Below are 72,089 nucleotides of genomic sequence, written 5' to 3' on the forward strand. Positions count from 1 at the left end.
GAGGGGATGAGTAGCTCTCAAAATATAATTTTGTCTATAATTCTATCCTCAGATTCTAGAAAGAGGCTAGAGGGAGACTTAATTTTAAAGAATTAAGGTAAGATGAGAAAACTCCTACCTCCAGAATTTGTTCACTGAATTACTTTTTAAGCAAAAAAACAGGAGGGAAGGAATCAAAATTTTTCTACATGAAAGGTAATATTGCAATAATATTAACTAATCAGTTATACAATGATTTAATATTTTATATGTTCATAATTGAAAGAGGTTTGAAAGATCTCTAACTTGCAAAAGTAGTGCTCTCAGTACAAAACTGTCCTGAGATCTGAGAGACTTTTTACCTTTTTCTAATCTCTCTTAAATGTCTTGTTAAAAAAACAGTAAATCTTTACCAGCAGTACAAGGTAAAATGTCAGCTAGCTTCACAGCATTATTGGCAGAGATGGAATTAAAACTGCATGTGTGGTATTTTTTTTATGGTTCATTTCAGGATATATTTGTAAGAAACACTGCAAGCTTGAATGCTGTCTGAGGAAGAACAAATTTACCTTTCCTTCAGGAGGAGTAGTATGCTCTCCACAATTTCAATCTCCCACTTTCAGACGTGTTAAAGACTTCAAAAATCATTTTAAAGGAGAGGGGGCTGTAAGGAGAAGTAGTTTTCACTTGCTTTCTCAGCAAGGAACAACAAATATTCTCATGTTCATCATGACATCATAAAATCCATGACAAAATCCGTTTGCAGTGGTGTGTCCACAAATTTTCAATCAGCCTTCCTGTAAGTTCAGATAGGCAAACATTTACATGTTATTTTAGGAGAGAAGGTTTAAAAATACTGACAGACGGCTGTTATAAAGGGCTGTAACCTTCATGAGCCAGGAGACACACTCATTAGAAGCTGAGGGCTCAGACAGTACAAGAGCTTTATTGTATCAATGCATCATACCACAGTACTCAAAAATATTCATGTTATTCTTGCATACTCGCTTTTACTTAATTTTAAGAGCAAAACCTTACATATTTTTTAGCTGGAAACACAGTTTTCAGAACTTCTAACTCATTTTTTCTTAACTAAGTGATAAAACTCCTGACATTCTGGAGTCCAGCAAGATGACAGAACAGACTGTTTGTGTCTTGTGTTTACTCACGCAGGACAGGGAACGGTCTAAAGAAACATCTGGTGTCAGCTTTTTTCCAGTGAAAGAAAATCAAGCTAGTAAGTTCTCTAGCCAGAAAAATAGGTTCGTGAATCATGAGTGTTCAGCTAAAATTCACAAAGGTTAGCGACCATAAAGACAATTTTCATCGCTATGAAATCCACATAAGAGTGGGGTGTTATTACTCTTTTTTTTTTTTTTTTCCTCTGAATCTCCTGATTTACATTTTCAACAGGGAGGAAGGTTGTGAGACATTTAGTTGTACAGAAGGGAGAGAAGGGAGGGAGCAGGGCTGGCTAGGAACTGGCAATCTACAGTTTGCAGAGAGTAATGAGGTGTCAGGAAAATTTCTTGCCCTCCAGCTCCTCCTCTCCATCTTCCAATTTATTTATTTTTTTTATCCAATCCAAAAGAAGGAGAGGGTTTTGGAGAGGGAAGAGAGTGCTTTCTGTCCCATCTGGCTTTCCCCACCCTCTCTGCTCACCCATGGTCCTCCTGTGGCACGTCTCCTGTTTTCTCACGGTGGGATGGGAGGTGCTGGGAGAGGAGCCTGAATGCTGCAGGAGGGCAGCTCCACTTCAGCTTGCAGTCATTTTTGAAAGATAGGTAAGGGCTAGTCCAAAACCTACAGCTGCACCCTGTTTTGGGGTCACCCGTAACCCAGCACTGAGGCCTCAGATTGATACCGTACAAAACTCCTTGAAGGTTCCTCATGCAGATTTTTATGAGGAAAATGGGGTGGTTGATAGGAAAAACCATCTTGTGTTAAACTTTGCTCCCTGCTCCCATAACAAAACAGCCTTGCTGGGAAATCCTGTAATCTAAATACAAGCTGAGTACCATCCATCAAAGGGAGGATGTGAACAGCGCTTGTAAAAAGTTAATAACCTCTGTGGTGCGACAGGCGTGCATGAAGGGAAAGTGCTGAGTAACAGCCAGGAGGAGCCTTTCATCTGTAAATGAGTTCAGCGACTGGAAACATGAGGGTCACTTTAGTTACTGGCAATTTTTTTCTATCTCTTTAAATTACTATGGATAAACAAAGGGGGAAAAGGATTCAAATCCAAGATTTCTGACTCAAGATTTTGGGGTTTATGTAGTGCTGCTTGACATTCTCAAATTCACCTGAATAAAAAAGTTCACTTCTGAAGCTAAAAGCCAGAAAGGGTAAATGTCTCACAAAGGCCTAAAAACATAATGTTAGCCCACGTCTCAAAAATTAGAGAGCAAAGCACAAACCCTTTAGATCTATTCTTTATTCTTATATCTCAGTTTTAAGGGAACCCTATGTGTCCTAGCATGAAATTTCTGTTTTCTGAATTCTCGAAAACTGCACCTCCTTTAAAAACTAAGCTAGGGCACACGTGTACATGCACACATGCACCTGGACTACACACCAAAGTTGTGAAATACTTTGATTTGATTTTAAAGAAAAGCAAACAATGAACAGTGCTTGTGAAGGCAGAAACTGTCATAAACTGCACCCAACAACCCATTTACATTGCAAAAAGTTGCCCCAACTGTTGTTTATAATGGAGGTAAGATTAGCACATTCGTATCCTCTGGCTAGCAGATACCATCAGCTGCAATCACTTGCTGCCATCAGTAACACTCAAAAAGAAGGGAGCACTCTCAAAACTCAGACATTCAGAAGAATTTTTTTTAAAAAACAGTATATTTAAAGCTAATTTTAGTGCAGTGGGTAAAAAGTATATTAAAACTATAACAGGTCTTTTAAATTGATGTGAATGTTGTGTAGAATGCAATCCAAAACTCAGCAATGTGTTTTGAATTTTGCACCTACATTTTGTGGCTAAGGTAGATAAGCCAAAGTACCTTCAACACTGCAAAGTATGTGTTTAATTAGTGTAAATCAGCATAAAACTGAAGGCTGATTTATGCAAACAGAGGACCTAGTTTCTGATATGTTGTATTTAATTCTTTTATGTATTCGTTGACAGAAAGATGTATAAAATTGCTACTTTAGTCCTGGTGCACCTAATGGTAGTCCAAAATCCTTCGAGTGTCTGGTGTTTTGGCCCACTTCACACGATGAGAGTTAAGCTAACCACTAAATCCAGCACTTGGAGGAACCTCATCCCAGGCCAAGATGGCAGCTGGGGATATCATGCTTTCATGTATTGGTGGTCCAAGTCTAAGGAACTTCTGGTCATTTTAACTAAACATACCCAGGACACTGACGATGCCATTTAATTCTCTTTCCTTTCCATGGGAAGTATTTTATGGCTGTAGTGAATTGTCTAGACTCTAGAGCCACCTGGATTACACAGACTTGCTTATGATTACAGGTGAAATATAATAATCCAGGTGAGTTTCTTCAGTTGCATATTCCTTAATAAAATATACCAGGACCAATTTTTGCCCTAAATCCCTAATCTACGATTTGGACTAGCCCTAAATCACACATTGTGAATAGTCTTTTGAATATGTTACTGTGTTAAAAGTGTGCAAATTTGCAGGCAGGACAGGATGTAAGTGGTTTAGTGTGTGAAACTTGAGAAAAAAACTAGCATTTCAGATTTTCCTTTATATATGAAAAAATACAATTAATTTAGAAATAATGAAACAATGAAATAATTTGAAAAACTCTTAATTCCTTGTGGTATGACAGAGATACATATGGGAAGGATGGTACAAAAAAAGAAAAAAGAAAGAATGAAAGAAAAGGAAGGGATAAAATACTGATCCTTGAAGACTATATTTTAAAATTACACATACAACTAATCTCAATGTTCACCGAGAAATTAGGGAAATGTGGGTTGTTTCCAGATTTCACAATTGGCTTCTGTTTTGTCATGAGCCAGACTGAACCTTCAGATCAAAACACTTCCAAACTTTCAGATTCTGATTCAAACCCTCCAGCCTGTAGCTGTCTTTCAGTAAAATAGAAACATTCATTAAACACCAAGTGCCCCACTTCTAGCCTGGCATATACATTGAAACCTCCCATTGAAGTGCTGGTTCCCACAGTAGGATGGAGCCCTTTGGGGAGGTGTCAGTTGTCAGTAGTCAGTTGTCAGGATAATTCATTGCCTCTGGGGGAAATCTGAGTTGAGAAGCAGCAGCCTTCTCCAGTTCAGAGGAGGTCAGCCACATCAAAGAGGAGATGTGCTTGGCCTCTGAGCGGGTAGGAGTGGCGGGTGCTCTTGAAGTTGCCAGTTTTCCTTTTTCTGTATAGGCTAGGGAGTGGTAGGGGACGTGTTTGAAGATCTGGGGGAAATCTGGGATCATTCAAACTAGAGCTGAGAAACAAAAGAGAAGGGCTCATACTCAGTAAACTTTGATAGTTAGATCTGGCTCCAGTGGTCTGGAAATTGGTGGGAAAGGATACAGCAGAGCATTCGAATTTTACAATGCTTTTACACTGATACAGTGCAATTCACTTCAATTCCTCATTTTTAGTGGAGTAGATAAGAAAGATCAGATCCATCGTGCTGAGAGCAAGAGAGTATTCCATGGGTACAGATCCTGTCCTTGATGGCTGTATGGTTTGCTAAGAACATAGTTTTTTCCCACTGCTTGCATTTAGGGAATACAGGAGAGAGAACAGCATACTGAACTTTTTTTTAACTTTAACAAAAATTTACCAGGTGTGTGAAAGCAAATGAGCTTTCCTAAGGCATCTGTGTTTGGTGAGAGGGCAAGTGAACAGATCTAGAGCTGTCAGGAGAGGGAATATAGTGACTAGGAGAGAGAGAAGATAATTGGGACAGATGAGATGGGGCATGAACAGAAAAAGTGACATTTGCAGAGCTTCGTTCTGTTTATTTCAAGTTCTAAAATCTGTCATTATTCAGAAACATTGATATATAACTGGAAAAGGGATTTTTATTCTTCCTCTTTCACTGAAGCACATGCGCACACACATATATAAATATTATTTATGTATTTTCAAACCAATCAAAATTTTCCCCCAACATTCTGTCATTTCAAGTCTGTCTATCACCAGCTAAGGAGCTGTCTGAAAATGCTTCCTTGCTACTGAGGGTGTAATCAGTAGAAGATGGCCCCTGGGTCTGGTAGACTGTTGTGGCAAGGGGGAGAACACAGTCTAAAGTATGGATGGAAAGAGAGGATAAAAAATTAAGGGCAATAAGAGTTTAGAACATTAAAATGGATTTTGCATTTGATTTACTTGGCAATTATGATTTCAAGCTATATTTCACAGCCTTTGGAATATATTTGTCAACCCATTCTGTTTGCAGCCGGATTTACAAGAGCAGCTGCAACATTAGATGGGCTGTAAATATAACTTGATTTACCACATAATACTAATGCTGCTGCACATCTGAAAGCAGACCTTCGGCAGGTGTGTGTCTGCCTGCGCTCTGTCCCTGGAAAGGGCTGCTGGCCTCTGCTTGCACTGCACTGTGCTGGAGTTTCCCATAGCTGCCCATCTTCTGCTCTCCCTACCTTTGCCATACTCTTCAAATCAAGCTGAAGCTGAGGATTAACAGCTTAGAATGAGTTTGCCTAGCTCTTCTGTGGCTAAAATGTGAGCAGGTTGTAATTGCGCTTCGAGCAGGTGACACAAGGAAGGTACATTTGGGGCAGGGCAGGGTTTTGATCTGGAACGTGTTGTAAACAGGACACAGCACGATGACATTTATCCACATGGGGCATCTGGTTAACAAACCTTTGAAACAAACAGGGTAAATAACACCTCAAGCCTATTGTTTTAAGCAAATTTGAAGCTAAGCTTTGTTCCGCTTGCTTTGTCTTTGTTTGCCTCAAGATCTTCATAGCTGGAGATATTTTTACAGAAATCTGAGTATCTAACAGCCAAGCCAGCCCCCTAAAATTATCTCAGGGTGTTAACGTGGCACTGTTCAACTAAGAAATGGTTTTGCAGCAAGGTAATTTTACCCTCTGTGAATATGTAGACAAGGTATCACAGTGAATTTCATGGCATAAGTAAATAAGCTGGTGTGTTATAACCTCTCCTTGAGTTCCTACATCACAGAGCCAGCTCTGGAGATCCTTGCTAAAAGATGAAACAGGAAGAACATTAATTGAATGGCCATTAGAGCAAAACCAACAGACAAAGGCATAGAAAAACAATAGCATTTTATGGATATGTAAGGCAGTTAAGACTTCTGGCTATACCTCTTGTATCTCTGTTGATCTACGAGACTGTCATTCTAGCAAAACACACAAGTGCTAAGCTTGATTATAAACAACTAAAGGAGTATTTAACTCTCAAAGAATCCTTTCATTATAGAGAACACTGGGATGCTTGTTACTTTTGCACTTAATGAAGTGCATAAAAGACAGTTGCTGAAATATGTTGCACTCTGAAGTGCAGCTCAGTTAACAGAATTTGTGGGTTTCTGTGAAATCTGGTCCCTACACCAAATCTAAAAAACTTTACCCCTTTCGCATGTACCAATCACATCTGGACTGAAAGTATAAGAAGATGAAGTAGGAAAAAAATGACTACAGTAAAAGCTCCTGTAGAAATTCTGCATACTTTGGCAAAAATTCTGACAGCTGTCTAATCTTCTCCAGCAGAAGTGGAAGTTTCCACCCTGAGCTCAAATGTTAGTACAGGAAGGTAGAAGAGCAAAGGACAGAATGAATTGCTCGTAGTGAGCCACTCACTAGAAAATAGCATATATGTAAGGTAAGGTAGAAATATCACAAAGCTGTACACTTTGCATATACCAACATGAAAAGCTGAAGCAGAAGAGCACTTCAAGGAGTTTTTTTTATTCAGACAAGAAAATCAGCAGTCTTTCCTCAAGCAAAACACACAGAGTTTAAGCCTGTAGATGAGTTCAGCGCCTCCTCTGCTAATAGGTCTGTGGTTTTAGGACCTCACACGACTAGATCCATACATACGGAGCATTAGACCAGGAACTTCTAGCAGTTTTGTGTGTAGTTATACTGGGAAAAGCCTACTTCTGAATGTAACACTAATCAATTTGTGATTGAGGGCATACTGCTGAGTGCATACTACTAAGGGTAGTATGTGTTAATAAGCTAATTCTCATAATCTCAGTGTCACTGCTGATGTAGAATACGTGTATCTTGAATTCACTGAGTGCTATGCTGGTCTGGAAAAAATGAAATTAAAGGAATCATCTTCTCTTCTAGCTTACAGATAAGCAAACTGATTCAAGGTTTATTACAGAGCATATGCAGTTTCCCGTTGCTGCACAATGCAGTCAGACAGAGGATAAAAAACCTCTGAGTCACCCAAGACCACACTGTAGTAACTAACTTAACTTTTAGATTTATCCCAGGCCTTCGGCTTTGATAGCTCAAACAGCTGAAATAGGACAGAGGCTCATGGAAGGGAATAGGTGAAATGAAAGATTCAATTGCCACAATAAAGATAGAGGAAAAGGTTGGAAGCAGTTGTGGTATGTGAGAACAAAAGGCCTCAAGACCATCATCCACCTCTATTCTTTCCAGCATGATTGCGGTGCTTGCGGCGTGATTGAGGTGCTTGTGTTTGCCTGAGTTTGGAGGACAGCTTTTGGCTATTGCGGGGGAGCCCATCAATGCTCAGGGAAGGGAGCATAAGATGAAGTTTACAGGACTGGAGGCACTTCAGTGCAGGCAAGTGCCTTCTGTTGCTTCCTCCGCCATGTCTGGCCCAAAACGAAAGACATTGTTGAAAAATGCTATATAGACCAGTCAGCATGGCCTTGAGTATTTAATGACCACTTTCTGTGAACCACTAGTGACTCTTTCTGGGAGAAGATTGGAGATCAGCAAATGAATAAGATCATAAAAAGGGAGGAAGGTGAAAAGCAAGGAAGAAACAAATTAATAAAGTGATAAAAATAGCTAATGTGTCTTTACTGAGAACAAATTCTGTCAAATTATTCTATGGCCTATTTTTATGTGAGACCAGAAGGTGGAGAACTGCAGACATGACATTCCTTAGTTTTGATAAGACTTTTAAGACTATGCACAAGACAGTCTTTAAAGCAAGCTGAAGAACAATGATATAGAGGAAGTGGTCAGTTGAACCACTATATGGTGAAAATATATAGAAAATAAGCGTACGATGGACAGCTTGTTGAAAAAGGAGGATAGTTATTTATGTTTTTCTTTAAAACTGGATATATGACTCACCTGGGGCACAGTCAGGGTCTGTCTGGAATCAATTTTATATTTGTTTTTTTGAAGTCATTTGAAGATTGATCAAATGGTAGATGAAGTTTAATTCAGACTCTAGAACACAGTAATGGTGCCATTGAATCTGAATCCAAGTCTGTCCATCATTTAATACGGGTGATGTTTGCCCACTCAATTTTGAAAAATGTCACCTAGTTTTATGAAAAGCCCTAGAATTTCATTAGAGGAAATCTGATTTCACTGAACATTTACAGGCACAGACTCTGAACATACAGACTTGGAAAAAGCCTTCAGATCTTTGAATGGAAAACACCTTTGGAAGAGCCACATGCTAAATGTGAGTGCATTTCATAGTGCTTCAGAGTTTCTTGAATGCAATGGAGTTTATATAAAAAAAATAATGAGCGATTTCAAAAACTCTGTGTTTATATGTTTGTGCCAAACACTCACATATAATTGTGGGTGAATTTAAGAAGAAATTCAGTGGTAGAATTATAGCTGTGAGAGACAAAAAAGACCTCCTAGATCAGCGGTCTTTAACCTGCAGTTTGTTCATGGGCAGAAGATACAAACAAAGTGGAAGAAGTTACAAGCTCTACTCTGCTTATTTATCTCATTTTTAGCTTATTTCCTATGACCACATGCAGTTTCTAAGGGCTGTCAGTTTGGGTTGGAAAATACTTTTCTAGAATATCCTGCTCCTATCTTTGTAAGGCCAGACTGCTTCTTCTAGCATCTCAGTGTTTGTATGTTCTCATTATAATGGATTGTGGTTTGTCTAAGTTTCATTATCATAGAATTATAGAATCAGTAAGGTTGGAAGGGACCTCTGGAGATCAGCTAGTCCAACATCCCTGCTCAGCAGGGTCACCTACAGCATGGTAGACAGGGTTGCATCCAGGCGGGCCTTGAAGACCTCCAGAGAAGGAGACTCCACAACCTCTCCGGGCAACCTGGTCCAGTGCTCTGTCACTCTCGCAGGGAAGAAATTCCCCCTCACGGTCAGGTGGAACTTCCTGTGCTTCAATTTCTGCCCATTGCTTCTTGTCCTGTCACACGGGACAACTGAAAAGAGTTTGTCCCCATCCCCTTGACACCCTTGCTTCATTACATACAGGATAATTCATGAAGAGGCATACTGTTCTACCCTTGGATAGGCTCACTGTGGTGTACAAAAGGCTTTTTGGCTTTGGTTCCAAATAGCAGTCTTAAAAAAAAGAAAAAAAAAAAAAAATCACGCACCAAACAGGTGTGCCTGAGTAAGTAAACTCCCAGGAGTTTCATTGATCTGATTGATTAAAACAGACGACTGAGCATATACTGAATAAACTGACATGTGCAGACAGGGCTCTGAACTATGCGACCTCTCCCTCTCTGCAGTTTGGTGGCAAACGGTGAAAGATGATGCCAACAGGATAACGATCTAGCATATCGAGACAGAGATAGACGGTGTCTTCCAGATATAGCCGTAACACTTAAAGAAGTAAATATTCCTAGCTGTGGGCTGCTGTTTAACGGGAGGTTGATGCCTCCTCAGTGAGGTTGGGCAAGGGGTTATGAGTGTTATCACCTACCTCAGCCCAAAGCCCAATGTTAATCTGGTATTACTGATAATGAACATGGTTGCACTAACCTGGCTGACTTGGTGCTAAAGTAGGTGAGGACACACAGTATAAATCCTCATACAGGTGCTGGTATGATAGTGGGGACTTCCTGAACTCCCCAGTTTTTTTTAAATTGATCTAAAGTATCTGACAGATAAAAACAATATAGATGTCATTCTTCCAGAATACAGTACTGTCCTCAGCAGATTTGGTAGCTTTCCTCATTCAAAGAAGTGAACTCATCTCTGTTATGATACCATCCCATAGCATAATATATTTTGCAGTATAACTGGATCTAAAGAATGGGTCTCTTTTCTGCTTTGCCTGGACATACTCATGTGCCTGCATCCTGACGGCTTGTCGTGCCTGAAGACAAAATGACAAATCAAGACCAGATGGTTTAATATTCATTAAACTACAGATAATTGCTAGACCTTTTCAAACTTCTGTGTATGCCACCAGATTTAATATAGCTGGGCCTGAAGGAAGGGTTTTCAGATTACCTTAGATGCAGAAGTACTTTACAAATTTACGAAACAGAGGTTTCACTTTACCATTACTAGAAATATGTCCTTGCATGAGTTACTAGAAATGTGTCCTTGCATGCCTTGGAAGACATCTGTTTGTTACACAGCCATGTTTCGAAAATGCAAGTATTTAGAGCAGAGCGATACCAGCTCTATTCAAACTTTGGGGGCAATTCAATTAAAAGAGTGTTAAGTACTGAAATTTATGGAGTGTTTCCTGCCCATTCTTATGAAACATGACCTTTTATTACTGTGAATGATTAGGACTTCAGTTTTATACCTGCCTGGCTTTGTCAATTTAAATAGATGTGTAAAAAATCAGATTTGAGGAAGCACGTGGAAAACGAAATGATGCAGGAGTCTTAAGCATTTTGCTTAATGGCGCATAGTGTCTCATCCAAAACTCACAGGCAGTAAACCACAAAGACCACAATTTTTTTCTTTCATTTCAACACAACGTTGATCAGAAAAATGGATACAGTGCTTGGAAAGTTGAAGTTGATGCTGGATATATTCCCAAATAACTCTGTCATTGGCTAGGTGTTTCCAAAAGTCCAAAAGAAAGATATGGAGTGATTGATTGTGTATACGGAACATGCTCTCACAGACCAGCGCTCTCCCCAACTTTTACCAACATGTTGCAGCAATGTATTGCTGAAGAGTTCATTTCTGCTGACAGATTCTTTCCACTACAATTACAGAAAGAATAATGGCTGAGAAACAACACCCATATGTCCCCATTAACTTTTCAATCTATCTAATCTGCCTACTTACAAAGCCCTCACCACACCACAGATATAATAGTGGTAACAGGATAGATTAGACAGACTTCAAAGCTGCAAGAGAAATATGAACATTGGTTCCCAGCCATGACGAACCGGGCCAGCACCTCACACTCCTTTAATTTAATTAACAACATAAGGAGCAATCAGATCAGCTACAAAAGTAAGAAAAGGCCTAGCTGGCAGCTGTGGACAGCATACTCTACCCAAAAGGCGTATATCCTTCAGTTACCTGGTGAGCACAGTCTGCCTCAGGGCATGCAGGTGATTCATTCTGCTTGGAAGTATTTTAATCGCACTTTCAAGGAACATTATCCAAGTGTTTTTGTCGTGGAACTGAGCTGAGCCAAACGGCCATCAATTAATTAATTAATAGAATTAGAGACTAATTACTGTAAAAATTGTAATTAATGAATCTGGCAGCTGCTTGTGAGCATGATTTCATGTTGCAATATATGGAAAGCAGTTGACCCCTCAACAAAAGAGGTGTCAGCTGCTTCCAGCAGGCCAAGAGGCCAAAGCATTCACTGTGGGAATTGCACACAGCGTAATGCTTATTGGTTCATATTCTTTTTAGTCTCGGGCACCTGGCTGATGTGCCACTGCCTCCAGGCAAACCAGTCTGAGTAGGTGCTCACCTGACCACAACAGGATGTGTCAGCACCTTTGAATAAGTCATCATCCTTAGCTGGAAGTTACTGTCTGATATGCACCAGCTTGGCACACTCCCCTAGTTCCTTGCATTGTGAAATGCCACAGGATGGCATATTTAAAACTTACTCAGTCTATTTTTAGCAATATAACTTCCACTTCTTTCTCCACTGGTGCCACGGCTAGATTTCATGCTTGCACACTATGAGTTTTGTGCTTCCTGGCAGATTTGGGTTTGCTGCACAGACAATATCTTCTGCTTTATTACCTGTTTGTTTCATATATGCAATGAACAACCTATGTATCTCAGTGGGGTTGCTGAGTGTACACAGTTGTTCAGCCAACAACCTGCTCCTTCTTCAGCTGAGAAGCAACCAGGGAAAATGGTAGCTGGCAACATGCACCAGCTATTTTGGCTCTGACATGTGCAAAGCCCTTTGTGAGGCCGAGTGTACATGGCTGGGGCACATCTGCAGCTATTCTGTTTTAGTTTGCTTTGCAGTAGACTGTATGTGCCCAGCCTCTATCCCAGATCCTGAGGGATAGCAGCTTGTGTGGTTCCTCTGTGACTGTGTGAGCAGGTCTTGAAGAGACTTTTAGTTTGTGAATCTTTAACATGTGAATCTTACGTAAAAAAACATAGAGGAGCTACTCAATCACAGCAGAGTTGCTTTTATTCTGCGTAAGCATTCTTAGGGGAGACTTCCTGCTGTTTAACTAACCTGCTTGAAATCTCATTAATTCACCTGAGCGCTCCTGAGTGTCTTTGTGCACACAAGTTTACCTAGAATGTAGTCATGATCAGTTTAAGTATTGATACATTAAAAATTTTCTTTGACTAGCCTACAGGGTGAGTTTACACAGCCTTAGTTATCCTACACTATCTATCCATGTTTCCTCTCTTACCCTGTAGCAAATGCAGTGTGATAAATGCCTCCGTTACTGAAGGCTCAGCTACCTCACACCTACTGCAGAGCAAGGATTTGCCCAGGGGCAGTCCTTACAGACTATCTGATGTGCTGAAAATTCACATCTTGGCTTATCTTGGCATAAATCATGTCAGACCGAGCTAAAACATATCTGGCATAGATTGACATAAAAGCGTCATGTTTCTGTGCCAGTTTGATTTAGCCAATTTATTATCACAATTTAAGTGCAGCTTTCTCCTTTCTTCAGGCTAATGGGAGTTCTAATGTAACTGTGTAATTCCCAAAGAAATATGAATCAAACCAAACCAAGACAAACAAAATAACATTTATACTATAATAAGTAAAATCCCTAAGATTTTGGTTATATCAGATATGCTTGTGTAGACAAAGCTTTCACAATGCATATGTTCTTATATTAATGTAAACCTGGCTTGTACCTGTTTAACTTTTACCTTTGACAGAGATTTTGACAGAGATTTTAATGGATGAAAGTGTCCAAAGAGACCACCATGGTCATTTTTAAAAAATGTCATTCAGTTCAAATTTTATACCTAGTTTACATTAAACTCTGAGGCGTATCTGTGGTAAGAGCTACATGGATACCCCTTTTATGTGGTTTTGTTTGAACTTTTCTTTGACCAGAATCAAGCACCACAAATTTTGCACCCAAACATTTAATCTCCTTACAAGACATGCTCAGCCAGATGGAAGGTCAGAGCATTAACAAATCGCTTCGCCTCCTCCTATCTCCAGCCTAAGTTGCCAACAGGTTTCCTTCATGATTATTTTAAAGAATATGAGATTGAGTATACACTGAGTTGTCTATAAAAATAAGTGGGAAAAAGAATCACTGACTGCAGCATTGTTGCAGAATACCAGTCCAGCCCAGGTGAAATTGTGCTATTTGTCAGGATTTTGACTCGCTATGAGAAATGGACTGTTACAGTCCCAAGGTCTAGGAATAAATACAGATATAGATGTAGTTACATAGATAGATACAGATGTGTGTACGGTGGGGAAATGAAGAAATAGGAAGAAGTAAGTGCTGTCTGAAAGATGCTTGGCTGATATCTGGGAGAAATCGCCTGTCAGTTGCTATTAGCTAATTTTGATGTGAACATTAGCTACATAGGAGATGCTGCCGCTCAAGATTATCTGGCCTTTTTTATGTCTGTGTGGCACTATGAAGAGTGATAGGACTCTCATCATTGTGAAGACTTCTTGCTCCAGCACTAGACTGTTAGCCCAGCACTCCCAAAAGGGTAGGGTTTGTGCACAGGCTCACCCTCTGAAGCAAGGCAATGTTCTTCAGCTGGGACATCTGGGCTGCAGAACTAATGACATCTACTCATTTCCTGAGAGTGAGATCTCACTTATGTTCTTTGACGTCCTGTGAGGGGTGTGCTGACATTGTACTGTCATGTTCGGTGGAGCACTGGTGGTTATGACTAATCTAGTAAAAGAAACAGGCCAGGGTTTGTTGTCCAGTCTTGAGATCAACTCATGATAGCGATCACATCTACGTAACTGAACATTACAGCCTCCTGAACCTGGGGGGTTCCTGCTCCATGCATCTTTCCTAACTTCACCCTAGCGTTGTTTGGGATGTTGGCATTTTGCCCTGACCCAGGGCAAAAACACACCAGAGACCATGCTTACAGGTTGTCATGTACCAGCTAGATACATAGCCTGGGCCTCTTATTTAGTATATATGTAACTACAAGGTCTCTTTTCTCTTGCAGTTGCTGTAGTTCATTGAAATTGTAAGGCTAATCTGCGATTATTCAAAACAATTATAGGAAAAATTTTAGGAAAATTCAAAACGGATTTTGGGGAAAGTCAGCATCCTTATTGAACAAATTGATATAGTTGAAAGAAGCATAGACTGGGGCACTCATTCATTCATCAGATCTGAAACTGAAGCAGCAGACTTTAGGCTAAGATGGGAAAAATATTGCACTGTTTAACTTAATTGTGTTAACTCTGGAGAAAAGTGGCTTTTCCAACACAACCTCAGTAATACCAAACCTTATCAACAGCTCTGGCTATGTATTTTATTTCCTCTTTACCATCTTATCTTCTGCTAAGAATAAAACTCAGAACTTACAGCAGACTGATTCACAACAGCTTGTGCATAAAGACATGCTTGGCAGTACATATCTGACAGAATTTTTTCCTCCTTATAGAAAAGGTCTGCTAAATATTCATGCTTACACCACTGAAATAATCCTGATTCTTGGCCAAACCAAAGCTTGTTAGCAGTCAGAACAGGAGGGCCTCTTCCTCCATGCTGCCCCTCCAGCTCCCTCAGGTTTTGCTTCACACCTGATCTCTGCAAACAGATGCTCTTGAATTCAAATTACTCCATTCTGGAAATGAGTAAGAAGCTAAGATATTGCTGATTCACTGGATTTTTTTGGAAAGATTCTTTTTAAACTTTTTTTTAGAATTTATAGTCTATGACAGTTTCTTATACAGTCCAGCACCAACTATCTGTCAGAGGTAGCTGAAAAATAGCTGTGTTTTTCAAAAAGATCAAGACAAAGCACAGATTTTTCTTTAACAGATATCTCACAGAGTTATATTTGGTTTTAACTCTGTTTTTTGCAAGAATCAAAAGTTGTTGGCAATACAAGGAAATAATTTTGAGATTAAAATGAACAGATTTACAGAAAGTATTTCTTCTCTTTTTTGTGCCAAATTTAGTGAGTGTTTTTAAAGAATTAAATTTTTCTAATAAAATGATTTTTTTAGTCTAATTATCTGCTGAAACCTTTCTTATCCAGCAGTATAAGTGAAATGAGTTACTCCATGCAGTCTTCCTGCAGTTGCAGGAGTGGACACAGAGCCACAGGGAGGGAAAGGCTTTGACCTACTGTGTACAAGGTGCCAGCTGATGCCCAGGGCCAGGGAGGACATGCAGCGAACAGACATGGGAGTGAACTTCAGTACTGGTGGGAGCTGTTCATCTGTGCCTGTTGTCTCTTGTCCTCCCACCAGGAATCACAGTGGAGAGCTTGCTTCTGTCTTCTTGATAACCTCCCTATAGTTACTGGGAGCTGCTTTTATGGCCACCCCCCCTCCCATTCTGAAGCCACCTCTTCTCTTGCTGAACCGGCTCAACTCCCTCAGCCCCTCTTCATGGGGCAAATGCTCCAGCCCTGACCATCTCAGGGACCTTCAGCTGAACTTGCTCCAGTTTATCATTATCTTTCTTGTACTAGCAGGCCCCAAAATGGTCACGGTGTCCAGATATAGTTTAACAAGTGCTGTGAGAAACCGTCTGCTAGGTCATAGACCTGTGCTGATGATCCAGGGCTGGTCTGAGCTGTCAGAGAGGTCACTCTGCCCTCTGCTCGCTCTGCCCCTCTGTCAGTGGCTGATGCCCCTAACAGTCAGCAGAGGTAAATATACGCATGCCCTTCGGCTGCTCCTGTGCAAAGCAGACTTGACAAATAACGCTGACATGCAGCGGTAGAAGACCAGATACATGGTCTCCTCTGCCTCCCCTGCTGTGGAGTGTAGAAACCTCCAGTGGATAGGAGGTCAGATCTCTCCTATCTCCAGTGGATAGGAGAGCTGGAAAATAGCAGCTATCATATAAAATTTTCTACCCATAAACTTCCAACAACTTCCCAAAAGGAGGTCAGATCATTACTCCTGCTTTACAAATCAGGAAGCTGAGAAACAAAGGAAAGAAGTGATTTGATCAAACTAATTTACCAGCCACGAGCAGAGCAAGCATAGACTGTGTGATACCCACATATAGTGCTCTCAGGGCACCAAGGAAAAGTAGCGGGGCAGGCTTGCAACTTTCAATTTCTGCACCATCTCCATCAACCCATGCTTCCAACCAGGCTTGCAGTTCCCAGGTGCTGTGCTACATGTTGCCAAGTTTCTGCTTAGAAATCTGGCAGGTGACAGTCTAATAGCACCCTTCAAGCTATGCATTTTTATAGCTTCAGAGCAAAAGTGCTGACCAGAAACAATATGAATTAGTCATAATCTTATCAAAAATATTTTATTTATGAAAGTAACAATTATACTATACAACCTATACTGGAAATACATTGAATAATTGCTAGAATAAATACAGGCAATTAATTCAATCTTTTTATAGAATGAGAGGATTTATTTGACATTTGAATGTTAACCCAAGCTTTAACTTACATCATAAATAGTTAAAAGGCATAGTCAAGTTTTTTTTTAAAAAAATTACTGTTTCTTTTGCTTGTTTTTAATACTGTTTTATTTTGTAACCAACAAGAATCAACTCTCTGATCATTAACATAATATTAGTATGACTTTCAAGCAACCATGTACCTCAAGATAATCAGACAAATAAGGTAGTGTGTGTGCAGTTCAATCTACAGCAGAATCTATTCATGTCTGCATAAAAAAGAGAAGCTGAAAATGCTTCTAAGTTCTTTAAGCATCATATGCTGATTTCTGCTTTACCACAGTGCTTTTAATACCAGAATCTAAAAAGGCATATATCTGTATGCAGCTGGCTTTCTGTTGCTCTTTGCTTGTATATTAGGGCTCATTCCTTTGGCTGGTGAAAGACTGCAGAATTTAGTCCTGAATATCATTTCTCAAAACCATAGTTCAAAATAAATGTCCTAGATTGATGATTAGGAATCAAGGAAGTGATGGATTTGCTATCACTTGAAGTTTTCTGATAAAAATTGTCTTCTTTTCTGGTAGATATGCTTTAGTCAAACACAAATTATTGGGTTCAATACAGGGGTCTGTATTTTACTGGATGTCAGAGAAGCTGATTTTTATTGTGACTGTAAACTCTCAGAGGAGCAGGGTAGAAGTTTTATTGTAAGACACCCACATTTTGAAAGTTCTGACATTTTTTTCCTGCCAGGTATTTTTTTTTAAACTCAAAAATCTGAACTATCTACTTGGTACTAACAGATTACGAGCAACTGCAACCACCAGTGAAGTCAACAGGAGTTTTGAGTGTCCACTATTTCTCCACACCAGAAGCTTTTCATTCATTAAGTAAGTCCCACATAAGATCAGTGAAAGCTTTGCTATACACTCCATAGATGCCATTTGTTCTAATGGCGTCAAGGCCTGGCTTCCTGCATGGCTGCTGTGCATGGCAGGGATGGTATGCTCTTAGCAGAGAAGCAAAGTTCCCTTTTACAACGTTATCCAAGCAAAACAAAACCCCAAATTGCACATATCTACCCCTTTGGCCTTTTTGTAAGCACAAATATACTCAAAAATGGAAATCTTGGGCCTTTCCTAATAAATGTATTCAAAGAGCACATTTAAATATTTTTATTCACAGAAATAACCATTCATCAGTTGCAAAAATGCAGAGAAACATTTTATTCTTCCTATTGTGAACAATATCAAATCAGCATAAATTTTTAGGGAGAAAATAGGATTTTTTTTTCCCAAACCTATTTAAAAGGATAAAGAACAAAATGTCAGGGAGGCAGCTTTTTGGCAGATAAGTAAAATATAAAATATGTGATTTAAAAAAAAGTTGGCTTAAAAATACACACACAAATAATACAATAATATAAAAATACAGCTCAGCCAATGGCCTCTTAAAATTTACCTTTGGCATTACATTTGGCAGCCTAACACAAAAGACCCTTCCTATAAACAGAACTATAAAAAAAAGAGAAGTTCATAAATTAGGTTGCAAGGGGTTGTAAGATCCTTTGCTTGATTCTCCAAACTCCTTTCCTTCCTTTCCACACACATAAGCATGACCAGTGAGGTATATAGAACATAACACTGTCAGGCATATGCACCATTAAAAAAGTGCATAAACAAAGAAGTCCTCCCATTTTCTTGCAAACAGGTTGAATCTGTGTGGTTTGCTTTTTCCCCCCTTGGAAAAAAAAATCATTTTTTTATTGTTTGTGTTTTCTTACTTTGGCAGGATGAAAATGAACCCAGAGGAATACAAATGTCCTATTCCCAGCAGCAATGATCCATTTCCCTTGGCAACATTCATCTGATGCCACAAATACTATAAGGTCGTTGGGTTGCTTTAAAACGCTCTGGGTAACTTCCCACAGAAACATCATACGTCTAGCACCATATCATAGTGTTGCTCTTTCTTCCGCCTGCCACATTTGGTGATAAGAACGAAGTACAAAGTCAAAAGCATAACCCAGTAACATGCATAGAGTATTGTGCCAATGATGAGAACTGTCTGTTTCGACTCAGAAAATGGCTTTTTTGATTCCTTGTAGATAGTGAAAATTACGCCACCTAGGAGGATTGTAAACCAAATGGAGACTGGAATGAGTCCTATAAAATTGACTACAATGGTTTTTCTTCCTGACGTGCCCCACCCTGCTTTGTTTATCGTGGCAATTGCAAACATCTTTGCTGGCAGTAAACTTGACATGTACAACACTGAGTAGAGTGACATGAAAACCATGACAATGTTCTTCCTAAGGAAGCTGGCAAAGGTAGACTTTATCAGGCCCACTAACTGAACTGTCAATAAGAAAAGGAGGATGTTCCAGATTTTTCCCCTGTAGAAGAGCTGAATGACTGTGGCGATAAGGAAGAAAGGAAAGAATCCAGTGATTACAGCTTCATAAGTCATCCACAAATGATGCTTGTGGAACCACATCGCATTATAAAGCCACTCTCTAAAGTATGATTTACTCCAGCGGGTCTGCTGATTCAGCCACCTGAGATATTCTATCGGTGTTTCAGTAAGGCACTTGGATCTAGCTGTGTACTTTGTTGCATAGCCCAGACTTAGCACTCGGTTAGTTAGATGCCTGTCATCTCCAAAGCTGCACTGGGAGCCCATAAATTCTTGATTGTACCAATCTTCCACAAATTCATGGAGTAATGAGTTTCTATACATTCCCAGAGGTCCGCTGATACACTGTACACAGCCAAAATAGGACTGACAGGCTCGTTCTATGTTAAACGCCATCCAGTATCTCACGCTGCTCAGAAAGGAGATCCAGGAATCATATTTGTTCAAAATCTGAAAACACAAGAAGTTTTCATTTTAAATGAGCTCTTGAGAAAGAAAATAGCACATTGGGTCAAAAAGGAATTTGAAAAGGCTAGAGTACCTCTTACCAAAATGTAGGGGTAACCTTGCTCCTGTATACAACTCATGACAAATCCAGGCATTACCTATGCAGTTCGGGACACTGAAAGGAAGGGCAAGGTGAAATCTTGGAAGAACCCACTCCACCCAAATGTTGTTCTCTCTTTTCTCTCAACCTTTCCTTTTCTCCACCAAAAGCTTCTTTCCTGACTCATTCTTCCTTTCTCTTCATTCCCAGTTAAGGACTTGCCGGGCTCAGCCTCCCCCAAGAGGAGATGGTAGAGTCTCAGCGGTGGCCTCCTGCTTCTCTGCCCAGTCAGGCACAGGCTGAAGCAGCTTTAGGGTTGAGCTTCTTGCACCTCCCCTAAAGATTTGCTAAAGCATAAGGCAGGCTGAAAGCATGATCTCTAGTTTACATTTTCAGTATGTTTGCCCTAGAAGTTTGCATAAGGTTTACCATAGAAGTTTGACCCTAGACTTACTATTAGGTCCCCTAAGAAACAGCCTGGTCTGATTTGTCGATGAAATACTAGCCCTGTTGTGTGTCCCAAGAAAACAGTATGCTGTGATGTAAGGTAGTAGATGCCTCAGCCATGACTGTCTAGCTGTCGTATCTCAAGTAGAGTCATGCTTCAGCACACATAAAGGGCTCAGTCTTTTCTATATTCCCCAAAGTTCACTAAAAGCTCAGACTTACATAGACATGGTCTAAGAGACTGAATACTAAATGAAGATATGAGAGCATGCTGGTTTCCCAGTCACCATCTTCACTGTCACATACTCAGCATCCATTTGTGCTGGAGGATGCAGCAACGAGACATGTAACAAGGTGTCTGCACCAGCCCTACACAAGATGCCAAGTATCTTGTCAGTACAGAGATTTTCAGGGAAATCTGTGGCCTTTTAGGACTAGAAAACATTTTTCTTCAACTAGAAAAAGTATATGGCCTTTCACTCCAAAGACCCTGATTTCTGCCACATCAGTGTGCTGGAAAGCCAATTACTCATTTTCCCTGTTTCAACTTAATTTCACAATGTTTTTAGAAGCACCACAACTTATGGAGGGACTCAAGCCCAGTTCAAGTTTATTATTTGCTGTACATGAAAGTGAATTGGGAAAGAGAAAGAAACACAGAGTCTTCATTCTGGCTACCTTCCTCCCAGAGCACATATGTCCTTCCCATTTTTCTGTGCAGGTACTTATGACCTATTCACCTAATGGCTGAACCTACGCTATCTCCCTCCATTTGTGCTCACATATGTAGGGTAAGTGTGATGCCTGGTTTGTGGTCAGCCCAGATCTGCAAAGATATTCAGACTTCTGAGGGAAAATTAATTTCTAGAGTAAAGAGCCACATACCTGAAATATTTTTGACTACTAGGGCCTTCAACAGCAAATGCTTTCCCATTTAGGTGACCTTTTCTCTGCCGTCTCACATAAGAGCCCCACTGATTACAAGGGACAAATCCCAAGCCCAAGTGAAATGTTCATATGCATTTCTCTCTGAAAATTTTAGTAGAAGCAATTGTCTCAAAAGGAATGAGCAGCCTTTTGCTGCAGCTGTCAGCCAAAATCTGCAACGCTAGAAATCCTAACAAGAGTGGAACTGTGTTGACTTTGGGGCTTTCAATTGTCCTGCCTGACAGAAATGCAGAGGAAATCCAGCAATACACAGAATGTATGATGCACTGGATTTCAAAAAGGCTTTTATTCATAAAAATTTTGGCTACTAAGAGCGACATAATTAAAGTACTTGGAGTGCTGGACTTGGCTTTGGGAGATCTATTCTCAGTTCCCTGATGCCTTACAAATTTTCTTTGGCACTGTGGGCAAGTAGTTATACCCAAAGTCTCAAAGATGCCACAAAATCCTGACAATCTCAGTGTCTCACTTTTCTCATAAACTGGGGAGAATCACACTCGTCTGCTTTCTGCGGGTGTTCTTATCATGCAGTGCTCGCATCTGAGAATAAGGGATTCTAATCAATGGATAGAAAGGGTAAGGTCTCAGAAGAACCCCTATAATGACATCCCAATATATTCAACTCTATTATTTCCAGATAGGAATAAGTATTCACAGTTACTACTGAAATGTCTCTGTTAATCTGAAAATCATTGCACTCACCTGCACATCACCTCCAACTCCTCCAACCATTGGATCTTCTTCTAAAACCTTTACCATCTCCACTGATGAGGCTGGATCAAGCATTGTATCTGAATCACAGACCTACAAGGAAGACAAAACAAGGGAAAAATGGGTTAAGCAGTACACTAGGAAAGAAAATAAAATCCTGTAAATGACCATAGAGACTCAATATGCATATATTCCTGAATGCAATTAAATCTCTCTTTGGAATCTGCATCAACACTTCTGGTAAAGGCCATTTGTATCAGGCAACAAGGAGCAATGCTGAATGAAAGAGATTGCTTATCAGGGCTGCACACGTAAATAATCCTCTCTTTTCTGTATTAGCTGTATTTGTTTTATTGGCACACTGAACTGGCTTCTTTGAATAAGAGATATGCTCTCAAAGATGGGGAACTGAGTATCCCCTGCAGAGCAAGACAGTGTTTGCGGGTGTGTTGCAGATTCCTGCTGAGCCCTAACATAGGGTTTCCCCATGTCAGCTGCATGGTTGTAGAGCCTGGTCAAATGTTTCCCACTGCCGTAAGTGGGAAGGAGAAAGTAGTTAAATTCCAGATGTTTGTTAAAAAAAGAAAGAGTCAGCTAGGAGACTGGTAAGAAACGTAATAATTCTTGCACTAACAGAAGGCTTTAGCAATTTGTGTAAAATATGTATTTTAGATTCCAGAACAAATTCATTTTTAGTTTTAGTTGCATGGTGTGTTATTAGTAGTTCAGGAATTTGACATTTGGTATATAGAAATTATTTGGTATTTTCTTCTGGTATTCTTACACAAAATATGGATGTAAGGCCAGAAGGAGCAAGTCCCTAAATGCAGCGTTCCATGAGACTAGTGCAGAAATAGATGACACACACAAGGCGTTTCAACCACACAAACACTCCTAGTCAACTAAATACTGTGTACGTTAGGAACTGGTTTTCCCCCAGAGAGTAGGAGGAGGGCTCAGACAGGCTGGCGGGTTTGCAAGACAGTTGGCATTGCTCTAATTTGCTCTGAGGTTAATGACATGGGCTGCAGTCTGCTTAAAACAATCGGGTGTCTCCCTGTTGCAGCTGCTGAGGAAAGTGGTGCTCCAATTGCCTGTGAACTCATTTCTCAGACGCCCAGAAACTCTAGTAAAGGAGGCTGTCCCGGAAACACCCCTTTAACTGGCTAAATCCTGCCCTGTAAATTCTCATACTGTTTCCATTCTATCCACACTTTGCATTCTTGCGATTTCAGATGGGGACGGCAGTGGCAAAATTCAGTAGTTCTGAACGAACAGCCTGTTAAGTCAGATCCGTATGAGGCTTCTGATCAGGAATTCTAACTCTGGTTTCCTTTGAATTCAATGTAATTCCCCTTGCTCCAGGGAGCTGAAGGATTCATTTCTGATTTGTGAAGAAGGAAGAGAGTTTTTAGGGGCACGAAGAAGCTTGCAGACTCTGTTATGGGCCAGATTCAAGTGTGGAGGTTACCCAGTATAATCAGGCTGCGTTGTTGTAGTTGACTATCTGCCAAAATGCTTCCTTTTCAAGCTCACTTGGAGGGGGGTGAAAGACGGAAGCTGATGAAAGCATATTTCTGTCAGGAGAAAAGCCACAAGCATCTCCAGCTCCTGCTAACTTCAAGGCCTCCAGCTTGAGAAGGACCTTTGTAACCTGGCCAACAAGTTCTTCCAGCTATGGTGGAAAGCTGTCATCAGTGACACTGCTCAGTGATAAAAAGGAAGCAAAGCAAATCTGCTGAAGAGGAAGGATGCCCTATACTTCTGTCCAGGACTTCCTGGACAAACATGTCTCAGAGTGCTTCGTGCAGCAGCTCTGTAATTTGCTGGGTACCCTGGTCTCAGGCAGAGAGCACTGGTATGATATATATCACCATTTCTTCTGTCTGTGAGCAATCAGTTGGGATCAGCCCTGTCCCCAGATCCTTAGCATTCCTTTGAGATCCTCCAAAACTTCATGCAGCTGAGCAACCCTCACCCCATTGGATGTATTTATCTATAGCAGAAAAACCTGCACATTAGCAACACTGCTAATATGACATGAGGAATCCTGAACACACTGAATTTATTTACAAACTACCAGAATGTGTCCTTGGCGTATCTGCACAGTGGACATGTCTGAGCTTCTGGTGCAAACCTGACAAACTGTCATTTTCCATCTGGGTGAGGTTTTTCCAGGTGAAGAGATGTCCGAAGAAAGGTAAACATATAGGAGTCCTAATAAAACACAGCAAGGTCCTCAAGGTTGTCCCAGCACCGCCCCATAGCCAATTTGTCATATTTTCACATAAAGGCTGAATGACCTAAAATTCGCTGCCCTGGGTCACAAAGTTTTCTGTGTTAAGCTGCAGTGAACTGCACCCTGAATTCTGCTCACTGTTTCAAACAGCTTTGCACTGACTGTAGGAGAGCCCAGGGTGACTTTCTCAGCTGTAGGCCCCCACATTTGGTGGGATGACACCTGTCCCTAGAGGCTTCACACCTAAGCACAGCAGGGTATATGTACCCAGCTATCTGTCATGATTCTGCTGGCAGTACAGGGCAGACTAACCCCAAAGACAAATGAGCGCTGATCATCCGAATACAGTCTGTCAGTTTAACTGCACTAACTGATCACTTGTACCCTCATAACCTCCTCCGAGAGGGAGGTAAAGCCTTCACAGTGCTTTCAGTTATTTAACAAGACTCTTCTAATGAGCAACATCTCATTTATCTACATTGATTTATCTACTTTTGATTTTCTATCCAACAACCCTTAGGCACGTTTTAAGAATAATGAAGTCAACAGTTTCAGGAGTTGGCGATCATGCTGACTGGTCCATCTTTTTTAAGTGCTTGATCATCAATGAAGATTTCTCAGGCCTTAAAAATTCAGACTGGTTTTAAGTGATTTACTCTGGGTCTGCCCAAAGAATCATTTGGAAAATCTTGACTTTCATTCACTCCTAGAACACTGTCTTAACTGTGTTGCATCATCACTGTGTAGTAACCAGGACCACCAGGTTGCTGCAGTTATAATATAAACGTGAGTGGGTTGTAACTTTGCCATCAATCATTAATGCAGTATTTGGTGGCTGCCTTACAGTAGCATTACAGTTTCTGAAACATTCATCAGGACTTTTGAATCAGGTCAGCACAGAAAAAACCAGAAATATCTCTTTTCTCAGTTTAGAGTATGCCTGTTGAAATAGAAACACTTTTTTCCAGGTGCCTTGAGCTGAACTAAGGGACGAAAACTGTAATGAACCTGTTTCTCTGCCTTCTATCTCTGGAATTTGATACTCCTATGCAAAGTGACTACAAAACCATGCCAATGCAGAACAACAGCATTTCCATACCCATCATAGTCCCTCACAACACAAAACCAAAGTGAAGAAAATGGAAAACCTAAGCCCATTGCTTTCAGATAACAGATCAGTTTGAATTTTGGAAGTAGCAGAAGATGAGTTTTAAATGTTTTCCTTACTCCTGAAACTCTGGTAACAGACCAGTTCCCAGCAGCTCTTCAGTTTCTGCTTCTCTTGTCTTTGGAGAGCTTGTGGCTCTGAGACCAGGTACCTAGCAGTCTTTCTGCTGTGCCATCCGTGCTGTGCACACACAGACCTGCACAACGGCAGGTATTAGCCTCAGAGATGTGTACATTTGAGCCACACCACCTCCCAGGGTCCACAGAGAGCACCTTGCAGGTAGTTGGTGCCCCACAAGAGAAGAGTGCTAAAGGTGGAACAGAACGAGGAGGTCTGGGGTCAGGAAAAAGTTGAGGCTGAGTAATTAAGATCATTTCATATTCTGAGGGATTACTCAAACGAACCTTGCTGGTCTTGATCAAGAACTAATGATTCTCAGTGTCTAGATAAAGGCCTGATCCTACAAGCCTTTCTCTAAGCAAGTCCTCTTCTATTTCCTGTAGTCAGCAGGACTGTTTTCAGGAGCAGGGAGAGCTTCCAGGTGTAAGGCAAAAACATAGAAAACCTTTCACGGGATCCAAGGCAGCTGGAAAGAAATGTGTCTCTGCTGCTTTGGAGACAGGGAGAGACGACCCAGTCCAACTCATTTTTAAGTGAGTAGTGTCATAAGGGCTGTAAAGGCCAAGTCGTGGTGAGTGAGGTAATGCAGCTGTAAGTGATGAAGCAAAAGGTCCTTCAGGCTTTAGCTGAAGAAATCTTTCTTTCAAGGCTGCACATTGACCCTTTTATGGAATAGTCCACACAGCCTTTGAATATTTTAAAATATGACCATCTCTTTTACAGACCCCACCACTGCTCTGAGATATTCCCTAGCACCACCAAATACTTAACTGCCTGCTTGCGTACAGGGCTGCTAACATCCTCACAAAATGAAACATTACCTCAGATCTTGACTTACCTGACTAGAGCAATGGTCTTTAGGAGACCATTGGCCTTATTTGAAGCAAAACCATTTTGATAAGGGAGCAGTGCTGAAGTATTTCAGAATTCTCCAGTAGCTGCTGCACAGATTTAACATATTCACAGATAGGTTGACCGTTTTAAAAGGTAGCAAAATATACTTTTAATGGTCAAGCTGTTTTCAAACAGACTGAAAGGAGCACTGTGTTCATCAGGGACTAGGATGGGCTCTAACGTGCTGCACAAAATATACAAAAGCTGCTTTCTTTCAAAGTGTGTTTGAATTGGCACTGACCTGGTGCTTTAATACCTACCTGTACATAATCCACGCTTCTTCCCAGTGCTTTGAATGCTGTGTACATTACTTCTCTTTTTCCACCCCATTTCTGCATGATGCAAACACTTTTGTTGGACAGGACCAGCTGAGATACATGCTGCATGCTCTCTCTGTGAGACTCGTCTGTCTCACCTGGACCTTTGTCATGGAAGTTATTCCTCCAGACATAAGTGGCAGATTTGTCCCTACCCATGATTTCTGTAAAAATGTCCATCATGTAAATGTCGTCTTCCGAGTTCCCATCAATGACCATAACAACTTTAATTCCAGGGTAGGTCAATCTTTTCACAGAAAGTAAACATTTTCTTAAGTAGTCAGGATCCTCTTGATAGGCAGCAATACAAAGGGCAACTGTTTTGTTCAGCTTGATTGGAGTCTCTAGCGACCGCTTCATTTTCCTGTGTTCTAGGAAGGCAAACAGGCTTTGGATGATGAGATGTGATGCCAGGATAGCACCATAGAGTCCAAAGGAGAAATAGTAATTGTCCGTTTGGATAAACTGGTAGCCGACGATGTAAGCAGCGGTGATCCCGAGCAGGAGGGACACCCCAAAGAGCGTGGTTCCAAGTATTCTCAGGATACATATAAACCTCTCACAATACATCTGCAACAGAACCAGGGACACAATTAGCACAACGACCCTTTCCTGCCACAAGATATCACGTGGAGTACATGTGACTACAGCATAGAGCTTGGTGTCAAGAAATACAGGCTGTCCTTCTAACTGTGTCACAGACTCACTGCATCACCTTTGTCAAACTATGTCTTCTCTTTACAGTGTCTCTTCTGTGTACAATAAGGCTCAAATTTGCCTTAATATACCAGTGGTATTTATTACTAATTGTAATGTCCTCCTAGAAGATGCTATTTGTGTCAGGATCTTATTTTGGAGGTCTGGGTTTACTGAATGAGGCATGCTGTCAAATTACCCCAGGGGAGTTGGAGAAGGAGCCTTTGGGCCACCACTCTCTTCATATGGTCACAGGCAGGAGTAACAGCTGAATGTCTGGGCATCCTCTCCCTCTACCATCCATGTCATGACCGCATCCAGCCCTGAATCACTTCTGTCACTTAGTTATGTTTGCAAAATTATTGGAAAGGCATTCTTAAAACAGATGTCTGAATGTATTTATAATTTGTTAAACAGATGCCTGACTATATTTATAAATTGTATTTATATAATTAGACATCTGCTTTAAAAGGTCTTCTCAATACCATTGCAAAAATGTATTATTCATACATTTGTGTATATAGATATATGCATGTGTGAACGTGTGTGTGCATGGCTAAAGCTTGACTGAGATTAAGTCTGTGGCAAAAGTACGCATTAATTTAACAGAGCCAAGGCTCTGGACTCCAAAATTCAGTAGAATATTCATTGATTCTTATAACTTTTGCATGCTTAGATTATCCATCTTTAAAATGTTCTGACCTAACCTCCAGGTTATGGAAGCTCGGTTGGAGGGTGCTCTGATATTCTTGAAACAAATGATGGATACTCATGTGGGCAGGCAGAAAGGCAGAATATATTACTTAGTTGTTTAAATTTTTTTTTTTTGCAATCACATTAACTATTTTATGCAACAGCTTTCTCATAACTTCAGAAAATTAATGACAATATTTTTTGTCAATTGAGGTATTTGACATAAAGAACATAAAATGAGTAATGTCTCTTTAAGGCTAACTCAGCAAGCACATGATCTTAATTCAATGAAACTGAAGCACATGCTTGAATATTTTGCTGAATTAAGGCCTCTCTTAGAGTAATGGATGTCATATTTGTGTTTTCTTATTGGTATTCATATTTTCCCTGCCGCTGTCATCTTGCTTGTCTGCTGACAACATTTGTTTCACCATCTGTTGGCCAAAGCTAAAGTTGGAACACCACTTCCTTACATCATATATGCCTTTAACTCTTTCTTGTGAAATACTTGGAAAAAATATTACCAAGCTCCAGAAGCATAGCTCTCAGCAACTACATTTCTGTCTGAAAAGTTATAGGCGTGGAAAAAAAATTCTCAACACAGAATCAGTTACAGAACGAAAATAAACCAGGCGAACATAAAGTCTGAGGTTATGAAGATTAAGTTTTTCCACTAGCTATTTAGGGTCTTACATTTCAAGACCGAGGGAAGCCTCTTAAATGTATATTTGGAAATTCTGTTAAAGAAATTGGACTCTATCTCTAGGACTTCCTTGAATACTTAGGGCTAGGCTCCGACAGGTGCTGTAATCACCCAGCAGCAAAAGGGACCTTCCCTGATCTGGTCTGTCTAAAAGTCTTTCACAACGGCAGTCATAGAGAAACATAATAAAAGATAGCTGTTACATACCAGAGTTATAGGTGAATTCAGTGCCCCATACAGACTAGCCTTAAAAAACAGATTAAGTAAGGGATCACCTCCAGATTGCCTTGAAGTCGAATAGCCTGGGTGCCTATTAATCCCTCAAGTAAGCAAAAGATCACAAACATCAAGGTAAATGTTTCATTAATGGTACAGTTTTATTAGGTTTTCTTGTTTTGGATCCACTACTTTTCTTCTCTTGCCAGAAACAGAAATTTCCTATTAGTGAGTAGAGGCTAAAGTCTGCCTACATTAAGAATTACTCCACTGAAATCAATGGACTACTTACATGGGTAGGGCACACAGGATTTAGATTAAGATCTAGAGTGTTCGTGTTTGACTAATTATATATTGTACCATGCTTCTTTTTATATTAATTTGCTACTATTTTTTCTCTTCCTATGAAGTGCTTCCGCACAAGAAGAAAAACAAGAAGTGAATTCTCTGATCTTGTCATTACAGCACAGCTTCCTGCCCTCCCCAAAATGCAGTCTTCTAAGATCAAGAAGTGGATTTCTGGTCCTAATAAAACAGCTTTTTTTTCTATCCTTTAACTATCAACCTTGGGAAAATAAACTGTGTTTTGATCTAAATTCCTGGCTTTCATCAAAGAAACTTTCCCCTTTGTATATGCAACTGAAGGTTCTATGCATAGTCTTTCAGCTGAGTGAATCTCAGGCAAAATCTGGAAAAAGTTGCTCAATATTCTCCACTTTAGCATGTGAGCTATTGAGGAGTTGCCCAGCAAAACTGATTTTTATCAGCTTGAAAGTGCCCAAACAATGACAAAGAAGCCAAAACCTCTCCACCCTTCTCAAGTAATAGAGCCAGAAAAACAAAGGGAAATGACGCTTGTACAAGTCTGGGGCCAAAAAAGAAGTGCTGAGTCAAATAATAGCATTGAGGATAGGGAATAACTACATTGCAGATTTTAAGACCAGACAGTGCTATTATGAACATTCAGTCTGGCCTAATACAGCAAAGTGTAATATGATATTGTCAGTCACAAATCAATTAAAATGTTCCTGAACTTGTCATCTAAAGCTAGAATCAAATATTATCAGAGAACCAGTGTATAGTACTGTGTTATAGCAGTGTAAACCTAAAATAATGCCATGCTGAGTCAAGATATGTGTGACAAATGCATGATGAAGGAGAAGCACCTATGCTAACTTTTGTAACCACGGTTGTTTTTCAGTCATTTCCTTGATAATTACCCTTTTAAGTGCTAGCAAAAATCCTTTCAGCAAAATGTAAATGCTTATATTCAAAGTTGTCAGCACTGCAGCCCTACTGAACAGCTGACTGATTGGTGTGGGGGAACTGTGGACACACCATATTGTGGTCTTTATGTCCCTCAGGCTCCTGGAGCTTGCCTGTTATAAGGCACTACTCAGTGTTTTGTCTATGTCTCAGCCTAAGGGATCTTCAGTCTTTTAATGGACTTAAGTTTGACCTGGGCAATAGGCATTGCAAAACTTAAAGAAAAGAAAAAGAAAAAGAAAAAGAAAAAGAAAAAGAAAAAGAAAAAGAAAAAGAAAAAGAAAAAGAAAAAGAAAAAGAAAAAGAAAAAGAAAAAGAAAAAGAAAAAGAAAAAGAAAAAGAAAAAGAAAAAGAAAAAGAAAGAACAACACTGCATAGACTAGGAATTAGGCGCTCTAGACAAAGAAGACCTGCAGCCAGCCCTGTCCCATTTCTCTGGATCAACAGAACCAGTTCCAGAGTATTTCCATATATACAAGAAATTGCTGCTACACTGAAAGAGGTCTTGGAATGAGGAGAGGAAGAGATCCTCACCTGCTGAAAAGGTTAGTCAGTGGTTAGAACATGTCTTATGCTGTCTCTGGAACTAAACCCGGATCTTGCACTTTCTGGGCAGTTTTTTAACCAGTTCTATAAAACAGGAGGACAGGGATGGTATCCGCAATGTTCTTCCCTTTTTTAGAGGGAATACCAGTTAGTACTGAAAGAAGTCAGAGGGTTCACTGCTCTGCATCAGTCCTGAAACAGATTTTGAGGCAACAATAAAATTGAAGTTTTAAGTAATTAAGAATTAGCTCCAGACAGTTGCACATCACATACAGACCTGCTCTTGGTACTACATGTGTCAAATTCTTTTTGGAGGTGCCCATGTCCCCCACATATGGTACAGGAAGTCTAAGACAAGACTGTTAATTCATCTGTGCAGTTTGGACACCTCAATCTTTGATGGGCACTCTCATCTAATTCCACCGTGCTGAAGCCAGTATGAGCTTTAGCATTGACTCCAGCAAACAGGGTCAAGGTTTATATGCACAAGGTGAGTGTAGAGAGGTTTGATAATCTACTCCTGAGGTGATTTATGAGTCATGATCTTGGAGCTGTTTATTTCCCTGGATGGAGTTGATTAGTCCTAACCAGCCCACCTAGCAGAAATGTAGTGTGAAGGCAATATGCTGAATCCTGATGTTATATAGGCTGTTTCTTCTTTACTGGTGCACATTTTGATTGCCAAGCATTCCCAAGTATAGAGTCTACACCTTGAAGGCATCTCCTTCTCTAGAGATATTCAAAACCTGCCTGGATGTGCTCCTGTCCAACATGCTCAAGGTGGCCCTGCTTGAGCAGGGGGATGATCGCCAGAGGTCCCTTCCAACCTCAACCATTCTGTGATTCTGTGAAGGGATTGCACAGAGAGAGGTAAAAAATGTATATGTCTCTTCCTGGAGGCTCCTATGGAAAAGAATGGTCCAGAAATAGACCCCAGCACACATCTTACACTAGAGCCCACCTAGTGAACTGCATCCCATTCAGCATCCTGATAAAGGTACACAAAGAATAGGGCTATCCTGTTAAACTGAGACCTTACTCTATGTTAGTATTAACAACTGACAGAGATAAAAGCTGAAGTCTTGTGACATTATTTTCATAAAAAGTTTCAGGTTAACAAATTGTTGACTGATATCTGCAAAGTACATACAGTGACTGAGGTCACGTAAGTTCTTCCTCCTTTCTCAGGCTAAGTAATATCTTAGATTACAAATCCGTAGTGCATACCAAAATATGCACTATTCTGAGAAATATTTAGTCTAGCTGTGGTACCTAGATCTAACTTCAACAAGGCCTAGACATACGATTGAAGTTCAGCAGGTTTCTAAGGCCTGATTTGAACAAGGTCTTTACTCAGCAAAGAACTCTGTTGACTTCAGAGTGCAAAGTACTGCTTTTCCCTTCCCTCCAAAATTAGATAGCACAGTCTGGCCGTATGGTTATTAGTCAGTTTTGGTGCATCTCTGAGACTAATAGGAGCTGGAGATAGTTAACATCTTTAAAAAGTCAGGAAAAAAGGGAGATTTGATTTGTTACCAATACATCAAGAGAATAATAAACAAAAAAGAGGAAAATATATAACCAGAAAACATATCTATAATGGTGTCTGAACATGGCCACATTATCTGCAGTCTGTTCACTTATTTTGCACCAGCGGTTCTGTAGCTGCTCTGAGGACTAAGGAAAGCAATCAATATCCCCTGCATCTGCTAATGCAGGACTTGCAACTTAGACTAATGAGAAGTCAAACTGAAGTTAGCTTTGCTTGCAACACAGGAATGCAGCTCACTACCTGCTTAAGAAGGCGTCCCTCACATATAACACTCAAACATACCGCTATGCAGTCCTTCCGGCTAGTTTTTCCCCAGGAAGATCAAAAAGCAAGCAACGAAGTCAATGGAAGTTCATGCATAAAAAGTAGCAATTTGGAAGGTTGTCTGAAGGAATTATCACTTATTAATTCGAAAGGTCTAAACACATTAAAAAAAGAAACTCTAATACTGCAAAAGCCAGTATTTGTCTGGGAAACAACAGCAAAGATCCAATTGCAAAGGTACTTATTTTGTCTGCTTCACCTCTAAAGGGTTCAAAAGAGCTCTGACACTCTCTAGATATCTAGGGCTATGGCGGTATAAGCAAATAGTCCAATACTATAGAAATAGTAAAAAGGAACAGCTGGTACCAAGGACCTGACTTTCACTTTGAAATTTTTTTTAGGGTTCACTCTGAGCTAAATTTAGTCAGATTACATGGATTGAATACCCGTTAGTGTCTGAAAAGTGTTAGATGTGCTTCTAGAGCATATCTTGCATTTAGTTTCATTCAAGAGGAATCCAGATCATATGCCCAGTGACGACTTTGCAATACAAATCAGAGCATGGTGAGAGGGGATAACTGAAGCATTTGCTTCAATAGCACACTCCTGATTTAAACTAAAATGATAATGCAAACCAACCCAAAAGCAACAAGATCTAGGCATCAGCCTTGTCTGAAAATCTGTGCTAAAACTAGACCTGCTGGGCACTGAAAACTTTCGAAAGTGTCTCATTTTTGCATGCCTCTATGTGAGCTAATATCTTAAAAGTCTACCAATCATGGTCCTCCTAGCCTTAGTAATCGAGGCTTTGGATTCAGCAAAGCACGTAAGCATGTCATTAAAGATAAGTGTGCATTTAAGCTGAAGAGGGGGATAATTTAACTTGCAGGCATAAGAAATGAAACTTACTTTAAAAAGCAGTTATTTCTTATAGTTAGGAACCTGAGGAGAATGAACTAGGACTTAGACAATTTGGGTTTTGTTCCTAGTGTTGCCATTAACCTGCTGAGCGACCTTATTTAGGTGAATTCACTTTTCTCTGTCTCAGCTCCCTCACCTGTAAAGTGGTGATCATGATCGTCTGAGAAGCTCTTGGAGGTTTACCAAACTCTGCGTAAGGCTTAGGTTACTGTTATCTGTAATGTTATTTTTTCTGGTGTTGTAGGGAACCCACCAGTTCTCCTGTTGCTTAATTAAAAAAAAAAAAAAAAAAAAAAAAAAAGAAAAAAACAGACACATCATATTCTCCTTGCCTATAGGTGCATTCATCTGAAGGTAGAGTCAGTAGCCGTTTGTATGTAATAAACATACAACTCTTACTCAGCGGTATTCTCAAGCTCAGTGGAGCTGGATGTGTTTTTCCCCAACACAAAAGCTGACACACGTAGGCATATGTGCATATAGCTATTAAGAACCATTTTGCACACAACCAAAGGAAGAAAATCAGTTTTTCTAAGCTCTAAAAAAAAAAAAAAAAAAAAGAAAAAAGAAAAAAAAAGAAAAGAAAAGAAAAAAGAAAGAAAGAAAGAAAAGAAAACAAAGAAAGAAAGAAAAAATCCTTACTTGTGAGAATAATAGCATTGGCTTCCATAGATCAGCTGTTTGAATGATATGGACATGTTTGAGTGTGTGTGTGAATGTGTGCGTGAGAGTGTGTGTATGTGTGCACAGACTGAAACATACTGTATGTGGCCTTATACACCTATACTCTGTGCATATACACAAACAGCATCAGAGAGTTATGATTTTTCATCCAATATTTAGGTACATTTAGCCTCATTTTGGCAGCAAAATAAATCATTTATCTTTGAAGTACCAATGATTCCAGGTACACATACATTACAAGAATAAAATAGCTGTCCAGACTCCCTCTTCTAGTTTACAGCCTGCAGAGAGGAAACTGAAAAGTTATGTTACATCTGTACATCTTTACTATAGCAGAGTTACCGTATCTGGTGCTTTTGGCTATTTATCACTTCCAGATTTTTGCAGGCCATTGATCTTCTGCAAAGGGCTCACATAAAACTAAAATTAACTCTGGAGTTAGGTTTAAAATAAAGAACAGCATAACATAGCATTAATAATGATGGCAAACTTTATCTGTATTTACAGACTTTGATCAGCAAATCAGGAATCTCCTGTCTGCTCAGTGTGCATTTCCCCCTAAACTGCCCAAATCTCTTGTAAGTTTGAGTAAGCAGTGTGGAATGAACTCCACAACCACTGGTTCGATTTGTCTCTAATGTAGACAGTGCACATGTTAGTTATCAAATTAACCAAAAGTCAAAAAAGCAGAACAAATATGATAAGAAATAAAAAGTTGATCATATTTGTACAGACATTTTGGATTAAGGTTAATGAAAAATCGAGCTGAGAAATATTTTCTAATTGCTGGATACGAAGTCCATGCAAGTTTTTGCCACAAAAATGCCTTACTCTGGCAAATCAGTATTTATTTGATTTTTTTTTCCATTGCTCCTTGGCTTATAATTGGTTTATATCTTGTTTGGCTTAGGCAGGCAGTATCATTACATAGAATGGAAGAGTGACGGGCCACTTCGTGCACTAATCTGCAGTAGTAATAAAAGGAAGCAAATAATAGGTTTGCTCCCAGGCCGTAAGGATGAATGGTCGAGCTTGCTGCTAGCGCAACTAGCACGGAGCTCCATTGCAACTGCCAGAGCGACGGCCGGGGTGGCCGCCGGGCCGGGCCGGGCCGGGCCGGGCCGGGCCCGCTGGGGCCGCGCAGCCGGGGCGACCCCGCTCCGGCGCCCTCGAGGGTCGGCGCGGGGCGGCGCGGCGCGCGCTCCTCGGGGGAACCCCCGGCCCGGCGGCGGCAGCCAATGGCGGCGTGGCGGCGCTGCGTCACAAGAGGAAAGGGGCGGGGCCCCGGGGGGGTTCCCCCGCGCTGCCACGTGGGTGGGTGCGCGCCCCGCGCAGCCCCCGCGCAGCCCCGCGCCGGGGCACCCCCAGCTCCGCCCTCCCCGCGGTGCGGCCGCCCTCCCCAACCCAACCCCCCCCCCCCCACCACCGCGTCCCGCCCCGTCGGCAATGCGGGTCGGGCGCGGCGGAGCGGCAGCGCCGCGCGCGCGCTGCCCCGCGCCCCCCGCGGACCGCCCCGCGCGGAGTGGCGCCGCGGCCGCGGGAAGCCCGCTCTGCCTCTCGCGCTGCAGGTTTCCCCGGCCGCTGCCGGCGAGAAACGCCGCCTCTACAGCAGCCAGGTGCTAGAAGCGGGGCGCAAGCCTGCAGCCGCCCCCCCCTTCCCCCTCCCCCCGCCCCGGCGCGGGCCGCCGCGCCCCCTCCTCTCCGCCTCGTCCACCTCCCGCCCCGCCGAGGCTTCTCCTCCCTACACCTCCCCCGAGGCGGGGCTCGAACCCGCGGCGCCCCGGCTGCCCCCTCCCTTGGCCGCCGGCAGCCCCCTCGCGCCCCTGCGCCTGTCAGGGCCCCGCCGGGTCCGGGCGCCAGGCCGGGGCGGTGAGGGAGAAACCAAGCTGGGCCGGGAGCCGGGCTCACCTCGCCCCGGGGGTGGGGAAATGGCTTCCTAACCTGCTGCCCCCCTTTCCTTTATTCTTTTTAAATATATTTCTGCAATTGTAGGGATCAGCAACATGCTAAGCAGACCGCATAGAAGGGGGGGGGGGGAGGTTGCAGCTGAAAATCTCATTCGTGCTCCCTGCAGCCCCATTTATTGCTGAAATAGGTGTAGGGCAGAGAAGGCAAGAGCCTCCCCTTCTAACCCCACTCTTATTTGGGGGATCTTTTTCAAGTTTCCTCCCTTGAACAGTGGGGATGCGAGGAGAGGGTCTTCTGCTTTTGAGGTGACAGAAATTTAATCGTAAAACACCCACCTTGTTTGTCCTTCTGTCCTTTGGTCATAGAGGGGCTTCAGCCAGCTGTGTGGTCTCACGTACCGTTGCTCCCGCTGAACAGTTTCCAAGTTTGAGGTAAAAGATCAAATCACACTTTTCAGAGACTTATTGAGACGCTCAGAAATAAAAAATTTAAAAAATTAAAATAAAAAATTAAAGCGATTCAGTCCTACTCATTTTTTCTCCACGTGTTTTCCCTATTACAATTTATTTTGCTCTCACTGCTTCAATTTCTAGCTCGAAGTTGTAGAGGCTTTTTTTTTTCAAATAATAATAACAATAATAAAAAAGTTAGAAGTAATAAATTATGTGTTAGTTTCTCGTGGTTGAAGCTGAAGATCTTATTTCAAACCCGACTAGCCAGGAGCCTGGAGAAGTTGCAAGGCAGCGTCTGAAAGTTTGAGATGTACAGCATCAGATAAAGTCTCTTTGGTGATGCCTTGCTGACCGAGTAACTGTTTCAATGAGGTTTCTCAGCAGCAGCAGCAGCAAACGGGTAATATTTTCCAGACGTCTTTTCCTTTCCTGCTGCTGCTGCTGCTTTTCTGCCTCCTCCACGTTATGGGGTCTTTAACAAGTGAGACTTGAGTTGTTTTAATAGGCGGAGGATGGGAAGAAGGAGGGGAGGGAACTCCTGTAAGGAGGGAAAAAAAAAAGGAAAAAAACCCTGCCCATTGAAATGAGCTCAGCCAAGGACCAATTCATCGGCATGAATTCAATTAGCTAAGCTGCAAATTTTGCAAAGAAATGCAATACACATATGTTGCCACCACATGATTTCCTCTTCGTGTCCCTCGGCTAGGGGAAAAACCCCACTTTCCCGTCTCCCCACTCCCTGCATCTGCAGGCTTGGGCTATGGGACTTGTCCCTCCCACAGCCACTATTCAGCTGGGACAGCTTTTGCTGCTGCTGGTTTTTATTAATAAGGGAATTGCCTCTATGAATGGATGAACTTTGCAGTTTCCAATCCTACCTTTGCCATTCACTTTTGGAAACATTTTCTGCAGTAAATACCCAAGCAAGCACCCACTGGCGTTAATACCTATGTTAGTTGCTTTAAAACAAGCCCGGAAACACATTAGATGATTTAAGAACTGGAAATTTACTTTCCAGTTTTGCTCCAGAAATTCTCACTCCGTTCTGTTTCGGCGATTAAAAGTTACCTCGGGACAGGCAGGGGCACCTGGACTTGACATCACACCCACGGTGGCTTGCGGGGGGGCGTCAGTACCTTTAAATCTTACGGATGGGCTCGTTCCCTTTTTAACTCTTTTCCACCTCAAATGTGGCTCTCCCCACTTTTCCCGTTTCTGCTTGAAATGATTAAAAAGGGGCACTAGGTGGCACTGTTGAAGTAAGCGGAGCAAGATGGGTCCTGCGAACACCCAAGAGCTGCCAAGACTCGGCCGAAGCGGCGCTGGTGCGTGTGGGTGAGCACAGCCTCTTCGTGCTTGCGTCCAGCCTGGCCTCTTGCAGGGCCCTCCTGAGCCCAGGGGCCATTTGAACTTGTATTTCCCCCTCTCTATTTCCTCCAGGCCCGCCGAGGTGGCTGCTTGGAGGCATCGAGCTGCCGAGCGGGACCACGTCTGAGCGCGGTTGTGAAATGCAGCCGTGAGTCCTCGCTGAGCTGTCGCCCGGCTGTTGCTTTCTGGCGTGGGAAAAACGCTCCGTGCTCCTGTGCGCTTGTCATGTCGATAAAATGGTTTAAAGCCGGTAGTTACCTAGACAGAGAACCGTTTGAGTACCATGGGGAAGTGGTCAGATTTTCGAGTGTGCTCGGTTGCTGTGAGAGGAAGGGTGGCTCCCGGTGTGGAAAGGAGGTGTGTGGTGGCGGAACTGCAAATGTAGCTTTAGGATGCACATAAAAGTGGAGCTCTTTGAGAAATCTGAGAAATCAAGTAACAAATCTGCCTCTGGTTTAGGCCAGCGTTTCACGACTGTTTTAACCTGGCTGTGCCAGGAAAAGCAGCTATCTTGCCCTCCTCCTGCATCAGGCTCCTCATTTCTACCTCTGCACAGTTCCTTTCCTTGTGTCAGGAAGCCTAACGTAGCTTAAAAGTAGCCATTCAAGGAGCAAAAGAGTAAGAACAAGTAACTCGGGCAGGGGGAATGTGGAACAGCTGATTTTGGCAGCCGTCTAGTTTATGATGGTTTAAAATGTCCTTGAAAGTATAGCAAAGCACAGCAAGCATAAAGTCTAGCAGGGTACCACTTTCAGGTTTTCCCCTCTAGGCAGCATTGTCCCTATGGCCCATCTACCCCCAAAATGATCAAAGTGTCTCATCCAGCAAGGGGAAACTTGTGGTATCTGCTCCAAGCAGGGCCAGAAGGCAGGAGGGTATCAAGAGGGCTACCCAAAAGCCTGTCCACACAAGCTACCACCCAAAAATGTCTACGGTAGAAAAGTCTTCAATAAACCAGGCTTATACCATGATTAACATTTGTCATTTAGCCAGATAAAGAGCTTCCATCAAGCTCTACCAACATCACACAGGTTCATGGTACTGTAACCAAGTTCTCTGCATCTGTGTAAGTGGTAAAGCATTTCCTAATATCAGACTTTCTCTCTGGTGCTACCAGAGTCAAGAGAGGATTAGACTGTAACACATATGGCCCAAATCCGTGCTTGAACATGTCTTTCAGACAGCTGGTGCTGCCAGCTTCACTTCGCTTCCCTCTGGGTACTTGCTTGCCTTGTTTTCACTCGGGAACACGTGTCCTGCACAGGGGCCTTGGAGGTCTAGGATTGCTTCTGAAATGAAGTTTATTTGGGGGAGGAGCATGTTCATAACTACATTTCTTTTGAATTGTTATTTCTTTGTTCTGTATTCCATTTTTAATGGTTTAAATTTGAGGGCTGCACACCTCCTTGACAGATGCCTATATATTACTCTGGAAATATACAGCGTCTCATTGACTTAATCCCGTCTTCTTTAGGTTTGAACAGGGATCAAGAGAGTCCAGTGAAGCACAAATCTGTGCGTCCTTCTTGTATTACAGGGGCAGTAATAGCAGCACTTAAATCACATTGAAACTTTGTTTTAGAAAATGACATAATGGGAGTGGTGAGTCTCTCATGTCCACAGCTACTTCCTTCTCAGCCATAGCTAATGTTGTGTGATCGTGCTTTTACGACAAGCAGGATAACGTAGGTTGTTGAAGCTAGGTTAGCCTATCAGGAAAGAATTAAAGTAGGAGGATATGATTAATGCCAATCCACACAGTTCTATCGAAAACAGATGTAGGTATATTTAGTTGAAAGTATATCACATCTATGTTTATATATTATATTACATCGACATGGTTACCATTATCAAAGAATCCTGATTCCTAATCAGGATTTATAATCACAGTTAGTGGGAAGAAGGACTTCTTGGCTGTCACTTCCCACAATGGTAGATGACTATCAGCAGTAGGAGAATGATCTTACTGAACAAACCTGACTTCATTTTCTAAGGAGGCAATGAGTTTGTCTGACAAAGGTCAGACAAAATACATTTAGATTTTGTTGGGTGTTTGACATTGACTGTGGCTAAATAAACTAGTTACCACAGAGCAAAAGAAGGGTGACTTGATGGCATGTCAACAATTCTCTAGCAACTGTTGAGCTCTTGCTTTTATCCAGAAGGGATGGTTCCATGTGCATTTTTCCTGCCTATACTTTCCTATCACCCTTTAATGTCTATATTCTCCTTCTAAATGAACACACTCCGATCTCCTCCTTCACTTGGACCAGCACACGGTTTATAGTACTTAGTGGAGGGTTCAGTGAACTGATCCAGGTTAAAAATAACTGCAAGCATGAAAACCATTTACTGTGTGGATGTATAGACTGGTTGTTTGGGGTGATAGGAAGGGGGGGGGGGATTTTCTAGTGGTAGAAACGAGCAGCCAGCAGTTGCAGGCAGCAGGAACTGCCCTCAACAGAATCTTCAGTAGCATTACTGCCAGAAAATACAGACAACTTCTCTAAGGTAAGGATTTGCATACAGCCCTTTATTGCAGATCAGTGAGAGTGCAGAGCTTATTGGAAAGAAAAGGAAGCAGCAACCTGTTTGCAGTGCATCTTTGTCCTCCCTGCAAGATACTGCCAGATAATAAAAGGATCTTTTTCATATCACAGAGCAAGACAAAAAAGAACAATGGCTAGAAGTTGAAAGCAGATATATTCAAATGAGAAATGAGACAATCATATTTAATAGTAAGTTTTCTTAAACAGTTGACTGAATGATGAAGGGGAATGGTGGATTCATGCATTTTGAAGTCCTCTAAATGCTTTTTTGGAAGATATACTTAAGTTTAATGCAGTTTATTGGACCTAATACAAGAATAACTGAATGAATTTCCATAACCAGGATGTCAGATTAAGTGATTGAGTAGTTTATTCCATCCTTAAACTCCCCAAAACTACAAACAACTGAGCTGACATGTCAGGTATGTTCCACATATATTTTCCTGTATAGGAGAGTCTACTGTAAATGGTAGAGTGACAAAAATCTGTATGAGTGTAAGTGAAAGCAGAATCATGCCTTAAGTTATGGTTTTATGGCAGCTGAGAATCCACTTGCAGATTTTGATATAAATGTCATTGGCAGTTTGAGGCTCATGAAGACTGGGTGCAGACAGATCTAAAATGCTGTGGTTGTTTTCACTACATACAAAGTCATTTAAGAGGCTACCGGCATTGTGGGCATTTAAATCTAAAGTTATTTATAAGTGAAGCTTTACAGGATTTGGAAAGACCACTAGTCTTTAAAATGAAATCACTCTTACAAAATCGAAACTTTCCAACAATTTTTCTTTCGTATAGTAGAGAAAGCCATAACTAAAACCAGGGATTAGATATCAACAGCAGGCAGATGCAGATCAGAAATAAGGAATGTACATGTCCAGAACTCTTGCCCAGAATGGGCTGTGATTGTCAGCAAAAACAACCTCCAGGATGGTTTGAAGTGATCAGTTTTTCTGTGTAACCAGCGTGGAGAAGTAAAAGCAGGTCAGTTACAGGTTTCTCTTGTGTATTCTAATTTAAGAGAAATTACTTAATCACATACCTATAGTCTAAGGTGACAGTAGTGAGAGCCCAATTTAGAATGACTTGATGTTATTTTTAAAAGCCAGCTGTGTATTCCATGCAGGAGCCATAGATAACATCACAGAATAGAATGAGCACATGCAATTGAAAGATATATAAACTATGACTCTACAGGTTAACTAAACTGAATAGAGCCAGGCAGCTCAGGGACTGGCACGTGTTCATCCATGCTGTTTAACTGCTAGCACTACTCCTGGCATGGCTGGTCTGGACCTGTCTGAAGAGTATAACCATAACTGAAGAGGGCCAACTCCTAGCCAAAAAGGATATAGGGGCTTTCATCCTGCAAGGAGCTGCTCACAGGATGGGAAGTTCATGGAAATACTACACAGAATAGTCTTCTTTTACATCCTTATTCTGCTCAGCAGAGGTACAGCATAATGATTTCTGGAAGCCTCCAAACCTGCTTGGAGATAATTGCATTTATTAATTGCCCAGCATGTAGGCAGGACGCTCAAGTCATGCAGCTGGTCGTAGCTACATGGAGCATTGCCTTGGCCTCCGTCAGCACTGTGTCGGAGCACCTCGCTGTGCTTCTCCTCTCAGCAGTGCGGCAAGCTGGGGCAATGCCACTCTCCTCAGCTGCTACATGAGAACCAAGACATGGGGATACGGACCCTCATAGGCATTTAGGCGCTTCATCTTCACTGACCAAAATGAGTATGTGAGATTTTCCTAGACTGGATGAAATTTAGGTGTGGGCTCAGGGCATCCTTTTTACTCACTTTTAAGCAGCTTTTTTTGTCTGTTGCTAGTACTAGCCAGCCAGTTCACCCAAACTTGCCATTTTACCTATACTCTTACACAGTGTCTCCCTAACATCCCCAAAAGATAATTCGCTTTGCGGGTTGGTGCTGGGAAGATGAGTACTATTAAACTGTCAGCCCTTCCCCATCACTGCCAGCTCAGGTATTTGGTAGTTGTTGCCCAACACAGTGCCAGATGGGTCACCACTCTGGAAGTGTCCCAGTACAGCTGTGATGTGACAGTATTCATACATTCTAGAGGCCTATTTTCTGCCATGTTGTACAAAAATTTACCAAAAGCTAGAGAGCACATGCTTTTGTTCCTATGTCTGGAAGCCCAACATCAAAGCAGCAGCGCTGTGTTAAATGACATATTTACCATCAAAGGCAGTTGCAAATGAGGAGTAAACCTACTAATCGTGCAGTGCTGTGCAGCTCCCAGGCAGCTACTGAGTATCATGACTTCAGGATGTGACTGAGACCTGCAGGCAGCATTAAGGACAGTGCAGAGCTGAAGACGGACCCATCTCATTTGTCTCTGGCAGGATGTCTTGCATGATGACACTGTACAGATCCACTCCTGTTCCTCAGGTCTGAGATTGCCCCTATCTTTTCTTGTGTGGGATATGCTGTTGGCCTGCAGGAGAGGTGACCTGGCCACTCTGTGGAGCTCTCCTGGTGTTACAGGTTTTCTTGGTGCATGGTGTGGATAGGAGGTTGTTTAGTGTCTACAGAGGCTGGACTTTTTGGTGAGGCTATTGTTTGGGCAGGCTGACTCTTATTTGCTAAAGACTTTTCCCCAGTGTTATGCAACGTGTTTGAAGTGTGTGAAAACATCCAGTATGTTGCATTGAGAATCAGGAAATGAACCTGAACAGAGCAGGCCTGCTTATAAATAACAAATATCAGAGGATACTAATGATCCCCAGCAGCTTGCACACAAAAAAGCAAGACCTGGTTGCAGGAAAACACAGACCAAATAATTTTCTTACTTTCCTCCATGATTAGAAGGGGGTAACTGTGTCATGGACCTTTTGCAAATGTACATTCAAATCTATGTGCTGATAACAAGTGAGTGATGACAGACTGCAGAGCCTGCTGATTCAACTCACTTTCCTAATCTTTTACCGAAAATGCTGCTTTCAGTTCTAGCTGCGAGGGTGGGTTTCAAAGACACTGCTCTTTTATGCCTCTTGTCAGATTGAGGCCTTGACAGCTAAGCCCTTACTCCCTGAATATTGTCACGGTGGTAGATGACATATCAGAGCTTCTAGGGTAGCAATGGAGATTTGATGACACTCGCATGCCCTAGTGCAGAGTTCACGTCTTCCTGCCGGGGCTCACTGCAGGCTAAAGCGATATTGATTGTCTGGCCTGTGGCAAGGAAAAGTCTTTCCACTGCCAGCCACTGGTAGAGGAAATCCTCTGGGCAGACACAAATGTGGAAACAATGCAATGAAAAGAAGTCTGAACTTCCACATTCGTCGATCAGAAAGAGATGATAGCCTAGTAACCCTGTTATCTCCACTGCAGTCTAAAGGCAAGCGTTTTACCCCTGCTCCTGCAGTCTAGAAAAAGCATGTTAAGGCATGAGGGGAGGGTGCATAAAGGCTAAATGCAGCCCAGGGATATTGCTTTTTCCAAGTCCTTTCTGTAATCAGTGGAAGAAGGCAGCTTCCTATAGAGGATAATTCAGATGCTAGGCTCTTGCTTTAAACAGGCTCCTAAAGGCACCATGTGGCTAAAGAGACACCTCCTGCAGCATCTTTCAGTGCATTTAGTGGGTAACTTTGCCCTGCTGTGGCTGGAGGAGCCAACAGTCCTCTGACTATTCAAGTATCTTTAGTGCTTTCAGTATGTGCATATTTCTAGAGGTTAAGTAAAGTCTTAGACTTTACTGATCTTATTAATCTTTTGGAGTAACTGTTTGCATCTTGCATCTTGCCTGTGCAGGCAAATACACTATTTAGCATAGTGCTCTGAACAGTGATTTCTGCAAACACTCCCTATTCTGTGAGCAGGGACAAACAGTGCCACCCTTCACCTACTACCCAGGAGGAATTCAGGATCCTAGCGGAAATGCTTAAAGAGTCTCTAGCCTGGAAATAGTTACTGGAGAGAGCACTGTCTGCATGTCCTCCCACAACAGTTAATGCTACCTGCAGAGGTCTCAACTCTCTGAGGTCAAGAAGGATTTTTTTTCCTTTACAGTATGCTCATTTAATAGTTTATCAGGCTGCCTAACTTACCAAACTAATAGAAGCAGCCTGCAGGATTCCACAGTGGAGCATACTTTGTAAGGGTTAGCATCCTCCTTGGTGCAGCTTTGGCACATGCCAGGCAGCACTTTCCCAGGCAGTGATATATCCAAGGGATATCATGGCCAGGAAATATTTCCAACAGACAGTCTGGACACGGCCATCGTGTGTTGCGCAGGTAGAAAATTCTCATGTGAACCTAAGCTGTAACAAGGCCCTTCAGGGGCAAGCTTATTTACTGGTATAGACACAGACTTAGTAATCTATCAGGCATATGACTGCTGGGACCTTAGTTACTGCAGCTCAAGATTTTGCAGCCCATGACTTGTACCCAGTCAAATGCAGTGTGGTCTCAAACCACACTAAAGTGTATATTTGCTTAAATGCCTTAGTGTTTTTTTTTCTTTGCAATTGGGTTTGAGCTAAACATACGCTGTGACTTATCTGAGTTGTGGTAACTGGTTAAGCAGCATAATCTCAATTGTATTCAGTCCTACATACACACAGCATTTAGCAAATTCCAAATCAAAATAAAGACAAAGCCTTGAAGATTTACCACTTGGATGGATAGTTTTGCTTTGGTCTTTTTTTCAGATGTTTTAGGTCAGAATATTTTTATGAGATGGAAATTTTCTGAATTGTTGTGATTTTTGTCTGTTACAAAGACCAGTGTCAGTGACATGAGGGAGGCATTTAGGAGAGGCCCTAGTTCCTCTGCTAGTCCTGCTTGGACTTATTGGGTTCATCACTGCAGCTCTCTCCTCTCCTCCCACCTACCGTTACTGATGGATTCATCTTGCATATAGCAAGAAATGATAAATACATTCATGACTTTAGGGCCAAAATCAAGGATACCAACTTATGAAGAAAGATAGATATTTCTTCACAAAACCTCTGTATTTTGTGTATTATTTGGCACTTTAGGTTGCTACTCTGAATCTCCTTCTTTGAAAACATTTTGGCAGCAAAGTGCTACCAAAAAGATCTGTGTGATTTTCTGTCAAGCTAGCAGCATTATTTAGACAGTTAAAGAAGAATAAGAGTGTAGCTTCATTTATTGGTAGGATATAGGATTGCACAGGGAAGTTCTCAAATGATTTTTCCCACATTCTCTGCAGATTAATATTAATTAACTGATATTAATTAATATTAACAAACTATGATGACCACATTTTTGAAAGAAAATTGCAAGATGCTTAGCTGCAGTGATGAAATGCAAGGTTCATAGCCTTGGTTTGCAGATGACTGAGTAAGCCTGAACTACGAGGGGGACAGTGTCTTGATTTGATTTCTAATGTGAGTAGTACATCAGAGATTGAAAAAATTGCAGTAGCATAAATCTGAGTTCTGTCTATGATTCCAAGTCCATTCACTCTGAGCAGACCCATTTTGCTGGCTTTTGGCCAAATCTGTCACAGGGAAGACTCATGTTGTAATGCAATAGCATCCTGACTCTGCAGGATACTGTTTGATCTTGCCTATATAGATGAGGTTAAGCCATGCTATGGTGGCATTGTGGCAATGTGTTGCAGCCCTTTGAAGATCAGGGTTTTTATTCATCTGTGTAAGTTGTGCTCCTTGATAGAAGGAGACACATCCTGAGTAGAAGCAGAGAAATCATGGGAAAAGCAGAACTAGACTAGGGAAGAACTTCTCCGTCCTCAGAAGAAAACTTTCTCTGTTTTCTGTACTGCTGGTCCAGGGGAAGTCACAGCTAGCATGCAGCTATTTCCTCACTTTCCTTCCAGACACATCTGTAGAGTGTCCTTTGAACATGAAGCCTGTCTTTCTCTGGGTGCTCCATAAAAATACCTGGTGGTTTGTCTCTAGATTCCTCATCTGGTATCCCTTGGCTCACTGTTGTAATGAGATTTGCTCTGTCTTGGGACTCGCTACATAAGGAACTTGTCTCCAGCCTTTAGTTACAATTCTCTCTTAAAAAAGGAAGAAAGTGGGGGTATTTCTTACATTCAAGAAATACGGATGTGAATGTGAGCATAAAGAGGTGATTTGTAAAAGCAGGCACACACTAGTTGTTGCAGAGACCAATAACATTTTTATTGCTTCCTCAGAAAGCACAGAACCATTCCAGAGGGAGCTTTTGCCTGCACAAGCACAAGTCTAGGCCTTAGCTAGGGATATCTCAATAGTGCCTGTGAACAGATGTTTTTCTCAGGCACAGTTCATAAGAGGGAGGTGCCACCTCACCTCTTTAAGAAGCTTGATTTCTCTTTCTAGAGCAATGGAAAAACCTTCTTTTCAGTGTTGCCTTTTTCTCGTTTCCCTCCCTCCAGCTTGCTCAGCTGCTTCTAGATCCTGTCTTACAGATGAAGAAAGCCAAGGGCCACAACTTCAATGAACAGGCAGAATTTACTTTCCAACAGACAGATTCATGCCTCTTAACCCTCTTTCAGACAAACATAGCAAGTTTGAAATAAACTTGAAGGTTCAAGAGGCAGTATCAGATGTTTTCTACAGGAGGTAGCACAGAAATCAGACCCCCCCACACAACCTGCAAGTTCAAAAGGAGATTGTAGATATAGACAAGAGCTAAGGAGTAATGATGATTCATACATGAGTATCTGAGGCCTCAGAGTGACTTTTCGCTCTGAGGCCTCCCTTGGGGTTTTAGCTCGTTGCTCATCACCGGCCCAACATTGCAAAGGATTTGCCATGTGCTGGTGCTTCTGGAACCTTGTCAACCATGGTAGATGGTGGCTAGAGGGGGTTAAAAAACAACTTGCCACAATTTAGAGATGCAAGACTTTACAGCATTTGAGAAAACCCTCCAATGTATCAGTGAACAATGTTCACTGCAGTTAGTGCCCATTGCACATCCCAGCACCTTATCCACTCATTGCTTGTGCAATGGAGTATGTTAATATTTAAATGCCAGTGAAAGAATTTGACAGCTCTTAGTCATAGGGAGTTACAGTGGATTAATAATGATTCTGGCAAAATGAAAATTTCTTTTTACAAGGCCTTTCATTTTTCCCTCATTAATCTTGGATGATCTGTCCATGTCTCTTTCTTTATCTTCTTCTCTCATCTAGGAGTCAGTCATCTTCCCCGAAGCGGTTTAGCAGTTGTGTGGGCTGCTTGAAGCAGATGCAGCAGGGAGGGCAGGGCCGTGAAGTACCCTGACTCCTTATCTTGTGTCTGCCACTGGGAATCTCCATTTCCCCCAGTGTCATTTGTTCTGTCATCTTCTGGCTGATCAAACTCCATGGCAGCTGGGCAATGTTTTGGTAAATGCAAATCAACAACCAAACCTCCCACAGTGAGGAGCTGCACAGAGCAAGTTTGTGGTGGTGTGTTATATTTGCACATCTTTGGTCCTTTCTCCAAAACAGAGAGCAATCTTTCACCGAAGTAAAATGTAAAAGTGTTTGGTTTTTCTTTTTCCAACTTCCCTGCTTCCTCTACGCACAGAGAAACCTCCTACCTCCCCCTCCCTCTCCTGTTGGGGAGATAATCCTTCAAATAGCTCCTTGTACATTCAGGTTTAGGCTTGCCCCATTGTAAACAGGATGCTCTTGGGTTGCATCCACAGGATAGAAATAGTCCTGAGGCAGGCTTAAGTTTCAGTTTTCTTTCTATCTGCATTTCTTGCCTGTATGACCCCCTTTGGAGCTACTTCTGGGTGGGCTTAGGTGGTTCTCCAATAGGTCCAGGAGACCTGAGGAAATATTCACTAGAGCTGGACAGGCTCCACCACTTTGTGCCTGGTCCGAAGCTTCACTATCCCTGTGCTGGTCTTTGGGTGACTGTGCTCAGCAAGTGTAGCTGTCTGAGGGCTTTTTTAGGAGGGCTTGTGGATGTATAGCACAGAAGCAGATGGGCTGTGGAAATCTGAGCTAAACCTGAGCTCCTGAGACTGTCTTAGGCTTTAGCCTTCTCCTCCCGGGCAGTTCAGACATAGGGGAGCCCAGGAGCCTTTCCTCCTTGCCTTGTATGTATTGGGTGGACCCAGGAAAGTACTCTGTGACTCCTTGCTCCACTGCTTTTTCACCACCCACACAAGATGCAAAAGTTGGAGGCGAGCAAACGCAACCATCCTACTTGGACCATTAACTCTATTGTCCCGACAGCACCTGGGAGAGTTAGTCAGAAACCACTGGAAAGGGAGCAACGTGGTAGGAATCTGCTTCCTTACAGTCACTACTGCATAATGTGAGCTTTGCACAGCACAGTAATTGGTTCCAACTGACTCACTGCACTTTCAAGGCAAAGTTCACGTCAGGAAATGCATGTGGTTAATACGTCAGGAGACACCGTCTTTCAGAGATCCGCAGCCAGCAAATGATGAGGGAAGAGAATGTTGAGAGGGGATAAGCCACCTAGCATTACAGAAGGAGCTCTGAGCTGATCGGGGTAAGGAAATACAACCAGGTCGCTCTCTCTCCTATGTGTGCAAAGATCTTTCTTACTTTTCTGTCCAGAGAGGGCACTCTTATTGCAGGGATATTGAGAGATCTGCAAAGATAAGTGATAACAAGGCTGATCATAAGCTATTAATAATATTCGCTAAGATAATTTTTAATCTCTTCTCTGAGCTGTGAAAATTACATGAGCTCAAGTCAGTTTTTAGAACCACTGTAATTACAAAGATCCGACATCTGGCAAAATGGACTCTCACTTTCTTTGTTCAATGTTACTGTCTCATAACAGTAACAACACATAATATGATATTCGTTAGAAAAGGGAAAAAGTGATAACATAAATATAAAGGGAACTTGAATTTGGTCGTTACTCACACAGGTCATTTAGGATTTCTCTGATCGGTATACATGGGGGTTCCCATACAACTAAGGTGGAACACCTCTGAGTGAGAGGAACATTGAATTATAAGATTTGTTTGAACAAAAGTTAAATTTTATGACATTATCTTTTCACAAATCTAGGACATCAGTGTGATAGCTTTCTTTTTTTTCAGACTTGTTTATGCATGAAGGAGGCAGTGCCCCCCCCCCCTTTTTTTTTTTTTTTTGCTGTCCTTTTTGCTACAGCTCACTGGCTGCTGCCCATTTTTCCCAGACTTGTAGTATTTCCTTCCCTTTCACCCTTCCCCCTGTCTGCCACAGTGTCAGTGAGAAACAAAACTGCTGAAACTTGAGCTTTCTGGCTAAAGAGGGTGAAGAATGAGAGGAGGAGGTGGTAATTAAACCCTCCCCCATATTATTCATGCAAAAGAATTGTCTTTGAACACCACTTCATTCTGGGAACCTCTCTCAGTTCAAAGAGAAAGCTGAGTTGTTGTCATTCTGGGGTCTTAATCTAATCACAATGTCCCCCTTTGATTTAAAAATCTTCTTAGAAGGTGGCAAATACCTCTCCCACCTACCCTTTTAATTTTATTTTCATTTTTTGGTCCTAAATATATGGGATATGTAAATACATTTTTCTTGTAGTGAAGATTTTTATTGTCCAAGTTAGGCCTGTTCTTGTCACTGGCCGTCATTTATGAATCCAAAATTTTGGTCATAACAAGAAATGTAAAGTATTGTTTTCTTTATCTACAGACAGTTCTCTATAGCTCTATATACATGATGAGCAAAAGGCTCTCCAGGAGCAAAAGGAATCTCCATCTTTCCAGGTATTTTGGGGTAGCACTTTGAGGGGCAATTGGATATAACTGTCGCTTCCTTGGAGATGGGGACAGACTAGATCTATTGTTTTAATTCCTGCAAACATATATATGTGCTCACAGACATATACACACATCTAACCTGCTTAGGTGTTTTCACTGTGAGGTCTGTTCTGCATCATTGGTTGGAAGCAGACAAAAAAAGCTTCCATTATAATTTCTTAGTTTTTAGAGTTAAAGCTGTAGTGTAACTCAGGAACCTGGGTAAGATAGGGCTGATTAGCACTTCTACTCACTTCCCTCCAAAAATGTGCTATCTTTCTTGCTAGCACTTATTAGGCCTAGTCAGAACACACTTACTGGGATAAAATAAGTTGCTGTCATTGCAGGCTGGGCTGTTTCTGAGCACATGCAACACAGAGTTGCACAATGAATATTCAGTCCTTTGAAGTCTGATGGCGCTGGAGAATTGCTGCCTGAATGTAAGTCTGGGGCGTAGATGATTGTTTCTGCAAATGTCCCACTTGAGGAAGAATTTCAAGACATCTGAATCTTGTCCTTCAGTTCTAATTTAAAACGAGGCAATGATATCTGATCTAGTTTTGTGATGATATTTGAGTATCCAGAAACCTTAGGCTGGCATTAATAATAATAATAATAATGGTAGAAAATAAACTTCTCTTAAATTTAAGGTTTTCAACACATAATTTCACATAATTTCAAAGCACTAAACACTAGTAAGCACCTACTAAGCACTAAACACCTACTAAGCAGCTAATATAGATCTGCTTAGTATACATACTTCTAAAAATTCTTACCACTTTTTTAAACACCAAAATCCTGTCTTATCTATTTTTAACATTTTGTCTTAGATTATTAATTCCAATATTTGCAGATTTACACATATGTTGGAAGAAGAGTGATAGCTATTTAATCTATGTCCAGGTGAAGCTCTCGTAATGCTACTTGAATAATTAAAATTTCAAAAGGTCGTAAGTAGCTTTGGCGTATATTCCCCACACTTGAGTTCTCTCTTCACTTTATATATCTAAATGTTAGATATAAAGTCTAAGATGGTCATTTAAATCCTCCCTCACTAGTTGATAGAGAAATATAGGCACTGCTGACACCTATTCATCCCTTCCTAAAATTGTTTGGATGAGTGTTTTATGAGGAATCTTGCATGATCATTTAAAGATTATTAATTCTTAGGCGACCAAGTCAAAATGTATTTCATTAAGAGTGACCAATACCGCTAAAATGCTGCATAATTACTATAAAGGAACTCAGATATTCTGAAATGCAAATAGAGGAGAGCTGAGAAGTGAACATGGTCCAGAACCTGACAAGTTTCTTGTCTCCCATGTGAAGATGGCCAGACTAAACGCTGACTGATCTAGAACAAGACCAGCAGGAAGAGAACAGAAAATCAACTGAAAGTGACCTCGCTCTGTCAAGACTGTGTGGCCATGCATGAAGTATTTAAATATACAGGGAGATGATATGAAGGAGAACTTGTCATTTTGGAAGAGTCTGTTTGGGTAGTAATATTTATATTAGTTAGATAAGCCCCTTAGTAAAGTGGAATAAATCTTTTTTCCTGCCAATAGATAGAGCTCAATTTTCTTGTGAAATACATTGCAACTCGCAGCATGAAATTCCTGTAAACAGACAATTTGAATGAAAGTAGTTGTCTTTTGGTAACAGATGTGTGTTCAATTGCAGATGTTATCAATAAAAAATGCCTGACTACCAGGACATAATAACTGAATGTTAACATATGAATTCACAATTTTCTGTAAAACTTAGCCATGTTGTTAGAAGCACAGCTTCTGTTTCTAGTAAAATCTTGGATACTATCATTCTGTAGAAGCTAGTTGTCCTTTTCTTAGGTGATATTTATTTGCATAAAGTACATATGAAAAGATGCCAAAGTCCGGTCTCAAATCTCTCTATTGTGATTGTTGGTCATTAATGTTGGTCTCATCTAGTCTAATGCTGGTCAGTTTATAGACAAATTCAGGATGCCCTGACCTATTCTGAATGACATCAGACTGTATAAAATCACATAACGATCTACAGTAGCAGAAGCAGTATTCTCTGCAAAATAAAAGAAGTATGTTACAAATTCCCGAGATTTCTGATTTCTGCTCGCAGAAACCAAGCAAATGAATAAGCAAGGTTATTGAGGCAACTTCCAAGCCGCACTTCAAACATAAAACAAACAAGACTGAACTTGTTTGTCTTTGGATTTGGCTGATTCAATGACTCCAAATCCAAGTTGCGGGTCTGATTCCTTAAAATGGCCAACACAAATATGATCAGTAATTATATCTCAACATCAGGCAATTTTCTAATGTTTCATGTGGTACACATCTGTGGATGGTGGGTAGAGAGAACCGTAACTATATTTTTTAATAGCATTGTTTTTCTTTTTTAAGAGAAAAAAGTAATGTAAAGCCTTATACCAAAAAAATCCTAATCTTTTCAATACTGTATATTTGTTTCAAGAATAAATACAAACAGACTAAATCTAACTACCATTTTTTCTGATGTACTTTGGGAATATCTCCTTTTTACTCACTCCTTAGTGATTTACACCACCATAAATAAGACTAAGCTACTATTATCACTGCTATAGATGGAGAAGAAAATATCCACAGATTAAAATAAGGAGTAAGTTACACATTATACATCAGCTTTTACTTCTGTGGTTTAGTTCAAGTAGCTCAAGTTCAGTAGAACTGGGTAGCTGTAGGGTTCTTAATTGATTTTCTCTTCAAGATTTGTCATTTGCAAAATGGGCTTACCATCTTTAGACACCTGCGGATTTTTGTGGTGAAAAGCACCATTATGATATCGGATATTTTATTAGTCAATGGGTATGGGAAGCCAGTGTTACGCCACATCTCCATCTGCTTTTATTACTGGCATCCACAATGATCTTTCCTCTCGTAGTCTGAGGTCAGCTTTGGTGACTTGCGCCTCCAGTGCCCTCCTCCCCTAGCGCTCCCTCAAACCTACTGCTACTTTGTCGTGTTTTCAATTTCCACTTACATTTTTCTATCCATTAAAGTGAGATGTTGTCCTTCCCTGAACTTTGCTTGTTCTGATAACAAAAGGGTCATTTCAGGTTCTCTCTGATTTACATAAACCACTGCATTTAACGTTTCTATTTGTGAGGGAAAATTCACCCCAGATTCGATCCTGCAGCAGCAACACAGAGAAACTCACTCTGATGGTTTTGCCAGTTCAGGTGTCCAAGCTGGTCCAGAAGGTCATTTCCTCGATTTCCTCGAATCTCACCTATTTCACTTATTCATGATCTCATAACCAAGATGTGCAAATTCTAGCCATGTCAGTTCAGCCGTTGTTTTAGTTCTCATGCAGTCAGAGCCCAAGGGTATTGCTGCGAATGCTTACATGGAAATGAGAGCCAGATAAACGTCGAGCAGAGGGCCAGTGAAATCCTGCTGTAAATCTATCAAATAAATACAGAACCATCCCCGACCACCGTAGTGCTTCCAAAAATGTGGTTAATGGAAGATTCATATGCCAAAGGACTCCTGTTACTGGACTATGGGGAACAGCAATATTATTTAATCCTTTCTCTTTCTTCTTGTTTCCAGCCATGTGGCAGGACTGCATATTCTCCAGTGCCACATCCCAGTAGCTGTAGAAGCTACTGAAAATTTTACAGAATGTCAGGTGAGATTCACGTGATTCACTTACTAAAAGTGTGCAGTCACATGCAGTCATGCTACCTTCCAACCCAACGTCCTGACAAGCAAATAAGTACATTGACAATAACTTGGCAATACCTAACATATATTCCTAAATATGCCGTTGAGTTCAGAAGCTCTGTGATATGATTAACCAGGAGCAATAATTGCAAACTGTGGTAACTAGTTTCATACTGTGTTCTGATGAAGGAGGTGCTTATAAACATTCGTAATGAGAATATTTCTGGCTACTGTGGCTCTCAGGAAGCTGATTTAGGGCAATTGCTAAAAGTTAGAGGTATGCACTGGAAAATCTTTGATATTCCTTTGAGGATAAAGGGCTAAAAACTGGCTTTAGAGAGGGGAAGAGAATTCCCATTGATTTGATAAGACAACAAACTTCTCCCAGCTTGATTTCTGCTGTGTACAATCTCATGCTGCTCCTGAGAGGGTGTCAAGGGGAGTTTTGCATTTTAGGTTCAGTGAGGGCAGGGTCTATCACTGTTACACTAACTCCCTGATTAATATGGGTTTGCTAATGACACACTCTTCGTGTGTCTATAGATGATATAGATTTTAGTCCTGTGTAGCCTCAGATTACTGATCTCTGCAGCTGCTGATGAGAAAATTGCCTGCTAACAACAAACCAGTTCTTGTGAGAGCTCAGCTTATCCACCAGGAGCAAAAATATTTTACTTAAATGGATTATGTTTTTCATCTTTTTTCAATGCATGTATTTTTGCTTTCTTGCTTCATTTGTAAGTGCAATGTAAGAATACTCAGATTCTCTCACCTTTTTATCATTAGATATTCATCCACAGAATGAAATCATTCTCCAAGGGAGGTCAGGCTCATTCAGCTCTTTCACAGATGGGGAAACTGAGTCATGGGGAGACATGATTTAAGTCATTAGGAGGCAAGTGAAAGAACCAGCTGTATAAACCTAGTCTCTGGAGGCCCTGCCCAGTCAGTAGCTTCCATAAATGTCAGTCCCAGAGTGTTCAAGCCAAAGCTAATGGTGATAAATAAGAAACATCCCATCAATGTAACTGGTTTTTCAAGTAATTATGTATACTGATATATGTATACATCAGTATGTATCCACAGGGGACAGATCACTGCTACAAGCTTCAGCTTCATTCAAAACCACGAAATAAGATTTTCACAACCTCTAGTGAATCAATCACTGTATTGTCTTGACCTCATCTAAAAGCAACCACAACTCCCGTGGTCAGTCAACAATAACTTTATCAGCACTGCTGCTAACTGATTGAGGGGCTTATTAAACACAATAGGAGTGGAGGATGTTAAGGTCTCGCTCCTACTGATCTGAGTGTCATGCAGACTTCTTGGATCTAGTATTGAATCAAGGTATTGAAAGGATTCACTTTGGCTTCATGTTCTTGCATGAATGCTCATAGGATAGTGACAACTCTACAAAGTGTATGAACCACACCATGCAGCCCTGGAGAGACCAATGGCAGACTGGGAAGACAGCCCTGCTCTCTGGTGCACAAGCCACATTTTCCTGGAGAAGGTTCGTTGAGCCCCTCCAGAGTTCCTTGCTGAGCTTAGAACTGGATCTGCAGTTCTTTCTTGCATCTCTCAATTTTTTTGCTCTCCCAAAGTATGAGACCTGTTCCACTTGGCCATGGGACAGCTATAACTTGTGATAAGGGAAGAGCTTCCCCAAAAGCAGCAGCTGGGGAGCATGGGTGACAGATCTCCCACCAAGGAAGGTTCCCACTAGGGGCAATGCAGCACTGCACCTCCTTCCTGCTTTGTGACCCCAACCAGCACACACTCCTATACAGCGTATTCCACATCAAGACAACCAGCTGCACATGGCACAGAAGGCTCTAGGGCAGGAGGAAGGCCACAGTGCTGTCAGGGAGGCTGTACTGCCCATACTGTCTTTGAGCAAATTATCTACAGTATGTGTCCTTGAACTGCCTGGATGGCTGAGAACTGATCAATGTCCTGTGTGTTTGGAAGCAACTGGGCCGACAGACCCTGTGCCTTGTGGGAAAACTTGGAAGAAGTGGCGAGTGATTGTTGTGGGTGACTCCATGCTGCTAGGGACAGAAGCAACTATCTGCTGACCTGACCTCTTGTCTAGAGAGGTTTACTGCCTGCCAGGGTCTCATATATGAGATGTCATCAAAAGACTGCCAAGACTAATGATACTAAGAGCAATTTGGAAATGATCAAACAGGATTTCAGAGATCTGGGGATGGTTGTCAAGAGTCTGGTAGCCCAGGTGATCTTCTCCTGAATCCTACCAGTGAGAGGGATGGATGAGAGGATGAGTAGACATATTTTCCAAGTTAACAAGTGGCTGAACTGCTGGTGTTGATTGGCAACAAGGTTATGGTTTCTATGATCATGGGACCCTATTTGAATATCAGCAATGGATAGGGAGAGATGGGATCCACATCACTAAGTGGGGCATATGTGTCTTTGCCAACAGGCTGGCCAGCCTGGTAAAGAGGTCTTTAAACTAGGAAGGACGGGGGAGGTATAAAGACAGGGTAATCAACAAAACACAGCTCAGCTCAGGATGCCTTCAGTGGTTGCATGCAGCCAGGGATGTACATATGAGACATGGCTATGTGGTATCCTGTTGTACCCCTCCTGGGAAACCTGCCTGCCCAACTACCTCTATGAAATACCTGTGCACCAATGCACGCATCACGGAGAATAAACAGGAGGAACTGGAGATCTGTGTGCAATCACAGTGCCATGATCTCATTGCAATCACAGAGCTCATTGCAATTACAGAGACATGGTGGGATAGCTCCCATGACTGGAATGCTGCCATGGATGGATATGTGCTTTTTAGGAAAGACAGGCCAAGAAGGAGAGGTGGAGGAGTGCTCTGTATGTGAGAGAGCAACTGGAATGTGTCAAGCTCTGCCTAGGGGTGGATGATGAATAGATCAAGAGCTTATGGTTGAGGATTTATGGGCAGGCTAACATGGATGACACTGTTGTGGGTGTCTACTACAGGCCACCTGATCAGGAAGAGGAAGTTGATGAGGCCTTCTACAGACAGCTGGAAGTAGCCTCACGATCACAGGCCCTGGTTCTGTGAGACTTCAGCCACCCTGACATCTGCTAGAAAGACAACACAGCAAGGCAGAAACAGTCCAGGAGGCTCCTGCAGAGCATTGATCATAACTTTTTGATGCAGGTGATGAAGGAGCCGATGAAGAGAGGTCTGCTGCTGGACCTTGTACTAGCAAACAAAGAAGCACTGGTGGGAGATGTGAAGGTTGGGGGCTGCTTTGGCTGCAGTGACCATGAGATGTAAAAGTTCAAAACTTCTAAATCAGATAGGTGCTACTAATCAACATTTTCCTGCATAGCCACTTAAACCTTCTACTATCCCATCACAAGTCCTCTGTTCCTAGACATGATAACATTATGTATCCAGTTTCCCCTATAATTAGATTGTACAAACACTTTTAGTCTTGTTGAGAATGAGAATATCAGTAACAAAACACTCCATCAACTTCCAGTACTTTAACAAGATCTCCCTTTTTATTTTGTCAGTCCAATGTGAATCCCCCTGATTAGGTGTTAACAAGTCAGACTATTTTCCCTGGATATCCTCAAGCACTGTAAATATATATTCACTCCTCAGTCATAAAATCACATGTATTGCAAAGGTTTTTCAGTTTACCATTCACTTTCTCATTTTTTAAAATCTCTGTTGTTTAGTATCTCCCATGTTAATTTCTCATAACAGCGGCATCAGTGTTGCATGTGGAATGAGAAAAGAGTTGTTTTTAAAGCAAGGAACCAGTACAGCCCTTATTTATGTTGAAGATGAGTCATGATTCATTTGTATGACTTCATTTAGACCATCCATACATGAAGATGTGTAATAAACACAACTTGTTTATCAGTGATCCACATCTATCTGTGAAAAATAACTCCTTTTTTCATTGCTGGTAAATTGTCTTCAGTGGATCACTACCATACAGAGAAAGAAATCTAGGTTCTGTGCCCAGTTTGGTACTTGGAAAAGACACTTCACATTTCTGATCCTGTTCTTCTGTCTGAAAGGGCTGGAGATTTTTTTAAAAATATATCAGTATCGCTTATTCCCATTCAAACATTCTGCTAGGTCTGGCAGACTCTCCCTTCTGAAGGATTTTCAAATAAAAAAAATGAGAACAGGAGAGAAGATATCCAGAAATTGAGGATGCTGAGCAGGCTGGGATGACTCTAAAAACATAGACAAATTTAGATTTTATTTTAATTGAACCAGTTTTCCTGCTCTCACTGTGTTCATGTGGGTTGACTTGTTTTTTTCCCCTCTTCAGGTCAATATCTTCCTTCGAACCAAACTGTCTAAGAAATGTTATTCATTCCGCAAGCTGTTCAGACAAGAAAGCAAAATCACATCTATGCTCAGTCATCAATAACATTTTCCCACTATTTAGTCTGCTTATCTGTAGTCTTTTCTTGTAGTTAAATTTCCCACATACATAACTCCTGTAAGAAAGGGAGTCTTTCTGGCCTCCCTCAGTTACAATCTCCTTTACTGGGAAAGAGAATATGTGAATATTAATAAAAAAAAGGGAAGCAAGAAGGCTCACTGGAACTGTTACCACCAACAAACTGCTAAGATCATTGTAAACAAACTGATGAAATCAGAGCTAAATGGGCCAATATTGGCTTGTCAGGAATTAGACCTTTTGGCAAAATAATGATGGAATGAACTATTCTGCCCCACACTTCCTCTGGGATCCTTCAGAGAAATGGTGGTAGAATGACCTCCACCACCTTGGCTGCCATCCCTGGTTATATCCTTCTGAATAAAAGTTACTTTGGCGCTATTTATGCCTTTGTCATTCTGATGGTAAGAGAAAATCTACTCAGCTAGAGAATCAGGGAGTCAACAGGCTCTTAAAATGCCTAATACGAGCTTGTTGGGCCTCGGAGGATCTGGAAAAAAATACGTTCTGTACCTCTCTCTGCAGCATGACAGTGAAAATCTCACTGGAAATGAAAATTGCATGTTACAGCTGAGATGTTATTTACATCCCCCTTTCTGGAGTATTTGTCTGAAACGAAGCACCGAGCTCTCATACTAAGAGGATTGCAGTTCCAACCAAATTCGTTATTTTGCCTTTTTCTCCTCAGGAGAATAGCTTAGCATCTTTAACACTATATAAGGAATTGTATAATGAGGCAGGAGTTAACTCTGTCTTCAAAGAAATTTTCTATGGCAGAAAGTGAGCAGAGAATATTGTTAAAGAATAAATACCTTAGAACTGTATATATAAAAAAGGTTTTAATACTCTCCCTACCAATATTTCTCCCGCGTCTTTATCAAAAACTGTAAGTGTATTTAACATTGATTTTTGCCATGGAACTCAGTAGGTCAAGGCCATAATACCTGAAATACAGAGCTATGTTTAACTATTTAATACTGCAAAGGCAAAAGGCTACATCAACGTTTTCACCTTTCTGGTTTTAGCTATTGCACAAAATCACTACAAACCATCGCTGCCCTGGAGATCAATGAGTGAAGAATCTACCCGTAAGTAATAACAAACTATTTTCATTTCTGCTAGAATCTTGCAGGTGGCACCCAATCAGTGCTAAAGCTGTATTTTTCTTAAGGTATAGAGCAAAATTTTGCTTTTAATGGACAGTTTAAAATAAAATTCTAAATATAGAACTAAAACATCTAGATTGTATTAATGACTGTGTAATTTATACCAAAAATAGAATAAATAATGAAAGAGGGAAAAAATGAATCATAAAAACTATCTCCTGAGAAACAATAATATAAAGAAGATGGAAAAAGTAATTCTCTGGTGACCCATGATCCTGCTACCCTTTGTGTGAAAAACTTTGCCCCTTGATTTGCCCCCTTAAACCATCCGTGACAGAGAGTAGCCAAGTTTGTTGTTGAGCATCCTCTGTAAAGATTCTGACAATGCTTTTTTTCTGCTCAGTAATATAAAAACAGTTTTTATACTTTCCAGGTATTTCAGTTTTAAATTGAAGCTAACTATCACTCCCAGGGCAAAACAATAGTGAAGCAGATGAAGGATCAATGGATAAAGAGCTATTGAACAGGGTATAATTAATGTCAATTGACATAATTTTGTTTGGAAATGAGTTTCTAGTATTTCTTTGTTCGATGCAATTACATGTTGGCTAATAAACTTAACTGTTCAGATTTAGCATAGTTACTCTGCAAAGTCACTTTGTTTAGAACTGTAGCATTTAAAATGTGAATATATCACATGTTAAATGGATTAAGATCTGGATCTGGCCAGCTGGCACATTTCAAAAAGTAGTTGTTGATGGAGAATTGTTACCAAATGGATGTGTTTCTTATGGAAATTCCCCAGCAGGCTGTTCTGTGTCTAACACCATTGAACATTTTTATTGACTCTTTATCTGAACGTATTTTGTAATAAGCTTTGATTTTTTTTTGATACATCTGACAGATTAGTTAGCATTTACTGCTGTATGTGTTTTCTGCAAACTGTTAGGCTCTTGTCAAACAAAGTTTTGCTGCAATTCTTTCTGTTGTCTCTTTTGGACTGGACAAAATGTTTAACTTTTCAATGTTTATTGTCAAGGTCCACAGAGAATTCTGTCTACTTTTCAATTTTCGCAGAAATAAAGGAAAACACTGCAATTACATGTAATGATTCCTAGCCCTTGCAATTGAAGCAACCACTGTACAGTGAGTTGTGCCATGCGAAGGAATAAACTTTTATATTTCTAATCCTTGAATGATTTGGTTACACAGTAGAAGGCTCTATTTTTGGCTCTGCAAATAAAATTTGTATTATTTCTTAGAAGCTCTTGAGTTTGATATTTTTGGCAACATTTTGCATATACATAACATTGTCCATTGAAGGATACAGCATCAAATAATAATTTGTTAGAAGTACAACATAGTAACATAATAATAACAATCAAAGTAACATCTGCAAAGAACAATGTTAACAATGACATTTATGGAATAGGTCTGCTGATCTAAAGGCTGAGGAGACACACTGAGTACTGAGAGAGCGAGGTACACTTGGTTAGTATCCACCTACAGTTAAAAGAAAGAGTCTGGAAGATTTTGATGGAATAGGATGAAGGAGGTGTCATGTATGTGCATAATTTTTAGTATTCAAGAAAATTTCTTTAAACTTTAAACTGCATTTTAAGGGGGGAAAAAATACCACATTTCTCTACACATTGGGGAAAGTATACATCAAGCTATGTTGAAATGGTGGACAAAGATGGAAGGCGCTGAGGAATCCTGAAGTTTCAAAGGACAAGAAGGATTGCTGGAAGGATGTCTTTTTTTTAGGGTATTGAGGAGTCTGTGGATTTGGCCTGTCACCAAACCCTAATAAGAGAATTGGGTCACCACAGGGGTTGTTGTGAGAGCCTCCCCTACAGACCAGGACAGCAGCCAGCAAACTAGCAGATAAAGGGGCAAACAGGTGGCAGGGAAGATTACTTAGGCCGATACCTTGTTGGAATGACTGCTGAGAACAGTCAGCAGGGCAGCTAGCAGCAGCCCTAGCGGGCAGGAGCAGCCAGCAGCAAACGCTGCCAGCAGAAGAGGCTGGTCAAGAGTGTTGTTAAGGGAAGGACTGGTCACAAACCAGGCTGAGACTGGCCACTGAGAGCAGAAGCATCTATTGGAAGGCTATGCTAGTGGTGGACAGAGTAGTCAGGGAAGTCAGCGAATTACCTCCGGAGAAGAGTGGAGCTCAGGAATAACAATCTTCCTCAGGCATCAGATTAACCTTCCTACCCATGAGATCTACCTGAGCATGGATGAGAATTCGTGAGCAGAATGCAACAAGAAGAGGATGGTCATAGCTGTCACCAGAGAATGGATCATTCAGAGATATCTCTTGCCTACTATGGAGTGGCCAGGTACTGCAAGTGGGTATGGGATCATGTTTCCTTCACGTGACGTTTCTCTTGCTTGTTTTTCTAAGTCAGACAGATATGTGTGGAGCTCAAAAACATGCTGTAGAAGTTACAAGTTACATCTTATGTAGGTCTTAAAAGAAGAAAGCACTACGAGTCTCATGATTTTTGCTTTAAAAGCAAACTACCATTGGAAAATTTGCTTTCAATTTACTTACCCTTATTAGGTTCAGATCCCCTTATTTGTACTTGGCTTACCAATAATCACTGTCTTCAAACTCCAGCTTCTGTTTCTTTGCTTTGAAGAATTCTAGACCATGCAAAAGCCAGGTGATTCAGATGAGGTCTTAAATGGTCAATAAATCAAAATGCAACAAAACACTTCTACTCGTGGGAGTGGGAAACATCCATGCACCTACCAACTGTATTAATTACAAACATATCTGAGTGCTTTGAAAATGTACATATCCAGGCACATCTTTGCTTTATTAAGTTCCAATTAGGGCAACCCTAATTAAAAGTTTTCTTTTTTGGGGGTGGGGGGCGTTGTAATTAGATACTGTGTAAGACATTTGGCCAGTTTTACTCAGTCTGGGTTGAACTCTATTCTGTGAATTGATCCATGGAGTGCATTGTGAAGTTTTCTAAAAAATAGAATATGATTTGACTTGTAGAAAGGAGAGATTCTGCCACCTGTCATTAGCAATAATGTTTTACACTTTCCATCCAGAGATCACAAAGTGCTTTGCAAATGTTAAGTACTTTTATTTCACAACACCCTTCTGTCTTTGAGATACACTTCTCACTGTCTTGGTGTATGAAACATAGAGAAGTTATGTGACCCACTAAAGGCGTTTGCCTTGCTGAGAGATGAGCTCCATCAGTGTCTGCTGAGGCCAATAGGAATTTAAGGCACTTTGCACACATTGGGAAGAGTTTCCACAACCATGTGCCCGGTCTCCTGCTCTAGTCACAAACCAGCAGTGTTTTGCCTTTTTAATGTTCTCTTATCTCTCTGCTTTAATGAAGGGACTTCAAACAAATCTTTGGGGTTCTGTAATATTCGTGATTTGCCGGCCTCTGTCGCATTCTTCCTGCTGGCAATATTTTGTTATTTAGATTCAAGAGTAGACTATTCTAGGGGCTAGATAAACAATACTACTGAGCAAACATCCGTTTTCTTTATACTGATACTTTTCTGAGAAATTCAGTGCTGGGCTGCCCACCGCAATTTGCTCTGTACACGGAAAACTGTTGTGAAGCACAAACTGTCACGATTATGTGCTATAAGCAATTATCTGTTCTCTTGACTGGACTGATATGGCTTAGGCATACTCATTCTATTGTTAGTCATGCCATTTCTAAATGAAATCACAAACCAGTAGGCAAAAGCACAGAAAAAGATGGTCTGAATGTTTTTATTTGCCTGCTGGTGGATATCACTGCATCTGCCATACTGACTTCTGGACTTCAATAAAGCAAGAAAAAGAGAGTTAATTGGTCATTTAAAGTAGAATACCAGTATCTTAGAGCTTTTTGCAGTACCAACACAGATGGCCCTGTGAAGCAAGTGGATTGATTTCAAAGCTTCAAGCAAGCCTGAGATGAGTGAAAATAAGCTGTGAGATAATAAACAGTGAATTATATCCAAAATTCCCAAGGTCAGGCAAGAACAAAGGATAAAAACAAAGAATAGTGAGCACACGGATACGCACACATGCTCTTTGGAGTCTGTCGCTGATAGGGTGTGTGGGTGAAGAAGAGAGAAGGGAACACAATGCAACACCTCCCGCACTCCTGATAATTAAGAAAGGGTCAGTGTCTAAGCAGCATAGTAAGAGAAGAAAACACACTTTTCTCATTGCTTTCATCCTGGTAGAAAGTATTCTGTGTATTGAAATATTTGCCTTCTTTAGCCACTCCAGCACATTCAAAATGAGAAAATCAGTCTATTTTTATTTGGTGAAACAAGGTAATTTGTGTTAGCACAAAATGCCTCATGAAAGTATAGCAGGTTAGAAAATAGACTTAACCATGGCAATGAGAAACTGCATGATTACACAGCTGCATATTTTAAAAATTGAGGTATGGATGAAGCCTTGGGGTACATGATTCTGGGATGAAAGTACGAAGCATTTTTATTAAAATTATAACAGGAGAATTGTTTCAAATTTTTACCCATACATGAACTAAATCGTAACTAAGCCTTTCTTCTGAGACTTTCTCTGTCTCCTAAACTTCTGTTTGTTTGCAAAGTTTGCATGCTTCCTGGGTTTGACCAAAACCAGGGCTACTGAAATAACTTCAGAAATGTTATCACTGTGACGTTTCTGAGCCAGCCAGGATTAGAAATGACTGGAAATGTTATGGAAGAGCCTGTTTTCACGAGATTTCTGTGCAGATATGTAGACCAAAGGAGTTTCTTGTTCTGTGAACTTTCAGAACACCTTTCAGTTCTCTTTGATGTAAACTCCTTGCTTCCTGCAGCAGAAAGAAAAGTTCTCCCTGCATTGTATCTATGCAAATTACAGCAAATAGATCAATAACTCACCTTTTAAGACTTGACCTGTTGTTTGAACTGTTAACACCTGAAGAGGGACTTCTTAAGTTCTCAAAGCTGGTTATTACAGCTTGTTTGCTGAGGTAGGAAAAGATTGTATTACTATCTATCCTTTCAGGAGGGTGCAATAAGCACAGGAGATGCAGTGTCCTTTTAAATCAACAAAAAACAGAATTAACAGAGTTACAGAGTTAAAGTTCAAACTCTATCCTCTGTCAAACTCCATACCTTGTTTTCATTATACAATTACCCGTGTCTCTGTCTGTTAGTTGATCTCACACTATACATTTGCAGCAATACAGAGACAATTGGCTTGGGGATGAGGTTTCCAGCTTCAATTTAAAGGATCCCTTGTGTTTGTGGATTCAGGTCAGACACTTAGCGTTACCTGAACTTAATTGCTGTTTGTTTTTGCTGAAGTAAAAACATCGTCTTCTAAAAGGGAATCCAGGGAAGAAGGGAGGCCTGGGAAAAGCAAACTGCTTTGCAGACCAAAACGTCTTCAAAGGCAGTATTAGGACCACCTCACAGTCTAAACAAAGGTCTGACTGAAAGGTGATTTCCACCTCGTGCTCCTCAAACCCTACGGCTTTCTGCAGAAGTCCAGCTTTTCTCTTTTTAGACCATGCTAAAACCACAGTTGCTATCACCTTCCTCCGGCCTCTCATATCGGGCTCAGCCTGGCAGTGCAGCCCTACCTTTGCCTTCCTGCACCCAGCCGTGCCCTCTGGGTCTTGCCTCTCAGTCCCCCACAAAAAACATCAGTGTGACTGCAGTTATCTCCAATATCCACCCACTGCTGTCAGCTTTGATGAGCAAGTATATCTTTGCGCTTACCCTCTCTCGAGGTAGGCTAAACAACCTCTTTCTCAGTTCTGGGCCTTCTGTAAGAATTGAATCAGTCTGGCAAGTGTTTCTGGACTCTTCAGGCACTCCTGAAACTGCATCTCAATTGGAGTTACTTCTTCCTCTGGGTTTGCAAAAAAACGAACTCATTATTCGCAGTCCAGGTAAACAGCAAAAATGAGATAGTGTGTTATGCCTCACCTTTGTGTATATGTTCACATCACAGCATTTTCTTTTAATGTTTTAATGTAGCTACAAGTGTTAGCTATATCTATATTACAGGCTTGCGCTGCAAAATCTATCAACTCCAAATTTTCTTTAAGTTCATACTTCTTAAATAAAGCTTTGCCTGAATTATGTAGATATGATGATGATCTTTGTAGAATATTTGAATTTTTAAAAATGATATCATACACTGGTAAGGTGCTCACATCAAGGTTGGTGTGTCTCATCAAAATAAGTAGATGAAACATCTAGCTTAAGTCTGAAACATTGCCATCGTGTTATCATAGTTTAATAAGTTCCTGCGGGCTAGCTGTTTGTGGGCAAACATTTGTACATGTACTTCTAACTTTCAGGAGGTATAATAGCCTAACACCAAGGAGCTGATGTTTTTAATTCCTATAATAATTTCCCCCTTTTATTGCCATAGCTAAAACTACGCATCTGGACAGTTCAGATGATCCACAGCAACTTCTTAAGCTGACATGGCTTGATCATATATCTTCTTTCAGGTAACTTTGTCTGTGCTACAAAATATTATAACTTCTTTTTTTTTTAATGCTTAGAGATGAATGAAAAGAGTTTTAAGAATGACTGCAGTTGCTAAACTTTCCCACAATTCATGTAATAAAGATAACTATAATAAAAAAATCTCTAGCTGAAATCAATGACATTTCTGTAGCTTTTCAGGAAGAAAAATCTAAATCAAATGAGTATGAGTGTCTGAAGGCACTTTCACGGAGAAGAAAGGATTGAGGATACTGACTACTTACGTGGACAGGGGTTGCGATTAAAACAGTAAAGAAAGAACATTTGGAGTGCTCAGTAAATATTTTAGAAAGAAGTTCTATGTGCAAACTGTTAGTATGTCAATAAATGCAGACACTACTCTGCTGAAATAGTTTAACAAATGAAAAGTAGCTCATGGCATTGCATAGGAAGGCAAAGTAAAAGTAAACGTTATGCCAACTAATGATCATGAGCTCAGTTGCAAACAGGTTTTTGTGTTGACAGCAAAAATGGAAGAAAAAAAGCTTTGTGCCGTGCGTGAAGAATGTGGCAGAACAGGCACAAGCAATGACAGCGAATCAGGGGAAGGCCAGCCTCTGCTGCTCCTAGGAACAGCAAGATCCTTGATGTGTCTGAGTAGCCATCCTCCAAGTCTCTGCTTTTTTCTTGGGGTTGTATGCCTCTCATCTCAGTGTTTTTCCTCTTGAATTCTTACTGCAGCCTATTACCACATCAACAGTTACACTTCTGGCTGTGGTTTTATTTTTCTTGTCTTGCCTGGCTCTAATGCCTGCATCTTCTCACATCTAGCAAAAATTCTCTCAGTACAGCAGTGCTGCACTAAATCAGACCTTGTATTATAGACCCAGGGCTGAGGTTGCAGGTCACCTCCTTAATGCCTTGATGTTATAATGACATCAACAACCTCACTACGCTTAAGCTAAGAGTCTGGCACGAGCCTCCAGTTACAGCCCTGCCCTGAGAGCTGCGGCCACAAGCAAGGCTACACTTCTCCATGGGGGCGGCGCTCACACCCAAAACCTGGACATGCCCCCAGCCACCACAGCTCACAAAAGAACTACCACCACTGTGCGTCAAGGGCCTCTTGCTTTAAATCTTCTGGTTTGTTTGGTAAGCCAGCTGTGATGATGACATGATTAGTACCACTTGTGACACCTGAAGAACAACTAAAACATGGGACGTTGTACTGAAAATCATGTTAGCTATTAGGGATTGCTTAAAAGAACCTTGTTAGTAGTGAATTACTATAAATGGCATTTTATTTATGGTTGTAAATGTTTTTGAAGTGCGTGTGCAACAATCAAGATTTCTTTCACCTTTGAAGCAACTACAGTTGTGGCACTTTGGTGGGGCAATAAAAGGACACAAAAGTACCAAACTGCTAAGTAAATCTAATTTTAAATGAGCTTTGATTTACTAGTATCATACTATGTTAATAACTTTAAACTTATAAAATGGATTTTATTAATATTTAATACTATCATTTACTTTTGTAAAAGTAATTACAGTATCAGTAATTACGGACTTATTAAGTAGAGCCAAAGAGAAGTAGGAATCAAATTATCATCATAAACATCATTACAAACTACTGATAATGAATGACATGACACCTAATAATCCTCATTTTGGGATCTAGAAATAGTTACTGTTTTTTAATAATGACATTTATACAGTATCTTGCTGACAACTGAAAGATGGTCACAGCAGTTTTATTAACTTCAGTGTTATGGCTTAATAATATATTAAATCTTATGCTCTGTGTAAGCTGTGAATGAGCAGGTAAAACTTTCCTTCAGACTGCTTTTCCTTTTTGGACCATAAGACTCATTGTGATTTTGTTTGTCAGCTTTTCTAAGTCATGCAGAAAAATATTTATTCTATACAATTTCTTAGAAAACAGTCTTAAAATGCTGTTTTAAGTGATTGAAGTTAGGCATATCATTGTGATTATTTTTCCAATTTTCTGTTTAGGTAGGTTACCCATTTCCTTGATATCTGCTGGTTCTATCTTTTCTTTATAGCAAGCAGGTAAGTGCTATACCTTAAATGCTCAGTTGTTAAATCTAGGGAAACATTCTAATACGATAGATTTTGCATAATAAATAACTACCAAAATCACTGCATTTTTTGAGTCAAACCGTGCCGATGCTGAGGCCTGTTAGTATCACTGTTTGTTTTAGCTTGTATGACAACTGCTCTTCAACAGCTAGCCATTTCAATATTGTTCCTGTCTGAATGCCTATTTCTAGCATTGCTTTACTCCAAAGAAGCATAACGCAAAGCTTTGATTAATGGGATTAACTTTTGGAAAGACTTGCTATAGGAAAAGTGATTAAGTTTTGATTCCAAGACAATATAAGTGTCTTCTAATCTATACTATATTCCTTCAAGTTCAACTATTTCCAAGTTCAATCATAACATTGATTATTCCCCTGTTGAACATTGCTTAACCCAAAAGCTTTCAACTCTGAACTACTTAAGTATTAGCAGCACTTAATTAGTTCTTCTGTTTCAAACATTTTTCCAATTCCGAGCTTGTGAGGTTTTCTTGCTACTGGATTTGTAGCAAAAATCTGTTTTCCAGCATAGGTTGCAATGACGTGGCCTTCACCACAGTCTTATAATCAATGCTGTGAAAATCCTTAAATTAAGTTCATATGTTTTAAAATTTGACTAAAACATTAAATAGGTTTATATTGGATAAGCCAAACAGTTTCTTCCTTTTCTTCACTATGAACTGATGAGGTGGAGTATGCTTTTTCTTAGACTTGTGCAGCTGCACTGCTTACTATGGAGCTACTCTTTGTTTGCCCCATGGTAAGCAGCATATCTGGCTGTATTCTGTTGGAATTATTCCGGTTTTATAGTGGGATGAATAGGAATGGAATTTGGCCCAACAACTGTTAACAGCTCAAAGTATTCAGATCTTATTCAAACTCCATTGACACAAATATAATGATTTCGACCGGCAGTCAAGAAGTTTGGATCAGATCCTTTATTCTCTGAGCTATTACATGTTATCTCCTCTCCACCTCCCAAGCCTTAGTTTACACACAGCAATTCTGGATTTGTGGATAGAGAAAGTTCCATTGTTTTACACCTCTCACCTCCCTTTTCTCAACACAGTCAATTTTCCTAGTAGAATTAATTCCAGCTTTATTCTATAACTGCTAGTTACTTTCCTTAGTCACTCTAGGCATTTAGCCAATAAATTCAGACTAAACAGAGGCTATTAATTTTACTTTAGCATATATGTATTGCACAAAAGCTGTGATGCATAAGGGTTTGGTTCCAAGAATTACAATAAAGCAGTTGTGCAAGTCTTCAAATTTGAACGTCAGTGATAACTTGCAGAGGGGAATTAGAGGCACTTAAGAGGAAGCCCTCTCTCTCTCTCTCTCTCTCTCTTTTTTTTTTTTTATGACTAAATACCTTAAGAAGGTGGACTGTGAAGTATGACTCTTTCACCTGGAGAAGTGGATAATATCAAATTAATCTTGGGTTACAAACTTGTGATATTCTGCATGCTTGGATCTCTGAGGTGGATTGCTAGATGTTGAACTCCATCCCAAACTTTTGACATTTTGCCACAAAGACAAGGAAGTGCTGAGCAGCTAGCATCTGAGTCTTGCTAAAGCATTTGTTTAAATCTATTTAGGATATTGGGAAAAGTGAAGCACACCTTTTTCAGTGCATGTAAATAGGTTTGCAGTGTGCACAGCTGGTCAATCTGCATTGCCTGAGAAAACTGGATGTCTGTTAATGTTTACTAGAAATCACCAGCGTAATCAGAAAATAAAGTTTGTTAAACTAGACTTTGATTTGGGGCAGAATAGTAGAGATTTTACTCAGGTGTAACTTTAGCAGCTACAGTTCCACTAATAAACATTTTCTTCAGGCAGATGACTTAACTATTAGACCACTGTGTTCTCTTCAATAGAGAAATGAAAATACTTCCCAGAACCTAAACAAAAGGGGGTCTGGCACCCTATTTTTGTGGAACTAATTCAATTTCCTTAATTGCTTAGGGATTTTATTGTTGTAGCTCAGCACAAGCTGTCTGGACTTTCACTCTAGCAAACACATGAGAATTACAGTCCTAGGTACCCACAACTCCTTGCCATTGTTAACAGTACAAGGAAATAACAAGATTGAGGGTCCAAGAGGCATCACAGGAGCGAATGAGTTAACCACTCACAGATCTGATGATGCTGACTGTCAGAGAGAAATCAACTCAAGCCAGTCTAAAGGCTTTTATCTAAATAAAATTGTAAAAAGGGGATTTGCTTCCTTGAAGATGAAATAGTCATGTCCAAGATGTTACTCTGTAGGCCTGCAAAGACACATCTGTTGATACATTTGGGGAACTGTTCTGGCTTAACTGACCAGCTGTGCAGGAAATATATGTAGGGATATTTCTTGAGAAAATTTGTGCCATCTGTAAGACTGATTAATAATGAGAAAAAGTCTAAAGCTTTTCAGCCCTGAGCATTTACCACTGGTCAAATGTTCAGGAAAGTCAGTCTCTTGGGAGTTGTGTGAGTCCAAACTGTGAGGTGAGAAAGGAAAATCAATGAGCGCATTCTGTTTTCCAAACATATTTTATGGAATCATGAGGAAGAGAGAGATTTTTCTCTCCAGCCTGGTACAACTAGGATGAACCAAGCATCCCCACTGTCCCTGAAACCTTGCCAATATTTGACAGGTTTCCCCTGGGCTGGGCACACCCTGCAATGCCACTAAGCAGCAGTGTGCACAGTCACCATCTGCAAGAAGAGATGATGCTGCTGGCAGTGGCCATGGTGCTTGGCATGGGGAACTAGTGACGCCTGCTAAAAGGGCTGCAGCCCTTTGGGGACAGGGTGCAGAGGCCCATGAGTGTATTTTCCAGTAATAAAGTCATCTGAGCATTTAAATGCTAAATACCAGAAGCGTAGAAACCATGATGAGTTGGAGCAGGAAGGTCCTTTCCTCTCTGTCTTTTCCACACAACTTGATGGTCTTTTCCTCTTCACAACCTTTCCCCATTCCAATAGCCCTGCTGCCCCTGCTGCTTTCCTTGTTTTTATATAACAGGCTCTTGTCTCCTTCCTTGACAACCAGACATACACATTTCACCAGTCCTCTTGCATCCCATCACTTCCAGATTGTAGCTAATCTCCACCCACATCCAGTGAGCTCAGGGCCACGTAGGCATGTTCCATTAGTTGCAGGAACCATTTCATTAGTTCATGTCTGAACATTTTGCCCTCTCTGCAGAGGCAAAACACAATATGAATCAGTCCTGAGGAAATAAGAGTTAATTGACAAATCTTTGCTTTGTTTGCTTGGTGGGGGATTGTTGGGCTTATTAAAATATAAGATTAGAACATGGAGAATCTTGCTTGTCTGTGGATAATGATGTAATGTATGCAGCTGTTTGGCTTACTTTGGGTCAGAATTAAGGGACAGTGGCTACAAGCAGCACTGTCCATATTCTGGAAATGAAAGGCAGGGAGAAATTAGGGGCTTTTGCCTCTGACGATCTGACAAGAGGCTCACACAACTGATTTTCTCTTCATGCTCCCATGCAGCTAGAGACAGAGTTTATGGACCTCATGTGGTCTCTGTTCAGCTCTGTTCTTACTTTGGTCTTGTGATGAGCTAAAACTTATGATGAGCTCAATCTACCAGGTCACAGAGGAAAGGAAGGACTGGAGGTACAGCCATCAGGTGTGGTCCTGTGCTAGAGAGCCTGCAGGATGACACACACTGCAGCTGCAGCCTTTCATCATGGGCTCTATCACTTAACTCAGTGAACAGGAAGTCTTTACTGCCATTGAATCTCCTCTTCTATTCTTGTAAGAGAAGCCCAGGAAATACATTTATTTCCCCAATGCTTCAAGGAAGAACCAATCATTCATCAACCACCATTTGTTCACACTACTGCTATTCAGTTCCTTTGTAAGAGCAACTTGGTGGTGAATTTATATCAAACTTTTCCCACCTCAAGTTTTCAGTCATTGCTATTATCATGTAATGTGGTGGACCACAGTTACCTAACCCGGATAAATCATGGCAACACAATAATATAACTACGGTGGCTGCCACAAGTGGTTTGCACTGCTATCATA

At 41.0% G+C, this 72,089-nt stretch overlaps 1 protein-coding gene across 1 annotated transcript; it reads right to left on the reverse strand.

Moving 5' to 3' along the window:
* Positions 1 to 16,898: 16,898 nt before the first annotated feature.
* HAS2 (hyaluronan synthase 2) lies at positions 16,899 to 37,047 on the reverse strand. The gene is made up of 4 exons (XM_062568410.1): positions 36,474 to 37,047; positions 26,633 to 27,259; positions 21,943 to 22,044; positions 16,899 to 19,748 (listed from the first exon to the last, which is right to left on the reverse strand). The coding sequence occupies exons 2-4, from the start codon at positions 27,257 to 27,259 to the stop codon at positions 18,819 to 18,821; spliced, it is 1,659 nt and encodes a 552-aa protein (XP_062424394.1). The 5' UTR covers positions 36,474 to 37,047; the 3' UTR covers positions 16,899 to 18,818.
* Positions 37,048 to 72,089: the final 35,042 nt, after the last annotated feature.

This window comes from Rhea pennata, chromosome 2 (genome assembly GCF_028389875.1).
Source record: "Rhea pennata isolate bPtePen1 chromosome 2, bPtePen1.pri, whole genome shotgun sequence".
Lineage (NCBI taxonomy): Eukaryota > Metazoa > Chordata > Aves > Rheiformes > Rheidae > Rhea > Rhea pennata.

Excerpts from the sequence above, each read along its gene's own strand:
- HAS2 (XM_062568410.1), bottom strand. The coding sequence starts at position 27,259 with ATGTATTGTGAGAGGTTTATATGTATCCTGAGAATACTTGGAACCACG. Across the intron at positions 22,045-26,632 it reads GAAGCGTGGATTATGTACAG|GTCTGTGATTCAGATACAAT; the intron begins GTAGGTATTAAA and ends TCTTCCTTGTAG. Across the intron at positions 19,749-21,942 it reads GAGTTGGAGGTGATGTGCAG|ATTTTGAACAAATATGATTC; the intron begins GTGAGTGCAATG and ends TTGTGTTTTCAG.